This window comes from Miscanthus floridulus, chromosome 9 (assembly GCF_019320115.1).
Source record: "Miscanthus floridulus cultivar M001 chromosome 9, ASM1932011v1, whole genome shotgun sequence".
Lineage (NCBI taxonomy): Eukaryota > Viridiplantae > Streptophyta > Magnoliopsida > Poales > Poaceae > Miscanthus > Miscanthus floridulus.
Genome location: NC_089588.1, coordinates 50475885 through 50547973, shown reverse-complemented (window position 1 = coordinate 50547973; position 72089 = coordinate 50475885).

Sequence of the window (72089 nt, the reverse complement as noted above, 5' to 3'; positions counted from 1 at the left end):
ATGAGGGCCAGAGCCAGGCCCAACAGCTGCAGCGGGGCGTGTTTGTTTGCCTAGAGGTGATTTGGGCCCGATCGACATGCTGCTTAAAGCAGCCCAGAGCCAGGCAATGGGGAAACGCGCCCCTCCATTTCTTCAGAGCTCGGCTCATTTCGGCCATGGTGGGATCTTTTTGGCCGTTTCGTGGGCTCGGCCTGTCGTCTCGCGCTCGATGTGGACATTCCCCCCTCCTCCCCGCGGCTAGGGTTCGCCTCCCTTATAACCACAACCGCCGCTCTCTCTTCCTCTCCTCTTCGCTCCTCACTCCCTCCTGCTCTCCACTCTCCTCAGTGCGGTTGCATCATCCTCCCTTGTCCGACAGTGCGTGGTGGTGGCAGGGTCATAGATGGGCCTCACGTGGCTCCCATCAGCTACTCCTCCTCCATCTCTCTGGTGCACGGGATGCTGCTGGTCCTCATTGTCTTCTTCCTCAAGATGAGTGGGTGCTGCTACAGGGTGTTGTATTTGTTTGCCTAGACCTAGGCCTGTGGTGGACGCTGCTTTGTCTTCCTCAAGCCGTCGCCTACTTCCTCTCTAGATCTGCTTCCTGCTCCCTAGGTGTTGAGGACCTAATACCAAGGTACCCAAGGAGGTGGAACTAATAACCATCGAACGTTAAAAACTCCTGGGTGGACAAGGGCGCTACTACGCTTCTTGCCCGAATGACGGGAGTTTAGTTCCACCTTGCCCAATGCCCGTCCGCCAGCTCCGCCTCCCCCGGTGGCTGGGGGACGGCTCTGCCTCACCCAAGGGCTGAGCCTCGACGGCTGAGGGCTAGACCCTGCCTCGCCTGACCCTCGAGGGCTAGACTCTACCTCGCCCAAGGGCTGAGCCCCGATGACTAAGGGCTAGACCCCACCTCGCCCAACCCCTGAGGGCTAGACTCTACCTTGCCTAACCCCCGCAGGATGGACTCCGCCTCGCCTGACCCCCGAGGGCTAGACCCCGCCTCGCCCGACCCTCGAGGGCTAGACTCCGCCTCGCCTAACCCCCATGGGATGGACTCCGCATCGCCCGACCCCCGAGGGATAGACTCTGCTTCGCTCAACCCCCAAGGGCAGGGCTCGGCCTTGCCCAATGGATAAAGGCTAGGGCCCACCTCATCCGATGGCTGAGGACGGACCTCGCCTCGCCCGATGTCCGAGAGCTAGCTTTGCTTTGCCTAACAACTTAACCCTACTCCGTCATGATGATAGGCACAGGGTAAGACAAGAAGTTCAGGTCAACCACCGCATTAGGGACCATACCCTGCACCCCTATAGGAAAGTACCATCAGAGCATGATGGGGCGGGTGCTTAGACCCCTCTAAGCGTGAGCCAGAATAGTGTTGTGGGCGCATGCTCTTCGCCCTATAGTGTTGTAGGCGCCGCCTTCAACCTCCGAGCGAAGAACCCGACGCGAACATACGACAACCACTACGTTCCAAGCAGGGATTCCCGATAGGGTCCTTGCTTGGACTCTACAGTGACAAACAAGCAGTCACCGCGCCATCCACTCCCCAAGGGGTCAGAGATTGACAACCCCGTCTGTCACGCCATCCGCAGGGGTGGGATGGGACACACCCCACTTGCTAAAAGAGGCCAAGGCATGGCCTATGAAGATCAACAAGCACGCCGCTCCTGACATAGTCTATCAAGTTATACAGGGCAAGCGCGGGAAAAAAGAAAGACCTAGCTCCTCCTAAGGACCTTCTATACCCTTGGTATTTTCTTCTTTCTCCCATTTGTAGCCCCTACTCCCCCCTTGGTCTATAAAAGGGGAGGGTAGGGCTCCACTAAAGGGACCGACTTTTGACGGACAACACACATCACACACAGTCAAGCTGCTATCAGGCTCTTGACATCCTTTTGACCCTTCCATCAGAGACCTGGGACCAGTCCCTCTCTCGACCATTTGTACCCCCTACTATGAACCATTTTCGGTGCTAATAACATGAGAAGCAACAGACTAGACGTAGGGACATTCAGCCCAAACTAGTATAAATCTTGTGTCCATTAGCGCATCATCCGGGCCTAACGCGCATAAATATAAATTTACTTGCCGGTGCTTATTCGAAACATCGATAGTTGGCATGATAGGTAGGGGACTTTGCGTGTTCCAAATTAGGCCTCGGATGGCTAACCACGCAATCAGCTGGGTCTCGGGCGCACACGTGTGTTTCGGCGACTTGGATTTTATTGTCACACTGGGTGGAGAGCTGGCACTAGCCCACATGGCCGTCCAGTCTCTCCCTCCCATCAACTTTAGCTACCAGAGGCTTGAGGGCCAGCCCGGCGTCTCCCTTGGGCCCCAGTCGTCCAGGGAGGCCCCGCGCCACATCACCCTCTCTCTGGAATGCTCCACACGGCGTGCCTCGATGGCGTTGCCGTTCGGCCTCCACAATGCTGTGGCAACCGCTGGCCACCATCTGGCACTACACATGGTTCAGCCGCCTACAAACAGCAAGTTCGTGGGGGCAATTGAACACAATCCGGAGACACTCCATGGGCTCCTCATGGAGGAACCAGAGTCGTCCTCTAGCTCTGACTCCAGTAGGGGGAGCCATCACCCTTCTCGGGAATGCTTCATGATGCAAACCCTCGAGGGGCATGTCCAAAGTGTCTCCAGAGAGGAGGCAACCCCAACAGGCAACCCTGACGCCAGGACCGAGGGGGAGCTGGCGGCTCCATCTCACTTAAGGATGGAGCAGCTAAGAGCACAAAAGCTGGAGATCGATGATGCCAGACAATAGCTTGTCCAGGAGTACTGGAAGATCGATGAGGAAATCAAGCATTGTGGAGACGGTGGGCACTCACGCGCCGCGACCCGTGATGTGCACCAGAGGATCCTCACCGATGATGGGACTCTCCCTCACTTCGCTCAGGCAAGCCAGAATATCGCCGCCGCGACGGCCTTCCTTCACGGCCTCCCAGAGGCCACGACATCCGAGGATCGCTGGGCCCACCGAGAGATTCGCACGTTGCTCAAGCACACGGTGGCGCATCAGGCGGAAAGCTCGTTGTCTCAGTGACGTGAGCTCGACGCCAGCCAGCGCATACCCTCGATACACCCCGCCAAGGACGCGTCCATTCACCAGACATTGCCAGGCGGTAGGCAGCACTCCGCTGTCCCGGTACATCAACGTCTCAGCCACAACCTTGACGTGCGCAGCACCATCGATGCCCGTAGGCGCACCCATGGCGATGGAAGGGAAGGAGCCCGTCGTGGCTATCATCCTCGATGCGGCGGATGCTATGACAGTGGTGAGGACCAGAGCCCGAGCCCTAGCCTACCAGGCCCTCAGGCCTTTGGCTGACACATCCTCAATGCTGCTTTCCCACTGAGGAAGACCCCGGGCTTTAGCTCAAAGACTATTGGCTTGCTTGTCAAGCTGGTGGTGCGAGTGATGACGATTTCATTATTCGCAATCTCCCGCTATTCTTGGCCGATTCGGCATGAGCGTGGTTGGAGCACCTACCGTCCAACGCCATTCAATGTTGGGCGAATCTCATGGAGATCTTTGTGGGGAACTTCTAGGGCATGTACAAATACCCTGGAAACCCATGGGACCTCAAGAACTACCGCCAAAAGGCTGATGAAACCCTCCGCTGGTACATCCGGTGCTTCTCTCGATAGTGCAATGAGCTCCCTAATGTCACCGACGCCGACGTGATAGGATCCTTCCTATCTGGGACAACCTATGAATCCTTGGTCCACAAGCTAGGGTGTAGGGACCTACGGAACACCAAGGAACTCCTGGACATCGCCACCAGCCACGCCTCAAGAGAGGATGTGGTTGGAGCCATCTTCGACTGCCCCGATGACAAGGCGAGGCGGGAAGAGGACGCCAGCGAAGGCACCTCCAACTGTCCCACCAAAAGGAAGAATAAGAAACAATGGTGCAACAACTCACTTGTGGCCACTACCGACCACAAAGGTGGCCGGAAGCCCGTGGAGGACACTTCGAACCACTTTGAAAAAAATGCTCGAGGGGCCATGCCCAAACCACGCTTTCTCGACCAAGCATCTATACAAGGAATGTGGCCTCATGCACAAATACTTGTCTGGGGGCCTCAACAAAGGGGAGTAGGGGAAGGAACCTGCCCCCAGCACAGATGATGCTAAGGAGAAGGACGACGCCTTCTTGACTCCGAATAGCGCCCTCATGATCTTCGGAGGATCAGCAGCCTACGACTCCAAACGCCACCAGAAGGTCGCGCGCTGTGAGGTCTATATGGCTAGACCGGCCATGCCTGCCTTCCTCTGGTGGTCAGAATCCACCATAACCTTTGACCAGACCGACCATCCGGATGCCGTCCCATACTCGAGAAGGTACCCACTTGTCATCGACCTAATCGTCGGCCCAAAGCAGCTCACAAAAGTACTAATGGACGGAGGCGGCGGCCTCAATATCATGTACGCCAAGATGCTCGACGAGATGGGTGTCGACCGAATGAACCTTCGCCCCATCCGAGCACCTTTCCATGGCATCATGCCTAGTAGGCAGGCCATGCCATTGGGGTAGATCGATCTGCCCATCCCTTTTAGGGATCGGTCCAATTATAGGACTGAGACCCTCACCTTTGACGTAGTGGGGTTCCCGGGAACTTTCCATGCCATCTTGGGATGACCGTGTTACGCGAAGTTCATGGCCGTCCCTAGCTATACGTACCTTAAGCTGAAGATGCTAGGCCCCAGCGGGGTCCTCACCATCGGCACCTCCTTCTAGCATGCTTATGAATGCAAAGTCGAATGCTGCAGTCACACCTCCATAGTCGTCGCCTCCAAGGAACTCACCACCCTCAGGGAGGAGGTTGCCGAAAAAATGCCCAACGCCAAGAAATTGACCGGGTCGTTTGAACCGACAGAGGGCTCCAAGGAGGTCCTCGTGGACCCTGTGGGGATATTAACCCCTATACCCTTACGGCTAGGCTCGGGCTGGCCTGGAACAGAGGGTCGGGTCCACTAAAAGACGATGCATGGCCCGGCCAACCTGTTTGGAGTCCTGCGCAAGGAGTCAAGACAGATTTGGTGATCAAGGAAGATCCTAGTCAGTTAGAATAGGAATCCTTATCCGGCCACCTATGGCAATTGTAACTGGCTAGGATTAGTTTCCAGATCTGTAACCCTGTCCCCCGGACTATATAAGGCGGGTAGGGGACCCCTCTAAAAAACATCTCTCATTGACATATAGCAATACAATCAGACGCAGGACGTAGGTATTACACCTTCTTGGCGGCCGAACCTGGATAAAACCTTATGTCTGTCTTGCATCACCATCTTGTTTGTGGCTTGCACATCTGTCTGCCGACAATCTACTACCTTGGGCATACCCCTACGTAGACTACCGACCGTATTTCGTCGACAGTGGCATGCTAGGTAGGGGGTGTGCATACTGCTCTCCAAGCAAACAAGATGGTCATCATCCCCGGCTCTATGGCTACACCGAATGGCCTCACGTTCACCATCGGTCAGATCACCTAGACCACCGGCTCCGATGACTTCATCGCCATGACCACGGAGGAGGCGCGGATTCAATCTGTGTCGACTGCTGCTTCACCTGCATTGGCTATGGCTCTGACCATGGTGGATATGGCTCCGACCACGGCACATGTGGCTCTGACCATGGTGGATACAGCTCCGACCATGGCACATCTAGCTCCAACCATGGTGGATCTAGCTCTGACCATGCTCACATCATCTTCAGCCACGCCGACAACCCGTCGTCCGCTTCCCCGCTATAAAGGGAAGCAGATCAACAACACTGACCTGCTTGACTCCATCGATCGGGTCGGCACCAAACTCGCTGAAACCCTAGCTCTAGTAAGTGCAATTCAAATTCAACCTAATGAGTAGGTAACTGCTCCCCACAATAGATCTACTTGACCAGCTTGGGCCAGTCGTCCTGCACGACTTGGTACAGATCTCATGGTCATATCTACTCCTGAAGGGCGCTCCGCTCATCGCCGGCCAGCCTCCGCGACAGGTCTCCGGCTCTCCGAGTATGAAGCCTTGATGGAAAACTACTAGACCCAGCCCTATGGCCTACGAAACACTGCCTCCAACTACGCGTATAATATACAACGCTGCTCGGATCTGTGTTTTATACATCAACCTCGGCCAAAGCCACGCAACTTTGTCAACATGATCCGGATTGAGGATTATCAAGAAGGATCCATCCACATAGTCCAAGAGGGTGACTCCAGCTCCTCGTCTGGCATCGCATCTAATGCCTCTGTCCACACCGAGCTTCAGCATCACAAAGATGAAGGCGTCGAATATGATCTGGATATCCCAGACCATGCCCCAGGGTTCCCATAATTTCCATCTTTCCCACCAAGGCGAGGGGATTTGATCAATGTTGTCAGTAATGACAAACCTCCAGTAGTTGGCAAAACAGAACAAGAAAGGATTGCACGCGAAGCACGCAATATTCACCGGTTTAATCGTTGGCAAATCGAAGCCGAAGCAGAAGAGGAGGCACGACGCATAAGGGTCCAGCCACATGACCTCAACAATGCTTTCGATAGGGTGGGGGACAAACAGGTCTTCAGGACTCCAAGCGCCAACGTAGCCGTCACCATGGTGACAATGCAACGGCTACCCAACACCCCAAAAACCTAGGCAGTTCACGATGATATACAAGCTTATCTGACGGCTGCTATGGCTCAGACCGCAGAGATTGTAAATCAAGCCCGGGCTCCATCCATCTCAGTCGAATCAAGCCACAACCGCCAGTACTCGAGTCGCTCACAGCCACCCAACCAACGTGGCTCGTGCAACAATGACCCATCAGACAACCATCAAGGCAGAAATGGTGGCCATGATGGTGGTCGGGACGACAACCGCCATCAGGAGGACAGCCGCCGCGATGTTCGGGACGACAACCACCAAGATAACCGTGATAATCACCGTGGTAACCACGATCGCAGGGTTAATCAGGATGGCAATCGAGATCACCGTGATGGCAATAACAATCTCCGCCATTACCTTGGAGGACATGATCTGCGTGATTGCATCAACCAAAGAGCCAACGATCGAGCATCCCACGAAAGCTATCGCCACATGGAATATGATACTGCCCACAGCCCACTGGGTTGGAAGCAGTTTACCCCACACCTTCGCCAAGTCATATGGCCCAAGAACTTCAAGCTCAAAAAACTTTAGAAGTACGACGGCAAGGAGAACCCCGAATTATGGGTCATGCTCTATGAAACCGCATGCAGATCAGCCATGGCTGATGAGCACGTCATGTCTAAGTACTTCCCAGTCACTATTGGTCATGTAGGTCACCAATGGCTAGTTAGCTTGCCGACAAACTACTTTGTTTCTTAGCAGGAGCTCAAGCAAGCTTTCATCGACAACTTCATTGCCACTTGCGAGCAACCCGGCAACAAATATGATCTATAGCGGATTCGAGACCGGAAAGATGAGCCACTACGCGAGTATGTCCGACGTTTCTCGGAGATGCGCATCAAGGTCCCATCAATCTCCGACAATGAGGCCATCGAGGCTTTCATCACTGGTCTTCGCTTCCACGATGCCCTACGGGACAAGCTCCTCCGTAAGAGACCTAAATCAGTCACAGCACTCCTGGCCACCGCCAAGAAATATGTGGATGCCGACAACGCTAAAAAGATAATCGTCAAAGAAGCAGCTAGGGTTCCACGCTCCGACCACCCCCCACACCACGACGACTACCGCGGCAACCGTGGTCAAAACGACAATTTTGATTGCCGCAACCAGCGCAATGACCCCTGCGACCACCGCGACCAGCGTAATCAGCGGCGCAACCGCCATGATGATTACAGGGGCAAGCGTGCTCGGGAAGACGATGACGAGGTCAACACCGTTAAGAAAGGTGGTAGACATCACAACTACGAAGAAGACTACGCCAAAGCATTGAAAGGACCCTACTAGCCCCACCCCAAGTCAAACCATACCATGGAGAATTGCCGTGTTCTCAAGTCTATCTACACGCGTCAACAGGCTTCGGATATGTCCGACAAGCCTAACAACGTAGGGGAACAGCGCAACGAGGACAATGATGATGAATACGTAGATCCCCGTCACAAGTACGTCAAGCCAACCGATCGCGTCCACACCATCATTAGAGGCAAAGTGTCCATCGAGACCAAACGGGAACGCAAGCTCCTTGCCCGCGCCTGCTTGAACGTGGTCAACACTGACAACCTCATCGCCGATCCATGGCTCCCTCCTTGGTCTCACTGCGAGATTTCCTTCAGTAGAAAGGACCAATGGGCCGCAATACCTGAGCCAGTACGTTTTCCTCTGGTCCTCGATCCTTGTATAAACAAGGTTCAGTTCGATAGGGTGCTGATTGACGACTGCAGCTCCATCGATATACTGTTCAAAAATAGTCTGCCGGCCTTGAAGATAACCCAGGCGGGTCTCAAGCCATATGAGGCACAGTTCTGGGGTGTTTCCCCCAGACAGAGCTCCACACCTCTCGGGCAGATCACGCTACCCATGCAATTTGGGACCCTGGACCACTTTTGCACTGACTACGTCAACTTCGTGGTCGCTGACTTCGATGGCACCTACCATGCTATCTTGGGTCGACCATCGCTCACCAAGTTCATGGCCATACCTCATTATAGGTATCTGGTGCTAAAGATGCCTACCGAGAAAGGAGTTCTAACCCTTAGGGGCAATGTATACGCAGCTTATACCTGCGAGGACCACAGCTTCAAAATAGCAGAGGCTCATGACCTCTCTATTTGCATGGCTAAGACCATGCTCGACACCAAGAAGACCTTGGCTGACCACCTAGAGATCCCAGAGCTTAAGGCTCCATGCAAGAACGTCAAGTCCAGGGAGCACAAGGTGATCCAGCTGGTCGACGGTGATCCCAGCAAAATGGCCCTTATTAGGGCCAACCTGGATCCCAAATAGGAAGACGCGCTCGTCAGGTTCTTGAGGAGCAACATGGATGTGTTCGCATGGAAACCTGCTGACATGCCCAGTGTACCTCGGAATTTGATCGAGCACTCCTTGAATGTCAATGGCAAGGCCAAACCTATCAAGTAGAAGCTATGACAGTTCGCTCGCGACAAGAAGGAGGTGATTAGGGTAGAAGTTACATGGCTTTTGGCAGCCAGATTTATCAAAGAAGTGTATCATCTAGAGTGGTTAGCCAACTCAGTTCTTGTACGCAAAAAGAATAATGAATGGAGAATGTGCGTTGATTACACTGATCTCAATAAACACTACCCTAAGGACCCCTTCAGCTTACCTCGCATAGACGAGGTCGTAGATTCAACCACCGGTTGCAAGCTGCTTTCCTTTCTCGATTGCTACTCTGGTTATCACCAGATCGCTCTCAAAAAGGACGATCAGATCAAGACATCTTTTATCATGCCTTTCGGCACCTACTGCTACACGACCATGTCGTTCGGGCTCAAGAATGCCGGGGCCACCTACCAATGCGCTATACAGGCCTGCCTTAAAGATGAGATAAAAGATGACCTCGTTGAGGCTTATGTTGATGATATAGTTGTCAAAACCAAGGAAGCACATACCCTTGTTGACAACCTAGAATGCACCTTTGCAGCCCTTAACACATTCCAATGGAAATTAAACCCAAAGAAGTGCATATTTGGTGTTCCTTCTAGCATACTACTTGGCAACGTCATCAGTCATGATGGCATACACCCTAACTCGGAGAAAGTCAAAGCTGTCTTGGACATGAAGCTACCCAAAAGGTGAAGGATGTTCAGAAGCTTACCGGATGCATGGCTGCTCTCAGCTGTTTCATATCAAGATTAGGCGAAAAAGGATTACCGTTCTTTAAACTACTCAAAGCATCCAAGAAGTTTGAGTGGTCGGAGGAAGCAGACGCTGCCTTCACACAACTGAAACAATACCTTACATCACCTCCGGTCCTCACTGCTCCCAGAGAAAACGAAACACTCCTGCTTTACATTGCGGCGACTAATCGAGTGGTCTCCACGGCCATGGTGGTCGAGCGCGACGAGCCCGGCCACATCTACAAGGTACAGAGACCAATCTATTTCATTAGTGAGGTACTCAATGAATCCAATACTAGGTACCCATAGATTCAGAAATTGATCTATGCCATACTGATAACATCCCAAAAGTTGAAACATTACTTCGACGAATATCATGTGGTGGTCATGACTGAGTACCCTCTGTGAGACATCATTAGCAACAAGGATGCGAATGGGCACATTGTCAAATGGGCAATGGAGCTATGCCCCTTCTCGTTGGAATTTGCAAGTCGTACTACATTCAAGTCTCAGGCACTCGTCGATTTCATCGTCGAGTGGACAGACTTAAGCACGCCTACCTCCTAGAGGTCCGACAAGTTTTGGAAGATGTACTTCGATGGTTCTCTCAACATCAATGGCGTAGGAGCAGGAGTCCTTTTCATGTCACCATCCAAGGAGCAGCTTTGACTTGGCTCTGGTCATCGACCAACTCAACAAGGACTGGGACACGACCAGTGAAAAGATGGATGCATACTGCAAATCGATCAGAAAGCTGGAAGGCAAGTTCTACGGCATCGAGTACACACATGTGGTCCGGGACAAAAATCAAGCAGCAGATGCATTGTCAAAGTTAGGATCATCCTGAGCCAAAGTCCCACATGGCGTATTCGTCCAAGACTTGCTCATGCCTTCCATCGAAGAGGAAGATCCCACGGTCGACAAGCCTCTAGACCAGCAATTGGTGGCTACGGTTCCAGCGTCGAGCACCACCAAGCCACCTCCAACCACTCATGAGCCCGACTGGAGAGTACCTTTCATCAAGTACTAGACAGATGACAGTGGTTACACTGATCGGACAGAAAATGAACGCCTGATGCGTCGCAGTAAGCAGTATCTGCTCATCAATGGCAAGTTATGGCGCAAGAACGCAAAGGAGGAAATCTTGATGAAGTGTATAACCTAGGAGGATGGTGCACACCTCCTGGATCAAATCCACTCTGGCTCCTGCGGCAACCACGTGGCCTCAAGAACGTTGGTCGGTAAGGCTTTCCGAGCAGGGTTCTATTGGCCGTCAGCGGTAGCCAATGCAGAGAAGCTAGTCTGCCACTGTGAGGGTTGTCAGTTCTTCGCTAAGAGAATCCACATACCAGCACATGAGATCCAGACAATACCAACCTCTTGACCCTTCGCATGCTGGGGACTGGATATGATCGAGCCCTTCAAGCCAGCTCCTAGGAAATTTACATGTGTCTTTGTGCTGATCGACAAATTTTCTAAGTGGATAGAGTACATGCCTCTGGTACAGGCATCCTCAGAAAAGGCTATCACATTCCTCAACCAGGTCATCCACTGCTTTGGCATACCCAACAGCATCATCACTGATCTGGGTACTCAGTTCACCGGGAACGCTTTTTTGGACTTCTACGATGAAAGGAGCATAGTAGTAAAATACGTCTCGGTGGCACACCCTAGAGCTAATGGACAGGTCGAGCGGGCAAATGGTATGATTTTGGATGCATTGAAGAAGAGGATGTACAGAGAAAATGACAAAGCTCTCGGAAGATGGCTCAAAGAGTTACCAGCCATGGTCTGGGGCCTCAGAACTCAGCCCAGTCGTAACACTGGCGTCTCACCATACTTTATGGTTTATGGCGCCGAGGCAGTCCTCCTAGCAGATATAGCTTTCAGATCAGCACGGGTAGAGAACTTCGATGAAGGCAAGGTCAATGAAGTGCGGGAGCTAGAAGTGAATAGTGAAGAAGAGAAGCGGCTCGATTCTTGCGTACGTACAACCAAATACCTTGCTGTTTTGCGTAGGTACTACAACAAAAACATTAAAGAGCGTTTCTTCATGGTTGGGGACCTGGTCCTGAAGTGGAAGATGAATCAAGCTGGTGTCCATAAACTCGCAACTCCATGGGAAGAGCCCTTCATGATCAAGGAAGTCACACGACCAATGTCTTATAGGTCAGCTCACCTGAACGGTATGGACGTACCCAATTCATGGCACATTGACAAGCTTAGGCATTTCTATGCTTAACTACTAAGATATGTACTCTTCTTGTACTTTCGATTTAATTCAATAAAGCTATTATGATTTCTTCGACCACTCTGATGTGTCACTTCGAATTTTATGGTTATTCTAACTTAGCCAGTCAAAGCCAACAACCATTCCTTCCTGGGTTTTCGGAGCAGGCCCTATCTCCGGTTCCTCCCAACGCATGCACGGGATCTGCTCCCTATGCTACGGGTGATTAGTAGGTCCCCCCTGGTTTGACTGGTCTGCGTCTACGTGTGCACAGGTCACGCTCCGACCACATGCCAAATCAGGGCCATACAAACTTTTCAGGATGACGTGTCGAGTAAACTGGTACAACTAAATAGAACGCTAACATGTTCTCACTTAGTTACACCAATACGAGTTTCAAGCTTAAATACGTTTTATACAAAACAAACAAGCTTATGATGATATACAGTTACGTTATTACAAGCTTGCTTGAAAAGGTACAAGTTTACAATAACACAACTACATCTTCTTCTACAGCTATAGCATATCCTATTGACTGGTCGGGGCAAGTGGCATCTGCTGCTCGCTGCTCCTGACATCTTGCTCGAGTCTCAGACTCTCTTGTATTGGTTGAGTTGAAGAAGATGGCCCCGCCGATGCCTGGCTGGTCGAGACCGCAGGCTTCGTCGGTTGGCTTAAAACTGATGGTGTTTCCAGCTGACTCGTTGATGGCGCACCCTATATAGGTGCTGTCCCACCTCCACATAGGTTAATATTGCCAATTATTTTTGTCGACAAGTCCACTGGGTCATCTGAAGCTCCTCAGCCTTGTCTGGATCTACCTCCTTTGGGTACCCAGCCTCCAGGCGCTTGAGATTGATCAGGGGGTAGTGGGCATGAACCATGCTTAGCACATGTGCGCCTGTGTACTCACCCGCCTCCTTCATGAACTCTTGGAACCATCCCCATGCCTTTCGACATCTCTTGACCAGTCCAAGCTACAGTGTCCTTGGCACTTCCTCTATAAGCGCTGGGTCGATAAGGTTGAGGATGGGCAAAATGCCAGTTGCCACTTCCTGGCACTGGTTCTTCCATGTGTCCCGATCCTCGGTGATCTCTAGGCATCGCGCCTTCCAGCCATCATGATCTTTCATCATGGTTTCCAGGTGCTTCTTGGCATTGACTTTTAAAACTACAAACCGCACAAGACATTAAAATGTCACACCACGATAAGATATGGTGGGCAATAGAGTGAGCAAGGTGGTCTAGAACACTTACTTTTCAGTTCCTCCTTCATCTTGGTTGTGCGGTCTCAGAGTTGCGACTGGTCGTGCGCCAGTTTCTTGTTGTCCTCCTTTAGGCGACCACACTCTACGGCGACACAGCTATTCTCCTCTTGGAGACAGACTACTTCGGCTTCTAAGCCTGCACTACAGCTGTTACTACCAACAATGCAACAACACGTGTCATGCACTTGTTGTGATAAAGTGACAACTTGTTTTTTCCTACTCTTTGTTACTGAGCTGGACGACCAAGTTCTAGTTCTGTGCCTCTTGCTCTGTCCTCTCCTGGTTGGCGGCTTCAAGTTGGTGGTGCAAGCGTTCCACCTCGGCTGCCAATTCTTTATTACTTGCTGTGATTCCCTCAATCTAGTCGAAGCACTTCTTTCGGTACCTAGCGGTCTTCATTAAGTCCTGCTTGTAAAAAGCTAAGTCAAACAGTTTGACTGGGTAGCAGGATCAGGTGGTCACACAAAACATACCTGGACTTCCGTCACCAGATGTTTTGCCGCTCGTTCAACTTTCATGGTCTCTTCGACCTCTGGGATTTCTTCATGAACAACCCATTGGTCGTTCCGCTAGCGCGACATCAAATTGTAAGCTTACATCAAGGCTACAAATACTTATAGCTTGGAAGCGCGGAATGATGTGGCGAAGGCGCGTCTCTTCGACCGTGCTTGCTCCACGTGCTCTGTGGGTGCCACCTGGTTTCCCTCCACGACCAGCACTGGCGCCAGGGCTTGATGCTCGACCCCTTTGCCGCTTGTCCTCTGCACTATAGTGTTAGCGATGTGGGTCCCACTAGCACGGAGGAGCCACCTTGATCCATCGGCTCTAGTTGCCTCCTCTTTCGAGGAGCGAGTCGAAAGATGTCTGCATCCTTTGTTTCATCGTCTGACAATGTGAAGATCGCCTAACGACGCTTGCTGGCTGTCGACCGCTTACCAGTGGCTCTGGCCACTGCCTCCTCCCCAACTCCAAGCATAGCCCAATCGACATCTTCGATGCCCACACTAGTCTAGGCAGTTGGGCCAGCAACTTGCGGCCAATCTACACCAGGGGGTGGAGACACGAATACTGTTGCTATATCTCTACCATTAATCTGGGAAACATAAAGGAGATAACACAGTAAGTTTCTGTTACAACATAAGACTATAGGTATAAGGCAGAATGATTTACCTTTGGGGGAGGTCGGGCGAGCTTGAAAGCGTGCTCGATGTCGCTCAATCTCACATAATTTGGATCAGCTAAGTTAAATAGCTCTCCAATTCTGGCTTTGACTTCGATCTTGTCAAGCACCTCTTGCCTAGTCCTTGTTGGGTCTGCGCTACCCTGGTACTCATAGCCAGGATGTACCCTCCTCTGGTAGGGCTGGATCCTTCGGCTGATGAAGTTTTCGACCATGCTCGGACCATCTAGCTTCCTCCATGGGATCATCCCAAGTGGTTCTTGGATCTGTTTCAGGTGCTCGGGCTTTTCTGACCAGCTGTTCTTCTTCTTCGGAATGAATCCCACATCACACAATGTGATTGTGTTTGGCTCTTTGTGGATGTAGAACCACTTCTTTTACCAATCATCGAGCGATGTGTTCCTAGGGCAATGCAGGTATAGGGCCTTTATCCCGTCATGCAGATTGAGGTACACACCTCTGGCTATCTTTGAGCCACCGCTTCCTTTCTTCCGCTGACAGAAATGATGGCAAAAGAAGTCGAAATGGGGTTGGAAGCCACCATATGCTTCACAAAGAGGAATGAAGGTGGAGACAAGAAGAATCGAGTTGGGATGAAGATTGCAAATCCCAATCTCATAATACAAACCGAGCCCCTAAAGGAAAGGGTGCACTAGAACCCCGAAACCCTGCTTGAAGAAATCTTCAAAAACCACAATCTCACCTGGTTGTGGATCGGGGTACCCTTCTCCTTCCGGCGTACACCATCCTGCGAGTGCCTTGTTGTGGAGTACTCCCATGATGATGAGGTCTTCGATGGTCTGCTCATTGCTTCTTGATTTCCACCACTCCTTCGCCATGACTCCGGTTTTCTTCTGGGCATCACTCTTCGCCATGAATCCTCCCTTAATGATGGAGGTGGATATGGTGGAGGGGTGATTGGTGGTGATTTCGGAGGTATTAGGGTTGGCAAAGGGAAGAAGAAGGCTGCGGCGGCGAATGGTAATGGGGATCGGTAAAAAGTAACTTACCAGTTATATATTATAAATAACCAAGAGTTCTGCCATTTTGTCTGCCCGAGATTGTTGGGAGACGTGCGCACGTGCTGTAGATGGTTGTTTTCACAACCTCGAGATCTATGCCAATATATGCGCGCCTTCGTTACCAGTGTACACGCCTCTTCGTTACTAGTGTGAAAGGGCCCACACTGACGCACCTCCTTACAGGTGCCAAGTGACTATTTGCTTGAAAGGACAAGAAGGCAGTATGATGTGCTATACCTGTCTGCTTTTTTGACCAGACGTGTCAGATTGGACTTGACAGAGTAAAAATATAAAAAAATACACCAAATAATAGTGCAAGCGCATTCGTTTCTTCGCCGCATGTCTCATGCTCAGGGATGGTCTAGACCACTGCCGTGCTCAGGGACTGCCCCGACCACTACCGTGCTCGGGGACTGCCCAGACCACTACCGTGCTCAGGGATAGCTCCAACCACTACCATGCTCGGGGATTGCCTAGACCATTACCGTGCTCGGGGACTGCTCTGATCTCTACCGTGCTCGGGGACTGCCCAGACCACTACCGTGCTTGGGGACTGCCCCGACCACTACCATGTTCAGGGACTATTCAGAAGAAAGCTCGGCGATTGCTCTCCTCGGCTACATGTGATTTGTACTCACAAACAGTTGAGAGACATTTATTCAGACCTTGCTACAAGGCTTATACTTCGTCTTCCAGCAAGCTCAGGGACTACATCGGTATGATGCACCTAACGGTGCATCTCGTATCGATTGTACAACGATTGGATTCTTAACTTTAGTTTAAATTCTCTTTAGACCCTAGCACCACGTGCTTGCGTCACCTACTACTAGGCTCAGGGACTAAGTGGGCACACTTCACCTTGTGGTGAATGTGTTTATTTAATCGACCCCTACGCTTTGACTGATTGTTAGGATCTCTATCATGCTCAGGAATTGTCCTGACCACTGCTCGGAGACCGCTCTCCTCGGCTACATGTGATTTGTACTCACATACAGTTGAGAGACATTTATTTAAACCTTGCTACAAGGCTTATACTTTGCCTTCCAGCAAGCTTGGGGACTACATTGGTACGATGCACCTATTGGTGCATCTCGTATCACTTGTATTATGATTGGATTTTCAACTTGAATGGGAATTCTTTTTAGACCCTGGCACCATGTGCCTGCGTCACCTACTACCAGGCTCAGGGACTAAGTGGGCACACTTCACCTTACAGTGAATGTGTTTATTTTATCGACCCCTACGCTCTGACTGTTGGCCATAACAACTACTATACAAGGGTCACTTACATTTCTTTTTAGAAATACAAGTGGGTACACTTGATCAGGAAAGAAATCTTTTTCTTTTTTCTTTAAGAGCACCATGCATTCTTTGGACAACCGAAATCTTCGGCTATAGTCATGGTCTACTGCTCTCTGTACTGATCAGAATGCTGGCGCATTTGATTGGTCAATGTTTCAATCAATTGAAAATGACATGAAGATGGATTGCATTAGTCGAAGGAGATCAAACGGCGTGTCGCAGCATAATACATGGTGCTCGGGGACTAGCTGTGGGGGTATTAACCCCTATACCCTTATAGCTAGGCTTGGGCCGGCCTAGAACAGAGGGTTCGGTCCACTAAAAGACGACACATGGCCCGACCAACCTATTTGGAGTCCCACGCAAGGAGTAAGATAGATTTGGCGATCAAGCAAGATCCTGGTCGGTTAGAATAGGAATCCTTATCCGGCCACCTATGGCAATTGTAACTGGCTAGGATTAGTTTCCAAATCTATAACCCTATCCCCTGGACTATATAAGGCAGGTAGGGGACCCCTCTAAAAACATCTCTCATTGACATATATCAATACAATCAGACACAGGACGTAGGTATTACGCCTTCTTGGCGGCCGAACCTAGATAAAACCTTATGTCTGTCTTGCATCACCATCTTGTTTGTGGCTTGCGCATCTGTCTACCAACAATCTACTACCTTGGGCATACCCCTAGGTGGACTGTCGACCATATTTCATCGACAGACCCCAGCAGCTCTAAGGCTAAAAATGTACGCATTGGTACCGTGCTCTCCTCCGAATAGGAAAGCATGCTTGTCGACTTCCTCTGTGATAACAAAGACATCTTTGCGCAGAAACCCTCAGATATGCCAGGCATCCCGAGGGAGGTCACTAAGCATACCTTGCAAACCCACCTAGGCTCCAAGCTGGTGAAGCAACGCCTACGCCGCTTCGACGAGGAAAAGCGCAAGGCCATCGGTGAAGAGATAGCAAAACTATTGGCTGTTGGGTTCATTAGGGAAGTACACCACCAAGATTGGCTAGCAAATCCCATTCTTGTGCGAAAGAAGAGCGGGAAATGGAGGATGTGTGTTGACTACACGGGCCTCAACATGGCATGCCCAAAGGACCCATTTCCTTTGCCATGCATAGACCAAATAGTTGATTCCACCTCAGGGTGCGAAACCCTCTGCTTCCTTGACGCATACTCTGGCTACCACCAGATCATGATGAAAGAGTCCGACCAGCTCGCGACGTCTTTTATCACCCCCTTTGGATCGTTCTGCTACATTTCAATGCCATTCGGTCTGAAGAATGCTGGGGCAACTTACAAGTGCTATATGCTCAACTGCTTCGGGGACCTCATCGGGTGAACCATTGAGGCCTACGTCGACGACATCGTAGTTAAGTCCAAGCAGGCTGACCACCTTGTCGCTGACCTTGAACAAACCTTTGTGAAACTTTGGGCAAATGACATCAAACTCAATCCCAAAAAGTGTGTTTTTAGGGTCCCGAGGGGCATGCTGCTCGGCTTCATTGTCTTCGAATGCGGCATCGAAGCCAACCTGGAGAAAATCTTAGCCATCACAAAGATGGGCCCGATCCAGAACATAAAGGGGGTTTAGCGAATCACAGGGTGGCTCACCGCCCTTAGTCGATTCATTTCATGCCTCGATGAACGAGGACTCCCCCTTTATCGACTCCTAAAGAAAGCCGACCACTTCAAATGGATAGCCGAGGCCCAGGAGGCGCTTGACATGGTCAAGCTACTTCTAACAAAACCCCTGGTCCTGGTTCCTCCAAGCAATAGAGAATCCCTCCTGCTGTACATAGCGGCCACCACACAAGTAGTCAGTGCCGCCTTAGTAGTAGAGCGGGAGGAAGAAGGGCACGCCTTCAAGGTACAATGCCCTGTATATTTCATCAGTGAGGTGCTATCCAACTCCAAAACCCGTTACTCCCAAATCCAGAAACTCCTCTACACCATCCTCATCACCAAGAGGAAGCTACACCACTACTTCGAGTCACACCCTGTGACAGTCGTAACGTCGTTCCCCCTCAGCGAGGTCATTCATAGCCAGGATGCCATAGGAAGAACCACAAAGTGGGCACTCGAGCAGATGGATCAGGGCATTACTTATGCCCCCTCGAACAGCGATCAAATCCCAGGTGCTGGCTGACTTCATCGCGGAGTGGACCGAGGTCCAGATGCCACCAGTAGTCGTCGATCAAGAGTACTGGATGATGTACTTCGATGGATCACTGATGAAAAAGGGCGCTGGCATGGGACTAGTCTTTGTATCTCCCCTTAGGGTCCGCATGAGGTACATGGTTCGGCTCCATTTCCCCTCATCAAACAATATCACCGAATACGAAGCGCTCATCAATGGCCTATGAATCACCATCGAGCTAGGCATCTGACGCCTCGACATTAGGGGTGACTCCCAGCTGGTCATCATCCAGGTCATGAAGGAGTCGAGCTGCCACGATGCCAAGATGGAGGCATACAGCCAAGAAGTCTGACGGCTAGATGACAGATTCGATAGCCTCGAACTCAATCACATCCCAAAGCGCCTCAATGAAGCAGCTGACGCGCTCGCGAAAGCAGCATCCACCCGAGAGCCAGTGCCGATCGGTGTCTTCGCCAGTGATCAACACAAGCCCTCGGAGCGCTACGAGGGGTCGAAACAAGCCGACGATGGCCCGCTTGATCCGGCCCTAGGGGTCGACCCGCTAACTGCTCCGCCCAACCCTAAGGTCATGGAGCTTGAAGAGGATCTAGCAGTAGAGTCCAACCCTCCCAACAACTAGAGAATGCTTTACCTCGACTACCTCCTCTGCGACACACTACCGGCAAACAAGACGGAAGCCTGACGGCTCGCATGTCGCACCAAGTCCTTCATTCTTGTAGAAGGTGAACTCTACAAACGAAGCCACACTGGGATCCTACAGCTCTGTATCCCTAGCGAACAGGGAAAACTTCTGCTGAGTGATATCCACGGTGGGGTCTATGATCACCATGCCATGCCAAGGACCTTGGTTGGGAACGCATTCCGACAGGGCTTCTACTAGCCCACCGCAGTAGCCGACGCTGAGCAAATTGTACGCACTTGTGAAGGGTGTCAGTACTATGCTCGGCAGAATCACCTCCCGGCCCAGGTGCTCTAGATGATCCCCATCACATGGCCCTTTGCGGTTTGGGGGCTCGACCAGGTTGGGCCACTCAAAAAGGTGCCCGGGGGCTTCACCCACCTACTTGTCGCCATAGACAAGTTTACGAAATGGATCGAAGCTCAACCGATCTCCACGATCAAATCTAAATACGCTGTGCTGTTCTTCCTCAACATAATCCACCGCTTTGGAGTACCAAACTCCATCATCACAGACAATGGCACACAGTTCACCAACAGGAAATTCATTCGATTCTGCGATGAACAACACATCCAGATCGATTGGGCGGCCGTCGCGCACACCCGGACGAACGGGCAAGTTGAGCGCGCAAACGGCATGCTCCTGTAGGGCCTCAAGCCTAGGATCTTCAACCAATTGAACAAGTTCGGCACACGCTGGGTCGCCGAGCTCCCGGCAGTGCTCTAGAGCCTGAGGACAACTCCGAGCCGGGCCACCGGCTACACACCTTTCTTCATGGTTTATGGTTCCAAGGCTGTTCTCCCAACAGACCTTGACTATGGAGCACCAAGAATCAGAGCATATGACGAATAGGGGGCCGAGGCATCCCACCAAGATGCCATGGACTAGCTAGACGAAGCCCGCGACATCACCCTCCTTCGTTCGGCCAAGTACCAGTAGGCGTTGCGATGGTACCACAGCCAACGGGTGTGGGACCGAGCCTTCAACGTCGGGGACCTTGTCCTCCACCTCGTCCAGAGCAACAAGGACTGCCACAAGCTCTCCCTGCCCTGGGAGGGGCCGTACGTCATCAAGGAAGTACTCTATCCAAGCGCCTACAAGTTGAAAACCATCAACGGCAAGGTCTTCACCAATGCCTAGAACATTGAGCAGCTACGTCATTTTTACCCTTAAATAAACGCATGTTTCTTCTTATCAGTTTTTTTCTTTACAAAACCCCGATCTTTAGTGACATCTGACCCCTACAAATTGTGAGGGGCCGGACCTCACTCGGGGGTTGATACAAGTATAAGTACATTTATCTTGCAAACACTTCCTGTATTATCTTTGAAAACTTTACCGAAGTTTTCTATTCTTCTCATAAACAAGTCCTAAGGACTAAGATTTTGGGAACAAATTTTGAGTACAACTGGTAGGACTACGGGAAACCCAAGCCCTAGCGGCTACAACCTCTTTGCTCACCAGCGTGATCAACATTAATTCACCCCCACTCCTAGTTTCTTACAACTTGGGCCATAGGAAGGGTCAGAGGGCACCGAAACCTCTTCTACAAGAAGAGGAAGCTAAAAAGTTGTTTGCCATAACAAAAGATGAAAATTTATTCATTTTTGCACAAATTAACCACTTACAAAATGATGTCACCACGCAAAGGACTAATGTACTCCTAAAATTCAAAGGACTGTTCACTCGGGGGCTCCCCAAACTTATTCAGTTACAGTCTCTGCTTAGTTTTACAACATGTACTACTATGGCCGCCGCACCAAGCTCTCCATCGGCAATGTCCGGGCATGTACATGGTCCAGTTCGTCTACTGCGGCCACCACGCCAAGCTCTCCATCGGCAATGTCTAGGCATGTACATGGGCTAGTTCATCTACTATGGCCGCCGCACCACGCTCTCCATCGGCAACATCCCACCGCGCCATGGGATCTTCAAAGGCACCATCATCTGCAATGTCAAGCACCATGCCAGCGAATGCCAGGGCGTTCAGGGACTACGCCATCATCATCAGCTCCAACCCTAACAATGGCATTGGGACAGGAGGCGCTTCCCGCCGAAGGAAGGCCGCAACGAACGATGGCAAGGTCGACAATGCTCGACACCCTCCAGTGCCCCTCCTCCATCAGTAGCGGTGGTGCGCCCATAGCAAGGGCGGCTCGCACCGTCTCATCTATGTGGGACGACCTCTAGCTCGACATCGCACTCTGGATTCACAAGCAGACCTGTGAGTTGTTCTCTCCCTCACATCACCCTCTCTTACTCAGGAACCGCTGCATTCGGTGGAAAGGAAGGAGAAGTGGTGGCGGCTCAGAGGCTGGCTAGGAATGGGGCGAGAACTCCTCTCCCCCTCCCTATTTAAAGAAGGGGCATAGTAACAGAGGAAAGGCGAAAGGTTGGGACAAAAAACTCTCTGCCTTCCCTTATTCAATACAAATGTGAAATCATTGCTGACAGAAATATGAGGGGATGCGTCGAAAACGATGGGACGCGCTCTGGTTGACAGGACACCGCCTGGTAAGTCAGAACGTCACCCAGGCATGGCTCACCACTAATGCGTCCTAGGCGCAAGAACCGGGGCACGCTCACCTATAGGCAACTCTCCGCTTCCCCAGGCAGGCCCATGGAACAACCCAATGATGGAACCTCCCTCCAGGGGGAGCCCAACGGGCCTCCTGAGTCGATCGGGTAGCCCAGGCAAAACAACGAAGGAACGACCAATTAAAAAGATAAGTACCCCTGTTTACTTACTTTAAGTATTAAATTCTTTACTGAGCCTCCGACCCCAGCAATGGCAGGGGCACGGACATCGCTCGGGGGCTACCGAGGGCGCATGTTTGTTTAAGCACCCTCTTAGCCCGACCCCTCCTTACGTTTGGGAAACCCAAAGCACGGCGGGTGGGAATACAACGATGAGTACAACTGGATGAACCACTAGACCCTATGCCCTAACGGCTACAGTGTTTTTTTGGTTCACCAGCATAATCGCGTTCACAATTCCTCACACTACTAGCCTTAGTTCCTGCCTTCCCGAAAGGAGTTTGGAGGGGTCCGCCTGCAGAGCCCCCTTCGGGGGGAAGCTAACAAATCGCTTAAAAGCCAATCGTACGGCTCAGATTCCCACTGAGAGACGGAAACAAAAAATCACGATACTTATGCAGGTTACGCTGGCCTCGTCGCAAACGTCGGACCCAAACCTGGCACGAACATGTCTAGTAGGAGCTTCCCATGGCTCATACCACCAAGGTAACGTTACCGACCCCCGCTTTCATTTCGATTAAGCTATACGCTAAATCCATATATCCAAACATTTCATATGCAAATCCTTGCATCTCAACACTTCATGTTGCGTCACAAAGCGGTAGCCGCCTTATTCAATATGAGCGACGCCTGACTGGGGTTCGAAGGCCGGCCCGCGAAGGGCTCGAGGCTGCCTCGTGTCAAATAGAGCCAGGGGAGAAAAACCAAAATGAGCCCCAGCGGCCTTGCCCAACCCCGTTCAGAAGCAGACAGGGACATCTCAACCTTTCTCGTTCGATTCCAACCTCGAGCCAAACCCACAGAATCTCCATCGAGGAGAGGCCAATGGGCCACCTGAGCCCAACAAATAGCTCAGGCATCTACCGGGAGGCGGGTTCAGAAGTAGTGGATGCCACATGAGGGCTCTACCGACCCCGTCAGTGAATGATGGATCTGGATTCCACATGAACATACCCGTTAGCGAGCTCATTGAGCGCGACACTCGAGCCATCGAGGCAAATGTCATCAACTCAGCCCCTCTAGCTGCGGAAACCGAGGATGGGGTAGCACATGAAAACATGCCCGACCCCTAGCAGACCCTCAAGGGCTCGAGGACTCGAGCCACTCGACCCAAGATTGAGAGACCGAGGTTCAATGGCTGACCAGCGAAGGGTCTGGGGCTGCCTCGCATCGAACAAGAGCTAGGGGAGAAAACACAGATGAGCCTCAACGGCCTTTGCCTGACCCGCATTAAGGTGAATAGGGTCATCTCAACCTTCTTGTTCAAATCCAGCCTCTAGCCGAGCCCATAGAAACCCCATTGAGGGGGAATCTGTTGGAAGGCGGGCCAAGGAGTAGCGAAATGCCACCCAAGGGCTTCGCTGACCCTGTCGTGAAGCAAACGGGATCGGATTCTGTCCGAACATCCCCGTTAGCAAGCTCATAACGCATGGTCACGCAGCAATCATCAAAGTCCTAAGGTAAGGGGTATGAGTAAATACAAATGTAAGTTTGCCTCCCTCACTCCGGTCTCCAATAACATCTGACCCCAGCAACCGCAAGGGGTTGGATCTCACTCAGGGGCTGGTAAAGGTATGGGAACCTCCTTTCTTTTCTTTTCGAGAAAATATTACATTTGACCTCCTCTTCGCATCAAGACCAGTGGCAAGGTTCGGTGGAATAGACTGGTAAGACCGCAAAAGGCCCATGCCCAAATAGCTATTGTAATTTTGCTCACCAGCACAATCAAGTTTCCCCTAAAAAAACCTCGGGCCCTATGGTCTTAACAAACGGAGGGGTCGATTGTCTAAATCTTTTTCATCGCAAAAAGAGAAGGTAAGATCAAAACAAATGAAACAAGACTTACGCAACCATTTCTAGGACACAAAAGCACTAACACTTGTTCACATGTTACAAATAAGTGTTTATCAAACCAATTCCACTAACTACTTCCATGAAGGGAGAACCTCTTCTTTCAGCTTGTCCGCCAGGTTCCATGCAAGGGGAGCCACCGCCTTCTCCATCTCATCTAGCTCAGCGTCTTCATAGATAGGCGCGAAGCCTTGGCTCATCACCCTCAGGTTGATCTCCTGAGCATAATGGGAATGGGCGATAGTGAAGGCCTAGGTGATCCTGAGGCAAAAGGCGCTCTCCTCAAGCTGGCCCATGCGCGCTGTGATACCAGCAGCATGGACCACGAGGGAACCAACCCCCTCCTCTTGCGTCACCCGCAGGTCATCATAGACTGCTAGGATAGTGGAAGACAGGCGATCATACTCATCACCTTCGACTTGAAGAAGCCTCCGTGCCTCGGCGAGATCGGTGCGTAGACCAGCAGAAACTTCCTCGGCATCCAGCCATCGGGCCACCTTGACTCCAAGATCCGCATGGCGTGCCTCGGCCTCTCGATGTGCTTCATCACACTCTTGGATGGCCCGATCGACCACCACGACATCCTGGTTCGCCTTCTCCTACAACGTCGTGGACCTCTCCTCAGCCTTCAGCTTGAGGTCCCGCTCCATCTGTAGCTCCGCCAGCAGCTCGCTGGCCCGCTCACTAGCCGTGGCATTCTTCTGTAGCAGCTCGTCTCGCTCCTTTCGGAGCCTGGTGATCTCCTCCTCATCTAGCTTCGTCCTCGCTGACAAATCCTCAAACATTGCATGGAACTCCTCCACGTCATGACGCGCCTCGGCCTCCCACTGCTAGACGACAGCAAGTTGCACACTCACATCTCCTTGTAGCTAGGCCTCCTCGGTGAGGCGGTCCCACTCCGCCTTTCACTCGTGGAGAAACCAAGATTTGTTCTAGCTATGGGCAGCAAGATTTTGAAAAGAAGACCGGTATCAAAAACACAAAAACACAAGGATACGAAAAGAAGGAGGAGAACAAGGTGAATACCTAGCTAGAAGGAACGATGATTTTGCCAAGGGCTCCATTGGCCTAGTTCAAGGCATTGATCATGGCCGAGAACCTGATGTCAAGGTTCTCTCACTGCACACTCTCGGCAACATCATCAAGCGAGAACAGAGTCGATGACGGATCCTGAGCATCCATCCAATGGAGCGGCGGCTCACTTCGTGCGGGGGAACAGTTGCCCCCCGACAATAGGGCTGGGGGCGATAGCCGGCGAGTCCTTCCCACCACCGCCAAGATGCCCAGAGACCCACTGGCCGTATCCTCCCCCATCCAACCCACCTTGGACGCCACCATGGCCGCATCCGACCCTGCCGGGCCTAACGCGGTCGCAGCCTCTCCCATTTGGACCTCCAGTGGCACGGACTATGCCGCTCCCTTGGACGCCACTGTGGCCACATCCAACTCTGCCCGATCTACGTCGGGCACTGTCTCTATGGCCACCAGAGGTGCGGACTGCACCACCCCCTCGGACATGACCACGGTTGCGTCTGGCTGCTCCTGGCCTAACGCGGTCGTGGTTGCCTATTCAGCAACCACCTAGGGCGCGGGCGCCACCGCAAGCGCCGCCGGACCGACCAATGAGGCCGCAACGCTCCTACCCAAAATAGGGGCGACGTCGGGCAGCACCAGCCATCCCATCTAAAGGGCAAGGCTCTTCTAGGGCACCAGCCCCAGAGGGTGGCCCCATCGCAAGAATCTGCAAAAGAGGAAAAAGCGTAAGATTGGAATAAAAAAATAAAGGGAACAACGAGGGGAGTCAATGACGTACTCTGATGCTTTCAGATGGTGGGTATGTTTCGGGGATGAACCCCCGGCCCCCTGCTCCAACTCATGCGGGCGGGACTATTTCGAGCCTGCCCCCTACTCTGAGGCAGGAGGGCTCATCTCCTTTATCTCATGGGGTGCGGTGCCAGAGCCGCTCCCCTCCATCACCTCTCGGGGCATGGCATCGGAGCCGCTCCCCTCCATCGTCTCATGGGGCATAGCCCTAGAGCCGCTTCTCTCCATCACCTCTCGAGGCATGGCGTCGGAGTCGCCCCCTCCACTAGCATTGTGGGGATGGTCTCGGATCTGACCCCTCCCATCCACCGGCTCCCACCGGACCTAGGGGCGGGCCTGGCTCCACCATACCCGCAGACTCGCTTCCCTCCGCATGGAATGGGAAGGGCCCCTGCGGGGGCAACAAGTCCTCGTCCACTAGGTCACCCCCTCCCTCATCGGACTCATCATCGTCATCGTCGTCTTCACTACTCGTCTCCTCTCCTCAATCTCGAGCTTGCTGCTTCCATATCGCCTTTTTCTTCGTGAGCTCCCTCATCTTCTTGTCCCAACCAGCCGTGGCATGGTTCGTTGCTGCCCAGGTTAGGTCCTTCTATAGTGGAGCTAGGCTGTCCTTGAAGTGCAGTCCCCCTGGCTGGTCCCGCCATCCCAAAGTTAGCATTAGGGGATCGGAAATTTCAAGTGAAAAGAGGAGCGAAGGGAAAAAAAGACTTACAAAATCAACAAACCCCAGTTCCGGCCGCATTGGGGGATGTACCGGCACCGGATACACAAAGTCAAGAATGGCACCATGGGAGTCCTTTGTGGGCTCCATCACCTCCTTGACGCACTGTGCCACTTCGGAGTAAGGGAGCACCTCGTCGACAAGCACCGTCCCTTCAAACGATGCTTCAGGCACCATCTGATACAGGGGGAGCACGCGCCATCAGTGGTGCAACCCTCCTCGCGTGGTAGGCGCCGATGATCCCCGACCCCTTCACCCCCTCTGCTTTAGAGTTTGGAGGGCGGCAAGAAGGTCGTTGAGTTGCTTCTTTGCCTTACCCGGGACACCCCACCCCCACGACCCCGGGGCCTCCAAGATGTAGCGCCTGGTGAAAGCTAGCAAGGTGGTGGCAGCGTCGTTCTTGATATAAAACCATTGCGAATGCCACACCTTGTTGGAGGTGGACAAACGCATTAGCGGGTACGTCCCCCCTCGGTTGTGGCAGAGGTGGATGCTGGCGCACCCCACCAGTGCATGCAGCTCTTGCTGCCCGACCTGTCTCTTACCAGACTAACGGCAAAGATATACCGCCACAGGTTAAAGTGGGGACCGATCCCCAAAAACCCCTCGCACAGGGCAATGAACACCACAATGTGCTAGATCCCATTGGGGGTAAGGTGTTGTAGTTCCACCTAATAATAGTCCAGCAATCCCTGGAAAAACGGATGGGCGGGCATGGCGAATCCTCGCTCATGGAAGTGAGCAAAAGACACGATGTACCCTTCAGGTGGCTGTGGCTCCTCCTCCTCACCGGGCAGTCGCCACTCCTTGGTGGTGATCAATGGGCAAAGGAGGCCTCAATGGACGAGGCCCTCCAGGCGCCGAAGGGAGATGTTGGATTTGTACCCCGGGTCCATTGCGACAACGGGAGCAGCACGGAGAAGAAGGCAGCAGTGAGTTTGACGGCGGCGGCGGCGCAGGCGTAGGAGGCTAGGGCGATTGGCGGCGGAGGTTTCGGACGCAAAGGCAATGGGGCGAAATACGGAACCCTAGGGGCGAACCCCATGGTTTTATAGAGGCGACAGATGCGAGAAGGGCAACCATCCGCCTCGATCTCCAAGCCTGCCACGTGCACCGTCGCGTCACGTCGCGGGACACGCGCTCGCGATCCCTATCCTCTCCCACCAAAATCACACTGGACGGTTCACCTTCCCGAAGTGACCAGACTCTTTTCCCACAGAGGGGACGTGGACCAAACAAATCTCTTCTCTAATCCATCTGGACCGGCCCTGAATAAAATTCCCGCAAACGGAATACCACGTTTCCCTTAAAAATATCCAGTTGACAAAAAACAAAGTCTTACAGCCTTACCCGCGGAGGGTCCAATACTACCCCTTGGGCGACTCTACTCAAATCACCTAGGGGCTCGGGGGCTATGCCCATTAGGTGCACTCGCACGCACCCTCTGGCGAATTGACTCTGATGAAATCGAATACATCCCTCGGGCGACTCTACCCGAATCACCCGAGGGCACGGGGGCTACTGTCGGGGACCTAATACCGGGGTACCCAAGGAGGTGGAACTAATAACAATCGAACGTTAAAAACTCCCGGGTGGACAAGGGCGCTACTACGCTTCTTGCCCGAATGACGAGAGTTTAGTTCCACCTCTCCCGATGCCCGTCAGCCAGCTCTTCCTCCCCCGACAGCTGGGGGATGGCTTCGCCTCACCCAAGGGCTGAGCCCCGATGGCTGAGGGCTAGACCCCGCCTTGCCCGACCCCTGAGGGCTAGACTCCGCCTCGCCCGACCCCCGAGGGCTAGACTCCGCCTCGCCTGACCCCCGCAGGATGGACTCCACGTCGCCCGACCTTCGAGGGCTAGACCCCACCTCGCCCTACCCATGAGGGCTAGACTCTGCGTCGCTTGACCCCCATAGGATGGACTCTACATCGCCCAACCCCCAAGGCCAGGGCTTAGCCTCACCCAAAGGATAAAGGCCATGCTCCACCTCATCTAACGGCTAAGGACGAACCTCGCCTCGCCCAATGCCCGAGAGCTGGCTTTGCTTCGCCTGACAACTGCACTGTGCTCCATCATGATGATAGGCATAGGGTAAGACAAGACATTCGGGTCAACCGCTACATCAGGGACCATACCCTGCACCCCTGCAGGAAAGTACCATCAGAGCGTGATAGGACGGGCACTTAGACCCCTCTAAGTGTGGCAGAGCCTGAATAGTGTTGTGGGCGCGTGCTCTTCACTCTACAGTGTTGTAGGCGTCGCCTTCAACCTCCGAGCGAAGAACCCAACACGGACATACGACAACCACTACGTTCCAAGCAGGGATTCCTGATGGGGTCCCTGCTTGGACTCTACAGTGACAAACAAGCAGACACTGCACTGTCCGCTCCCCAAGGGGTCGGAGATCGACAACCCCGTCTGACACACCACCCGTAGGGGCGAGATGGGATGCACCCACTTGCTAAAAGTGGCCAAGGCATGTCCTACGAAGATCAATAAGCACACCGCTCCTGACATGGTCTGTCAGATTATATAGGGTAGGCGCAGGAAAAAAGGAAGACCCGGCTCCTTCTAAGGACCTTCTATGCCCTTGGTATTTTCTTCTTTCTTCCATCTGTAGCCCCTGCTCCCCCCTTGGTCTATAAAAGGGGAGGGTAGGGCTCCACTAAAGGGACCTACTTTTGACGGACAACACACATCACACACAGTCAAGCTGCTATCAGGCTCTTGACATCCTTTTGACCCTTCCATCAGAGACCTGGGACCAGTCCCTCTCTTGACTGTTTGTACCCCCTACTACAAACCATTTTCGATGCTAATAACATGAGCAGCAACAGACTAGACGTAGGGACATTTAGCCCGAACCAGTATAGATCTTGTGTCCATTAGCGCACCATCCGGGCCTAACACGCATAAATATAAATTTACTTGCTGGTGCTTATTAAAAACACCGACACCAGGCCACCGGCTTCTTCCTCCTCTCCATCCCCAAAGCAAGGTGAAATCTTGAAATGTTGCTTACACTTGGCCTTATTTTGGAGGTCAAAGTGCTCATAGTGATGGGAAGTGCTTACACATGACCCGATTTCGGTGGTCTATGTGCTCATAACATTGTTTTTGTGGGATTCATGCTTGCCTCATGGTAGATCTATGAGTTATTGGTCCCAATCCATGATGTTTCCATATTTTTATTGCACTATGATGATATATATGAGCTAGGGTTTACTGTTTTGCATGGTCTGAGATTGGGATCCCAATGTAGCTAGTTTATTTGGTCGATCTGTGAGTTATTGGTCCCAATCCATGATATTTCCATGTTCTTCTTCCACTATGATGATACATATGGGCTAGGGTTTACTGTTTCACATGGTTTGAGATTTGGTCAATGATGTTGGGGTGGAGCCTTTGGGAGGCTGTGCTCTACACATTGCAGCCGAGGCCATGAAGCCCTTAGGTGTCCACTAGTTTTTTTATGTCTGCAATGATGTGCACTTAGAGGCCAGCAAGGCATGCCTTAACCTAAAATCAATCTTTCATTAATGCATGTAGATGGATTTTCAGTAGCAGAGATCTGCCATGGCCTCTATGGCAGAACCTCCTAAGTTATAGGGCCCACATGCATCTGTCACTGTCCGACGACCTTTGACATTTACGCATATGTTTCCATTAACTTAAAAAGACTATCGGGTGTCCTCGGGGAACCCCGAATCATCTACAATTTCCGAGTAGGATCACATTACAGAGTCATTGCAGTATTACAACATTTATTCAAATATCAACACCAGAGTAAAAACAGCGGAAGTCTTATGATAACATAGTTTACAAACTAGTTGTTTCAAACCTTACAAACTAAGTTCGATAATTATTACAAACCATAGTAGTAGTGGAGTGGCATAATTAACATATCCATAACACATAAAATAAACATCCTGCCCAAGGATCACACATTTACTTCTCATCGTCAGAACGAACGATAGTCATGCAGCACAATGCAAAACAGATCTGCTCATGAGGCTCACCTGCAACAAAGGATCAACGAACCCCGAGTACAAAAGTACTCAACAAGACTTAACCGAAATAAAACTGATAGAACTCAAGAATGCTGGCTCATGGGATTCAAGGTATCGCTTTAACAATAATCAAAGTTCTTTTGCGTAAAAGCTCTTTAACAAAATTCTTTAATTCAAAGGTAAAACTCTATAAATACCTCATATGAATCTGCCATGATCCGTAATGAGATCATGAACTTCATATCAATCTCTTTCGCAAACCTTTCTCAAGTTCTAGTTATTAATACTATGATGATGAACAGTGAGTTGAGTCTCCATAACCGAGGAGCAATAATGATTAGAACCGATTAAAAACCCAGCTGGGAATTCCAGACCACACGACATATGCAGGTCACTGACCTACATATACCAACCTGCACTCAGATCCTCTAAAACAAGAACGGGTCTGTGCCACCCGAGAACACAGTACTCCACCAATCCAGCCCATGGCCACGTGGGTACACGCTATTCCTGCCATCTCTCCACTCCTAGTACGTGAGTAGCCATTCTCGTATTAGAATCGCCAAGTTAAGGCTTACCGGAGTATGTGGTTAGTACTACAAATTCTCACCTCATGCAATTCAACAACGGACGTGCCTTAATCGACACAGGCGGAAAGAACCCGCTCACAAGACTTTCATGTCTTGTGGCTCACACACACCGAGTCCGCCCGGTCTAGATTTATTACTCCACATTCCCATATCACAAGCTAACATAATTAACCAATGTTCCATTTAAAACTTGTAGGTGGTAGGTGGTCACCCGACTTTCATCGTTCTACGCATAGCTAAGCAAAACTAGGCATATACGAGTTTAAAACTGGTAATATGGTAAATATGGAATAACAAGGTTGGTAATGCATCAATTTGTTTTTCATTTGACTCCTAATCACTTAATGCAGTAAAGAGAAGCAAAAGCGAAATCAATTTGTAAAATACAAGGTAGGGTGGTATGCATCCGGGGCTTGCCTTCGTTGACGGAAAAGTCCGGTTCCTGCGACATTTCACAAGTATTCGATCCGACCTCAACAGACGGATTAACCTCTTCCACAACTTGATTAACTACCACGTGTTCGCCTTCGTTCACTACACATAGTAACAATGCCATATTTAACATGATGCGGGATACGAAACATGATGCTCGATGATGGATGCGAAAATTAACAATTCGAATACAACTTTCCTTCGCGGTACAGTTGCAAGTCAACGAACTAAATCTTTTTCGTAACACATACATCAATTGCCAAGGATCATTATCAACTAATGACTCAAGGACATCACTCAATCAAAAATTCAAACAAAAACCTAATTCATTAAAGGTTACTATTTGCTTTTATGAATTAATTATTTAACTCAAAATTATGAAATAAATCAACTTATTCTAATTGAGCTCAAAATTTTTGTAAATGTTCATTACATAATGAGTAAGTGGCAAAACAAATTTCATAATTTTTGGACAATTAATTAAGCCTAGAAAAATCATGGAAATCCATTTATTAATAAATTGAGCAAATTTTATCACATTTAAAAATTACTGAAAAACATCATTTCATATTTTTTTTAAATACTATACATCACAGAGAAGTCACACAAAAATTTTCATAATTTTTGGAGCTCTAAATAAATCTACACAAAAATAACAAAAACAGACACTATTCATTCAAATCTGAAAATAGAAAAATCCATTTGAACGCTGAGTCACTGACAACGGGTCCCACCTGTCATCCCTAACCTCGCGCGTTTGACCACGACGGCGATGGCGCTGACCGACGTAAACTCATCGACGGTGAGTCCAACGGCGATGGCCAAAGTACCAAAACGATAACCAAAACTAGGCGCATCGATTGACGTCCCTATCAGCACTGATTATGACCCTATACTAGCTCGACATCGGCCATGGTGGACGCGGTGGCACAGCAACGCTACGTCGGTGGCGTGCAACTGGTAGAGCTCAAACAAAGGATCCAGGAAGCACTAGTGGCTCACCCCGAACGCGTTGAAGCAAGGAGCGAGGGCGGAGAAGCAACGGAGAGGCGTGACGACGATCACGGCGGAGCAAAGATCGTCGGTGAGGAAGAACCGGCAACTGCAGTGGTCCAAATGAGCAACCAACTATGGATTAAGTACCACAGCATTGAAACGAAATAGAATCAACCAAAACCAGGGACAGAGATGCACCGTGGAGCTCTGACCGCGGAGAATCGTGCTCGGCGGAGGAGTTGCCAGCCACGAGGAAGAAGACGATGCAACTCGAGTTCCCGACGAAGACAAGCCGAATTGGTGGGTCAGCTGGATGCGCAAGGAGTAAGCGAAGCTGGAACTAGCTTATCAGCGACGGTGGAGCACAACAACGACGGCGTGGGCTCGCCGGAGATGAGCAAGGCGACGGGAAAAACAAAGCAAGAAGAAAGGGCAAAGACGACGGCGGCTCAGGCTATAAAGGGGCCAAGAAGCTCGAGGAAGCTACGTTGTGGCCTTCACTGCGCCAGCGCGACGCCAAAATGGCCACGACCGCGCCTGGAACGCCGAAGAAGGAAACGCCAGCAATGTAGCTTCGGTGGTGGACACTGTTCACCAAAATTACAAGTTTGCCATTTGCCAAAATTCACAAATTACTCTCAAATTTTCATAACAACTCAAAAATCTCCAAAAACAAAAGTTGTTCAAAATCAAAAGTTCTACAACTTTGCTTTTATAACCAACTCCTAATTCGATTTAGATTTTGAAATGAACTTTTTAATTCAAATGGGGAAATTTAACGAATTACGCCTTTTTGAATTACTCCAAATTTTACTAAACAACTTGAAAAACTCCAAAAACAAACTTTGTATAACATGCCAAGCTCTACACTTTTGCTTTTGGGCTCCACCCCAAAATATTCTTAGATTTTGAAATGGATTTTTAGGGTAGGATTTAAATATTGAAAATCAGGGTTTTCGGAATTTCAAATCAATACAAAGGTTTCAAACTTGATTCAAACAATTCAATTCAACACTCATAACACAAATGTAAACTTGTTTTAGTGAATGCATATCAAAGTTTGCAATTTGACCAAATGCCTTGCAATGCATATCATGACATGTCATGTTTTTAATATTTAAACACCCGAGGTGTTACAATCCTTCCCCCTAAAAGAAATCTCGCCCCGAGATTCAAAGCCATAGAGTAAGTAATGGAAAAGGAAATGTGTCAGTCCAAAAACATCCAAAACTTGTCCATAAAACAGCTGAGGTTCCTTTACAAAACATAACTTGTAGCAACCGAGCTCAACTAACATTACTCTATTTTATATTGACGCTAGAAACTCTAGAAACTTTTCTAACAAGTAATCTTCTGATTCCCAAGTAGCTTCCTCTTCTGAATGTTGATTCCATTGTATTTTATAGAACTTAATTGTCCGTCTTTGAGTAACACGATCTTTCTGATCTAACACTCGGATAGGATATTTGGAATAAGTTAAATCCGGTTCTAGTTCCACTCCTTTAACTTCAACATTCTGTTCTGGCACTCGGAGACACTTCTTCAATTGAGAAACATGGAACACATCATGCACAGCTGTGAGATGTTCAGGTAATTTCAAGCGATATGCCACTTTTCCATACCTCTCCAAAATTTGATACGGTCCAATGTATCGGGGTGCCAACTTTCCTTTAACACCAAAATGGTTAACTCCCTTCATTGGTGATATTTTCAGATATACAAAATCTCCTTTGTTAAATACCAATGGTCTTCGTCTTCTATCCGCATAACTCTTTTGGCGGGACTGAGCTATTTTCAAATTACTCTGTATTTGCCTAACCTTGTCTTTTATTTCTTTCACAAGGTCAACTCCAAAGAATCTTCTTTCTCCAGGCTCAGACCAACTCAATAATGTTCTGCATCTACGACCATAGAGTGCTTCAAATTGAGCCATTCTAATACTTTCCTGATAACTATTGTTGTATGAGAACTTGGCCAAAGGTAAGCACTCATCCCACTTATTGGAATAGTTAAGGACACAACATCTTAACATATCTTCAAGTACTTGATTGACTCTTTCAGTCTGTCCATCAGTCTGCGGATGATAAGCTATACTATACAGAAGTTTGGTACCCAACGAAGCATGTAAGTGTTTCCAAAAGCTGGAGACAAACTGTGTACCCCTATCTGACACTATGGTCTTTGGTACCCCATGCAAACTCATGATTCTTGCTAAGTACATCTTGGCATATTGGATCGTGGGATATATTGTCTTGACTGGAAGAAAATGTGCTGATTTGGTTAGTCGATCTACAATAACCCATACTGAATCAAATCCCTTTGATGTCTTGGGTAGACCAACAATAAAATCCATACATATGTCCTCCCACTTCCAAGATGGAATAGGCAATGGTTGTAATTCACTAGCAGACCTCAAATGTATAGCTTTCACCTTTTGACAAGTATCACACTTTGCTATATATCTAGCAATCTCTATTTTCATTTTAGTTCACCAGAATCTTTGCTTCAAATCATGGTACATCTTGTTGCTTCCCGGATGGATAGATAACCTAGTAGCATGTGCCTCATCTAGAATTGACTGCTGCAACTTAGGAATTTTTGGTACCACCAGGCGATCCTTAAACCATAACACATCTTCATCATCTATGCTAAAGCATTCCGCTTTTCCACTCTTGACTCTTTCCTTGATATAGGCGATACCCTTGTTTTCCTTTTGAGCAGCAATAACTTGATCTCGAATAGTGGCTTCAACAATTATATTGTTCAAACTTCCTTGTTGAATTACTTCTACATTCAACTTCTCTATTTCTTGACATAAATTCAAACCCATTGTTCTCACTGTCAGACAATTGCAATAACTTTTGTGACTAAGGGCATCTGCAACCACATTTGCTTTACCAGGGTGATAATATACTTCCAAATCATAATCCTTAATCAGTTCTAACCATCTTCTTTGTCGTATGTTCAACTTTGACTGAGTAAAGATATACTTTAAGCTCTTGTGGTCTGTATACATATGGCATGTATTACTAAGCAGGTAATGCCACCAAATCTTCAGAGCATGAACCATAGCTGCTTACTCCAAATCATGAGTCAGATAGTGTTCTTCATGCTGCTTAAGTTGCCTAGATGCATAGGCAATGACTCGGCCTTCTTGCATCAACACACATCCAATACCAATACCTAAAGCATCACAATAAACATCAAACGGCTTCTCGATATCAGGTTGGGCTAGCACTGGTGCAGTAGTCAATAGCCTTTTCAAAGTCTGGAAAGCCTCTTCACAATCTGATGACTAGACAAACTTGACTTGGTTCTTCAACAATTCAGTTATGGGCTTTGATACTTTAGAGAATTCTAGAATAAACCGACGGTAATACCCCGCCAATCCTAGAAAACTCCAAACTTGATGAACTATGGTTGGCGGTTTCCAATCAAGCACATCACTCACTTTGCCAGGATCAACTACAACTCCTTCGGCTGACAAGACATGTCCAAGAAATTGCACTTCCTTAAGCCAAAAATCACACTTGCTAAACTTGGCATATAGTTGATGTTCTCTCAAGCGGGTCAGAACAATTCTGAGATGTTCCGCATGTTCTTTCTTATTCTTAGAATATACTAGAATGTCATCAATAAACACCACTACAAACTTGTCTAGCTCAGGCATGAATACTGAGTTCATCAGATACATGAAATGAGCGGGAGCATTTGTCAAACCAAAAGACATTACCAAGTATTCATATAATCCATATCTTGTGGTAAATGTTGTTTTGGGAATATCTTCAGGCTTTATCTTGATTTGGTGATATCCTGATCTCAAATCTATCTTGGAGAAAACTTTAGCTCTGGCCAATTGATCAAAAAGCAAATCTATCCAAGGTAATGGATACTTATTCTTGATGGTCACTTCATTCAATGGACGATAGTCAACACATAACCTCAGGGTCTCATCTTTCTTTTTCACAAAAATTGCCGGACATCCCCAAGGTGAGGAACTAGGTTGGATAAACCCCTTCTCAATTAATTCTTGTAACTGAGCCTTCAACTCGGCCAATTCCTTAGGTGGCATCCTATAAGCTCACCGAGAAATCGGAGCTGTTCCAGGTTGTAACTCTATATTAAACTATATATCCCTATCAGGTGGTAGACCGAGTAAATCTTCAGGAAACACATCCAGAAATTCACACACTACCGGAATATCTCTAATCTCATTGACAGCAGTTGCACAAATCTTGCCCACTGATCTTCTTAGGGTTGGAAGTTGGATGAGAAGTTGAGAATTACTATCAGGCAAACTTACTATTAATGTCCTATTCAAAGCATCTATAATAGCCTTATGCTGATACATCCAATTCATTCCCAAGATTACATCTATATCCTGATCCTTAAGGATAATCATGGCAGTGGGAAAAATATGCCCACCCAGGTTTACGGGTACCTGGTATACCATTTCCTTAGTACACAGACGTCCCCCGAGCGACTGTATAAAGAAACTTTCCTTTGTTGCCCCAATTGAAATTTCATGCTTCACGACAAATGTTCTATTGATGAATGAATGCGATGCACCAGAATCAAAAAGTATAACTGCAGGGTGATTGGCAACAGGAAACATACCCATCATCACTGGCTCCCCTTCTGGAATTTCTCCAGCTTGAATATAAAACACCCATCCTGTCTTCCTCTCATCTTTGCCCTTCTGAGCATTCTGATTGAGCTTCTTGTTTGGTGCCTGACCCTGTTGTTGATTGGCAGGGGCCTTCTAATAATTTTGATTAGCCTACCTAGGATATGGACATTCCCTAGAGAAATGACCAGTCCTTCTACAATTGTAACATGGGTAGTTATGACCCTGGGACGTTGGAGCATTGCCACCAGGAGCATTGGTTGACTGTGAGTTTGGATAGGTTATAGCAGGATGGACATTAGACTGTTGCCCGGCTTGGAACTGCAGCGGATGGTAAGGAGGACGATTATGATGTACTAGATGATAAATCACCCTCTGCCTCTTCTAATTTCCCCCAAAAGATCTAGACGACATACTCTTTTTCTTTTTGAGCTCCTTATGCTGCCGATACTTTGACTCTGAAGCAATTGCAATATTTACTGCCTCATGATAAGTGACATTGGTGCAAGTTGTCATCATTGTTTGCAGCTTGGTATTCAAACCTCTCATAAACCACCTCTTCTTCCTGGTATCAATGTTGACATGTTCTGATGCATATTGGGACAGATGATTAAATCTTCCCACATACTGCATCACGGTTTGATCTCCTTGCTTCAAAGCAAGGAATTCATCTAACTTCATTGCCATCACTCCTTCAGGGATATAATGGGCTCTGAAGGCAGTATGGAACTCAGCCCAAGTTATTGGAATGCTAGCTGGTTGCATAGCCACTAAATTCACCCACCAAACACTTGCTGCACCTCTAAGTTGCTGGGCGGCAAACGCAGGTTTCTGATATTCCATGCATGGAATAAGGTCAAATTTCTGCTCCATGGTTCGAAGCCAGTCATCAGCCTCCAATGGTTCATCTGCCTTGGTGAACACCAGTGGTCTTGTGTCTATAAAATCAACATATGTAGCCTCCTGTCTGTTATGGTGGCGACCATGGTTTCTATGCATCTGATTCTGATTACTCTAAGCTATCTCATGAAGCAAACGGGAATTTTCAGCCGTCACATTGACAAGTGCGGTTATAGCATCAGCTAGATTTGTTGGAACTGGTGGTGGATCTAGAATACCATCCTCATCTTGTGAAGTTCTAGGAACATACAAACCCCGCATACGACGCATCTGCTCATAACAAACCAAACTTTATTCACAATCCTTTATTGAATTGCACAAAAGCTTACTCCAGACACATTACATAGGGTTTACTAATATAAACACCAGGACCTGTAAGTACCAAAACAAGATACATAGCTTAACTATAACTAACTATTATACAACTCTACTCTTTTCCGTGATTACTTCAAACTTCAGGCTCGGTATCCATTCTGGAATTATTACCGCCTTCATCATCACTTTCATTGATCATTACTAATTCTTCAGGATCTTCTTCTTCTTCTTCTTTCGATTCATTATCATCGACAAGGATGACACCGGGGTCCATGGCATCAGCTTGAGGCTCATGATTCAGATTTAGTAGATTGCTAAGCCTATGAACTTCCTCATGCAGATAAGTATTATGTTCTTCTAAATCTTCTACATAGAATTCTAGCTCATGAGTTCTAGCTCTAGCTACATTTTCCCTATGCCAAGCCTCATTTTGTCCCTCCACCGTACGAACTAACATACTTTTATAGTTCCTGTGTGCGGTGGCGAGACGCCTCAATTGATCCTGTAATTCTCCTACCTGTATAGCATCCAAAGCCCTATCTCTAGTAGCTTGTGCTAATTCTATAGAAATCCTCTGTATCTCTACTTGGGGATCAGGCCTAGAACTGCTACTGCTAGCACCATCATTTCTAGGGGCAAGTTGGTGATGAGGAACTCCTTTGGGTCCATTGGACTTACGGGGGCGTCATCTTGGCATCTGTAGGAAACCAATTTAATCCAAGTAAAACCATTTGATCAAAGTCTAAAGAGCAGCTATGATGGATTACATTACTCAAATAAGTCTCACTACTCAACTCCAGACTAAGAGGTGAAGGAAGTAACGAGTGAATTAATAATGATGCATGAATCGTTCTTACAAACAAAAACATCAAAGTTTATAATGCACATAAACAACATTTATTTTTATATAGGGCATAGTAAGATTACTACTCCACCACACAAGACCCTTTTAATCAAATAAGGAATGGTGAGAAAGGAATAAGATAAGTCAGAAGCAATTTAGACCAAATTAACAAGTTAAATTTAGTCATCCCAAATCATTTTGAAGTTTTTGTAAAACAATACAACAAAAACCTTGTAACAATTGCTCTGATACCATTCTATGGTAGAGCCTCCTAAGTTATATGGCCCACATGCATCTGTCACTGTCCGACGACCTTTGACATTTACGCATATGTTTCCATTAACTTAAAAAGACTGTCGGGTGTCCTCGGGGAACCTCGAATCATCCACGATTTCCAAGCAGGATCACATTACAGAGTCATTGCAGTATTACAATATTTATTCAAATATCAACACCAGAGTAAAAACAGTGGAAGTCTTACGATAACATAGTTTACAAACTAGCTGTTTCAAACCTTACAAACTAAGTTCGATAATTATTACAAACCATAGTAGTAGTGGAGTGGCATAATTAACATATCCATAACACATAAAATAAACATCCTGCCCAAGGATCACACATTTACTTCTCATCGTCAGAACGAACGATAGTCATACAGCATGATCCAAAACAGATCTGCTCATGAGGCTCACCTGCAACAAGGGGTCAATGAACCCTGAGTACAAAAGTACTCAACAAGACTTAACCGAAATAAAACTGATAGAACTCAAGAATGCCGGCTCATGGGATTGAAGGTATGGCTTTAACAATAATCAAAGTTCTTTTGCGTAAAAGCTCTTTAACAAAATTCTTTAATTCAAAGGTAAAACTCTATAAGTACCTCATATGAATCTGCCATGATCCGTAATGAGATCATGAACTTCATATCAATCTCTTTCGCAAACCTTTCTCAAGTTCTAGTTATTAATACTACGATGATGAACAGTGAGTTGAGTCTCCATAACCGAGGAGCAACGACGATTTGAACCGATTAAAAACCCAGCTGGGAATTCTAGACCACACGACATATGCAGGTCACCGACCTACATATACCAACCTGCACTCAGATCCTCTAAAACAAGAACGGGTCTGTGCCACCCGAGAACACAGTACTCCACCAATCCAGCCTATGGCCACGTGGGTACACGCTATTCCTGCCATCTCTCCACTCCTAGTGCGCGAGTAGCCATTCTCGTACTAGAATCGCCAAGTTAAGGCTTACCGGAGTATGTGGTTAGTACTACAAATTCTCACCTCATGCAATTCAACAATGGACGTGCCTTAATCGACATAGGTGGAAAGAACCCGCTCACAAGACCTCCATGTCTTGTGGCTCACACACACCGAGTCCGCCCGGTCTAGATTTATTACTCCACATTCCCATATCACATGCTAACATAATTAACCAATGTTCCATTTAAAACTTGTAGGTGGCAGGTGGTCACCCGACTTTCATCGTTCTACGCATAGCTAAGCAAAACTAGGCATATACGAGTTTAAAACTGGTAATATGGTAAATATGGAATAACAAGGTTGGTAATGCACCAATTTGTTTTTCATTTGACTCCTAATCACTTAATGCAGTAAAGAGAAGCAAAAGCGAAATCAATTTGTAAAATACAAGGTAGGGTGGTATGCATCCGGGGCTTGCCTTCGTTGACGGAAAAGTCCGGTTCCTACGACGTTTCACAAGTATTCGATCCGACCTCAACAGACAGATTAACCTCTTCCACAACTTGATTAACTACCACATGTTCGCCTTCGTTCACTACACGTAGTAACAATGCCATATTTAACATGATGCGGGATACGAAACATGATGCTCGATGATGGATGCAAAAATTAACAATTCGAATACAACTTTCCTTCGCGGTACAGTTGGAAGTCAACGAACTAAATCTTTTTCGTAACACATACATCAATTGCCAAGGATCATTATCAACTAATGACTCAAGGACATCACTCAATCAAAAATTCAAACAAAAACCTAATTGATTAAAGGTTACTATTTGCTTTTATGAATTAATTATTTAATTCAAAATTATGAAATAAATCAACTTATTCTAATTGAGCTCAAAATTTTTGTAAATGTTCATTACATAATGAGTAAGTGGCAAAACAAATTTCATAATTTTGGACAATTAATTAAGCCTAGAAAAATCATGGAAATCCATTTAATAATAAATTGAGCAAATTTTATCACATTCAAAAATTACTGAAAAACATCATTTCATATTTTTTTTAAATACTATACATCACAGAGAAGTCACACAAAAAATTTCATAATTTTTGGAGCTCTAAATAAATCTACACAAAAATAACAAAAATAGACACTATTCATTTAAATCTGAAAATAGAAAAATCCATTTGAACGCTGAGTCACTGACAACGGGTCCCACCTATCATCCCTAACCTCGCGCGTTTGACCACGATGGCGATGGCGCTGACCGACGTAAACTCATCGATGGTGAGTCCAACGGCGACGGCCAAAGTACCAAAACGATAACCAAGACTAGGCGCATCGATTGACGTCCCTATCAGCACTGATTACGGCCCTATACTAGCTCGACGTCGGCCATGGCGGACACGGTGGCACGGCAACGCTATGCCGGCAGGGTGCAACTAGTAGAGCTCAAACAAAGGATCCAGGAAGCACCAGTGGCTCACCCCGAACACGTTGAAGCAAGGAGCGAGGGCGGAGAAGCAACGGAGTGGTGTGACGACGATCACGGTGATCACGGCGGAGCAAAGATCGTCGGTGAGGAAGAACCGGTGACTGCAATGGTTAAAATGAGCAACCAACTATGGATTAAGTACCACAGCATCGAAACAAAATGGAATCAACCAAAACCAGGGACGGAGATGCACCGTGGAGCTCTGACCGCGGAGAATCGTGCTCGATGGAGGAGTTGCCGGCCGCGAGGAAGAAGACGATGCAACTCGAGTTCCTGACGAAGACAAGCCGAATTGGTGGGTTAGCTGGATGCGCAAGGAGTAAGCGAAGCTAGAACTAGCTTATTAGCGATGGTGGAGCACAACAACGACGGTGCAGGCTCGCCGGAGATGAGCAAGGCGACGGGAAAAACAGAACAAGAAGAAAGGGCAAAGACGACGGTGGCTCAGGCTATAAAGGGGCCAAGAAGCTTGAGGAAGCTACGCTGTGGCCTTCACCGTGCCAGCATGACGCCAAAACGGCCACGACCGCGCCTGGAACGCCGAAGAAGGAAACGTCGGCAATGTAGCTTCGGCGCTGGACACTGTTCACCAAAATTACAAGTTTGCCATTCGCCAAAATTCACAAATTACTCTCAAATTTTCATAACAACTCAAAAATCTCCAAAAACAAAAGTTGTTCAAAATCAAAAGTTCTACAACTTTGCTTTTATAACCAACTCCTAATTCGATCTAGATTTTGAAATGAACTTTTTAATTCAAATGGGGAAATTTAACGAATTACGCCTTTTTGAATTACTCCAAATTTTACTAAACAACTTGAAAAACTCCAAAAACAAACTTTGTATAACATGCCAAGCTCTACGCTTTTGCTTTTGGGCTCCACCCCAAAATATTCTTAGATTTTGAAATGGATTTTTAGGGTAGGATTTAAATATTGAAAATCAGGGTTTTCGGAATTTCAAATCAATACAAAGGTTTCAAACTTGATTCAAACAATTCAATTCAACACTCATAACACAAATGTAAACTTGTTTTAGTGAATGCATACCAAAGTTTGCAATTTGACCAAATGCCTTGCAATGCATATGATGACATGTCATGTTTTTAATATTTAAACACCTGGGGTGTTACAGCCTCCTAGGCTGCTGCCATGGTAGTTGTGATGGTTGGTCTTGTTTCTTCTAAACTGAAAAGGGCTAGAGAGAAGGATGAGCTCATATGTTATGGTCCTAGGTTAGAAGCAGATGAGCACAGGGAGAAGAACCCTTCTCTCATTCACAACTCAACTGATGCTGAGTGCATAGTCATGCTTAGGATGAGTAGAGCACTTTTTTTCTCACCGTGCAACTTGTTTAGACAAAGGGGTTTAGTTCTGGACTCAATTTATTCCTCAGTTGAGGAACAGGTACCATGTTTCTCCATGTGGTTGGGCATAATCTGAGGTTTAGAGTTATCCATCAGAGCTTTAGGATTTCCATAGAGACAGAAGCAGACACTTTCACCATGTTTTGTATGCTATTGGGGAACTAAGGGATGAGTTGATCAAACCACCAACTGGTTCAACATTGTTGGGGACCAATACTAGGGTACCCAAAGAGGAGAGGCTAATGATCGTCAACATTAATTCATCCAAGCAGTCAAGAGCATGGCTATGGCTCCAACCGCCCCTAGGTGCGTGGGCTCTACCTCGACTGACCTCTAGGGAGCCCCTGGGGGTGGGCTCCGCCTCGCTCGACACCAAAGCCACGGGCTCTGCCTCACCTAACCCCAATGTTGTAGGCTCTACCTCACCCAACACCAAGGTTGTGGGCTCCACCTCACCCAACCTCTAGGGGACAGGCTCTGCCTCGCCCAACACTAAGGGCATAGGCTCTTCCTCGCCCGACACCAAAGCCGTGGGTTTCGCCTCACCCAACCCCAAGGTTGTGGGCTCCACCTCACCTGACCCTGAGGCCACAGGCTCCACCTCGCCCGACCTCTAGGGGCAGGCTCCAGCTTACCTGACACTGAGGCTAGAGGCTCTACCTTGCTCGACCTCTGGGGTGTACTCTGCCTCATGCCGACATCGAGGTTGTAGGCTTTACCTCGCCTAACCTATGTGGGTAGACTTTGCCTCGCCCGACAATGAGTCCACAGGCTCCACCTTGCTTGACCCCGAGGCATGGGCTCTGCCTCACCCAAACTCTAGGGGTGGGCTCTGCCTTGCCTGACACCAAGGCTGTGGGCTCCATCTCGCCTGACCCTAAGGCCATGGGCTCTGCCTCGCTCGACCTCTATGGGGTGGGCTCTGCCTCTCCCGACACCAAGACCGCAGGCTCTGCCTCGCCCGACCTCTAGGGGCAGACTCTGCCTCACCCAACACCGAGTCCGTGGGCTCTACCTCACACAACACCAAGGCCATGGGCTCTGCCTTGCCCAACACAAAGGCCATGGGCTCTGCCTCGCCCGATGGGGTCCCATACCGCTGCCAACCACTCAAGGTCCAAGCGTATGGGCCTGGGTCAAAACTCTGACACTAGGGAAGAGACTGGAACACCTTGATGTAACTCGTGGTGGTGATGGGCCATACCTGAGGATTCACATCAAGAATAGCGTTGGGCATACCGGTACTATTCTGCCTAACCCTCGTACGAACACTAACAGGCGCGTTAGTTCACCATGATGTTCGCCAGGTGGAGTGGAGCACCATGACTGGCAAATGATGCCTACGCATGGCGCTAGTGATGGACAAGGCCGCAACATGGCGCCATCCCTGTTGACATCTATAGGGTCGGTGGGACCCGCATGAAGGACAAGAAGGGCCTGGCGATCCCGAAGGCCTTCGGCTCTCTCTCGTTCTTCTCTTTCCCTCCACTGTAACCCATGCTTTGCCTTGGCCTATAAAAAGGAAAGTAGGGCATCCCACGAGGGGCATCTGACCAATGAACCCATCAAACCCCAAACCATGAGATAACTAACACATGAGCGCATGGCTGAGTAGTGACTGAGCTCTCAGCACCTGTTCATTCTTTCCACCAGAGACTTGGGACATGTCCCTCTCTCGCCTATTTGTAACCCCTACTACAAACTTTTGGTGCTAGTAACATGAGCAGTAATGATGAACTAGATGTAGGGACATTCTGCCTAAACTAGTATAAACCTCGTGTCCTCTAAGCACACCATCCAAGCCAGACACGCAATACTAGAAATTTACTCATCGGTGGTGACTCGAAACACCAATAGTTGGTGCACTAGGTAGGGGCCTTTTGCATGTCTCAACATCCACACTAGGCCTCAGATGGCTAGTCACAACATCAGTTGGGTCCTGGGCATGTACGTGCGCTTTGGGGACCTAGACTTCATCATCGCGATGGAGAGAGAGTTGGCGTAGGCTCCCGCTATCGTCCAACCTCTCCACTCCGTAGGCCTTCACGTGATCATCAAGGCACTTGAGGAGCTATAGCTACATGCACTGGAGGCCCATGCCCCCGAGAGCGACCAGCTCCTTGGCTTCGACTATGAGAGGTTAAAGCGCCAGCTTGGCACCTTCCTAGGACCCCGACCATCTCGGGAGGACCTACGCCACCTCACCTTCCTATTCACCAATGTTGTGGCACAGATGTTGGGGGAGAGCCGCTCTTCCTAGAATACCTCATTCAGACCACCCCGACAGCGCTCCTGTCTGGTCTCCGTAACACCATAGAGATCGTTGGCCACCTTGTGGTGCAACGCATGCCACCATCCCATGTGAATGATGAATTCATGGGGATGACTGAATATGTCATGGAGTCTTTCCACGACCTCCTGGCAGGAGAAACGGAGTTGCCCTCCACCTTTGACTCTAGCAGGGGGAGCCATCATCCCCCTCATTAATGTTTCATGGTCGGTACCCTCGAGGGACACGTCAAAAGCATCCATGAGGAAGAGGCTACCCCAACAAATGACCTCGATGATGAGGTTGAGGGGGATATAGGGGCCCCACCTTGCCTACGGGTGGAGCAGCTAAAGGCCCAGCACCAAGAGCTTGAGGAAGCATGACACCAGCTCGAGCAGGAACACATGGAGCTTGAGCGAGAGATTGAGCGCCATGGAGACGGTGGGCGTGCGCATGCCATGGCCCACGATGTAAATCGGAGGATCATCAAGGATGATGAAGCGCTCCCACACTTCACCCGAGCAAGCCAGAACATCGCTGCTACGACAACCTTGCTCCAGGGGCTTTTGGGGCCCACGACACCCAAGGATCGTCGGGCCCATCATGAGATTCGCACGCTACTCGAGCGTGTGGCAGTGCAGCAGGATGAGAGCTTGCTGTCCTGATGATGTGAGCTCGACGCTAGCCAACATATGCCCTATGAGTGACTCGACAAGGATGCATTAGTTCACCAGGCACCGCAAGCCAGCAGGCCGAGCACCATGGTCCTAGTGCATGAGCGTCTTGGTAGCCACCATGACACGCGTGACACCCTCGACGCTCGCAGATGTACCCACGGCGATGCAACGGAGGAGGCTAGCCATGGCTACCACCCATGTTGTGGTGGATGCTACGACAACAGTGAGGATCAAAGCCCAAGCCCTGACCTACTGGGACCTTAGGCCTTTGGCCAACACATCCTCAGCGCCGTCTTTCCACTATAGTACCGACCACCAACCAACATCCTAAAATACTTTCGGGAAACGAACCCTGGACTATGGCTCAAGGATTATCGGCTTGCTTGCCAAGTCGGTGGAGTGAATAATGATGATTTAATTATCCACAACCTTCCATTGTTCCTGGCCGATTTGGTAGGAACATGGTTGGAACACCTTTCGCCCAACAGAATCCAAAGTTGGGCAGACCTAAAAGAGATTTTTGTGAGAAATTTCTAGGGCACATACGCGTGTCCTAGGAACCCATGGGATCTCAAAACTACCAATAGAAGGCCAGGGAAACCCTTCGTGGGTACATCTAGTGCTTCTCCTGATAGTGCAATGAGCTGCCTAACATTGCCAACACCAACATCATAGGAGCCTTCCTATCTAGGACCACCTGGGAGTCCCTAGTTCACAAGCTAGGACATAAGGGCCCGCAAACCACCAAGGAGCTCATCGACATCACCACCAGCCATGCCTTAGGCGAGGAGGCAGTCGGAGCGATCTTTGACTGCCTCAATTGCAAGGTGAAGCAGGACGAGGATGTTGATGAAGGCACCTCCAACTGTCCCAGCAAGAAGAAGAACAAGCAACAGTGTGAGGGCTCGCTCGTGGCCACCGCCGACCACAAGGGGGTCAGAAGCCCGCCGAGGGCACCCCGGACCACTTTGAGAAATAGCTTGAAGGACCATGTCCGAACCATGCCTTCTCCATCAAGCATCTATACAAGGACTATGGTCTCGTGAAGCGGTTCTTGTATGGAGGCTCCAACAAGGGGGAGCATAGGAAGGGCCCCAAGCCATCCATGGATGACACCGAGGGGAAGGATAGTTGTTTTCCAATGCTGGATGGTTGCCTCATGATCTTTGGAGGGTCAGTGGCCTATGACTCCAAGTGCCGCTAGAAGCTCACATGCCGTGAGGTCTATACGGCTGAGTCAGCCACGCCTACCTTCCTCCGATGGTTGGAGTCCGCCATAACCTTTGATCGAACTGACCAACTAAAGAGCATCCCACAACTGGGGAGATATTCGCTCATGGTCGACCCGATCATTGGCACAAAGTGGCTCACCAAGGTACTGATGGATGAACACAGTGGCTTCAACATCATTTACGTTGATGGATGAAGGCAGCGGCTTCAACATCATTTATGCTGAAACGCTCGACACCATGGCCATCAACCAAGTGCGCGTCTAGCCGACCAGGGCACCATTCCATGGCATCATGCTTAGAAAGCAGGTTGTGCCACTCAGGAAGATTGATCTGCCCATTACCTTTAGGGATCCATCCAATTATAGGATGGAGACCCTCAACTTCGAGGTGGTCAGGTTCCATGCAACCTACCATGCCATCCTAGGACATCCATGCTACACGAAGTTCATGGCCGCCCCCAACTACACCTATCTAAAGCTAAAGATGCTAGGACCATGCAGGGTCATCACCATTGGCACCTCCTTCTAGCGCTCCTATGAGTGCTAGGTTGAGTGCTATGAACATGCTGCGGTAATTGTCGCCTCCAAGGAGCTTGCGGCCATCAGGAAGGAGGTCACCGAAGAAGCACCCGACCCCAAGTGGTCAGCCAGATCTTTTGAGCCTATAGAGGGTGCCAAGGAGTTCCTCATAGACCCCAGCAGCTCCAAGGGAAAAGTGGTGTGCATTGGCACCATGCTTTTCTCTGAATAGGAAATCCCGCTCGTCGACTTCCTTCACGCCAACAGAGACATCTTTGCGTGGAAACCCTCAGACATGCTAGGCATTCTGAGAGAAGTCACTAAGCATGCCTTGAAGATTAGGCCAAGCACCAAGCTGGTGAAGTAGCACCTGCATCGCTTCGATGAGGGGAAGCGCAGGGCCATCGACGAGGAGATTATGAAGCTTTTGGTGGCTGGGTTCATCAAGGAAGTATACCACCCCGAGTGGTTAGCCAATCCCATTCTTGTATGAAAGAAGAGTGGGAAATGGAGAATGTGTGTTGACTAAATAGGTCTCAACAAAGCATGTCCAAAGGATCCATTTCCTTTGCCACGCATAGACCAAGTAATCGACTCGACCTCAGGGTGCGAAACCCTTTGCTTCCTTGATGCGTACTCTGGGTACCATCAGATCATGATGAAAGAGTCGGACCAGCTCGAGGAAAGTTGGACTCACAAGGAGACCAAATGCATGGTCGTAGAATGATGGCTCAGATCCTAGGGAGGCGGTACATATGAAAACTAAGAATGATGTTTCTAAAACAAGAGACACTTTCTCCTACTAGTTTCGCTATCTTCTCCTCTATCTTTAGTGACACTAGACCCCAGCAATGACAAGGGGTCTGGTCTCACTCAGGGGGATGATAAGGGTATATATACCCTTTCTAAAACAATCACCGTGCCCGACCCCTTCCTCACATGAAAAAACCTAGTGGCAAGGTTTGTGGAAATGAACGACTGAGTAAGGCTGGTCGGACTGAAAGAAACCTATGCCCTAGCGGCTATGGCACTCTTGCTCACCTGCATGAGTAGAGTTTGTTCACCCATACCCTGAGCTCTATGGTCTTAACAAATGGAAGGGTCAGGATGCATTAACCCCATTTCACACATAAAAAGGGAGAAAAACAAATTTGTTCACAATGAAATAAAAGAACAGACTTGTTTGAACAAAACACAGGGGTCAGAACTTGTCTGATTATTACAAAAATAATCGTTCAACCTATCTAACTAACTAGCCCCTCTGAGGGAGAACTATGTCTTCTATCCTGTCCGCTAGATCCTATGAAAGGGGAGCCACCACCGCTTCCATCTCCTCCAGCTCGTGGATTTCATAGCCAGACGCGTAGTCACGGCTCATCATCTCTAGGTTGATGCTGTCTCCATAATGAGAATGAGCAATCATGAAGGACTGAATGACCCCAGCGTGAAGAGCATTCCTCTTGAGCTGGCGCACCTGAGTAGTGATCTCGATGGCATGAGCCGTGAGCGAGCTGGTCCCCTCCAACCGCACCACTTGAAGGTCAGCGCAGACCACTCCGAGGGTTGTGCTCAAGATACTAAGCTCATCACTCTTCACCTGAAGATTCCTCCTCACCTCAGCGAGGTCCACAGCCACCTCGGTAGAAACGCTCTCGGCCTCTAGCTTCTGGGTCATCATGCTTTTGAGCTCAACCTGGAAGGAGCCGACCTTGTGCTATGCATCGTCGTGCTCTTGGCAGGCCTAGTCGCGCTCTTGGAAAGCCTGGTCACACTCCTCGCAAGCCATGCCACATTCTAAGTGGAGCCTCTCTGTGGTTTGGAGCAGCTCATCCCGCTCCTTGCACAGCCGAGCGACCACAGCGGCATCCAGGCATGCCCTTTTCTCTAGGGCTGTGAGCTTCTCCTCGGCCCCAGCTTTAGATCCCTTTCCTTCTCAACCTCGCCCAGAATGTCAAGGGTCTACTAGAGGGTCTCGGTGTCCCTCTGGAGCAGCTCATCCCTCTCCTTCCTAACCCTGATGGCTTCTTCTTCATCCTTCTGCGACCACACCGACAGGGCCATGAACACCTTCTCGGCCTCATCAGCATCCCGATCGCCTCGGCCACCCGTGACTGAAGATTGGCCACCTCCTTGGCGAGGGGAGTTAGCTTAGCCACCCTCTGCTGGGCGGCAACAAGTTAAGCGGTCACCTCCCCACGTAGCCATGCCTCCTCGATGAGGCAGTCCTAGGTCTCCTTCTGTTGATGAAGGAACCAAGACTTCCCCTGGCTGTGAGTTATGAGGGATTGTAGGAAGACGATGATCAGGATACAAAAACAGAAAAAGGATGATAAAGGCAAGAAGTAGGATGAAACAATACCTGACCAGAGGGAACAACAACGTCGTGCAATGCGCTCGTGGCGTGGTTCAAGGCCTTGAGCATGGATGTGATCGTATGCCTTGAGGCTCTCCCACTCCATGCCCTCGGTGGTGACGTCAAGGGTGAAAAGTGTCGATGCCAGATCCTGCGTGTAACAGAACCGACCAAATTATAAGAACGTAAGTACAAAAACAATCACCGAAGTGATTAAATTCCTGTACTTAAGCTCCCATAATTCCGGTAGTCCGAAAATCATGAAGGATTTCAAACAACTCCTGACATACAAACCAAGACCGTAGTGATTCAACACAACACATCATTCGTTACAACATTTCACAAGTGGCATCTAGATTACATCCATCAGAGTTCAAATAAAATATTACAAACCAAGTTCAAATTTGCAGAAGCAACATAGTTTAGTACATAACTTCATAGTTTCAAATACATTGCCAGATCTTAGTCATGTCTTACCAAAAGCATCTTTAGGTACGAGAACTAGGAGAGACCGCGCCCAATGGTCTAGTCTTCATCCCCAGCCAGGAGAAGGCAATACTTGCAGCAACCAAAATAGAACTGGTCATCTGCAACAGGTGGGAAATAAACCCTGAGTACGAGAAGGTACTCAGCTAGACTTACCCATCAAAACCAGAAATAAAGAACACCAAGGGTCATGCCAGGCTTATGAGGAGGGCTAGCTCGACACAGTTGCATAAAAGAGCTTATGAATATAGTGACCAATTTAAACTTAGCATCAAGTTTATCATCATTTACCTGTCCACTAGATTAGCACCTGTACTAGAGCACTCACTTATTAGGAGCAAACAATATTAACCATAGCAGGTATAATAAGGTTGTCATCATCATATCATCATTCCTGAACCATTATGTTATTTAGTGTATCTACTTTGGAGATAAGTCCGTCAAGTTCTCACTAACCGGTGAGAGATGGCGACTCGAATCGAATTACAACTCAGCTGAGGGGGTATTCCTAACTCTCACCCTGGCATACTTTGCAAGGGTAGCCACGGGTCACCTTTGGTACAACTCAGGAACCAAATTCGCGAGTTCGATCAGTGCCAACACTCTCAGGGATTACCCTTCTGCCAGGACGATCAGGACTTTTAAATCACCTGCCCTTGGACTCACGCCTATGGCTCCCTTCCGAGGCGTACTTTATACTTATCGACTCCTGGCCTGAGGTGAGCTACTCGGCTTCGTGGTCAGTCTCCAGACCCGGCCAACTAAGAGAGAGGCATGCGTTCAACATGAATAGGAAAGGCTCTAAGATTCAGTCCTTAAGCGACACAGACAGAGTCACTACAAACCGGCAAGCCTCCTCCCGGTCTTCAATTCAAATTAAGACAGGTTCTTTTCCACAATAGCAAATATAGCCAACCATGCCATACGTATATCCCTATAGCTCATAGGTGATAGGAAATCACCTGACTTCTACCGCATTTAAGCAGGGCTAAGCACTACATGAGTCTCAGCTACATAGGATTCAGGGTATCAATATCTGGACAAGGATTGGATAACCAATGCAGCAAGTGTTTGCATCCAACACCTAAACTTAATGCAACAATATATATATATATATATATATATATATATATATATATATATGTAACAATAATACTTTAATTGCATTTCAGAAATTAGGAGGCTTAATATGCTCCGGGGCTTGCCTGGGATCCGACACAAGTTAGTTCAGTTAGCTTGCACCGTCCTGGTGACATCTCAGGTCCTAGCACTTGCTTAGTCCTTCCATCTTCGGGATAGATCCATCAAACGCTGTCTTTGGGTTTGGCTCCAACATCTCATCCTTCACATGGTGCATCTAGCATACCTAGATGAGATGCAATATGCAAGTGCATAAATATGAAGAATAGTACCATGAGACGCATCACAAAATAGCAAGCAAGACAAGCATAGTTTACACTAACACACTTAAGTACTTTGCGATGCTTAACTTAAACATCACACAATCTATCATGCTAAGATGGCAAAGAAGACGACAACACCAAGCATGACACAAGTTTCCCAAGATCTCAGGTGCTCTAACTCAGTCATCATTCAAGGCATAAGTCACACTTAACAATATACAAGCAAACACTATAATTGGAATCTGCCAATTTCGGGACATGCAAACAACAGCTACAAGATTTAGCTATAACTGGAGTTACACAAATCCAAATGACTTGAAAGAAGATATTTTGGAAAGCTTATGAAATTATCTACATTTCATCTACAACCATCACATCATGATTCCCAAGTTAAGTAGGTCGAAATTATACCTTTACAGAAACTGGTTCATACAAAATAGAGAGCAACAAATCCTGTATTCTAACTTTAAACAGTTGTAACTCAAACACTACTCGGCCAAATGATACCAAATTTTAACAGCAGCTAGATACATAAATTATCTACAACTTTTGTATAAACAAGTTTCACAACAAAGCACATTGTCATGAAGAACTTTGCTAAGTTCCTAGATCTGTCCATAAACCACATCGGCAAGAAAATAATTATTAACTTTGGGCAAAACCAACTTTACCAACATTTCACTCATGACTAAAGAACACCAAAAAGCATGGTGCTCACCTCTAAATAAATTTTCTTAAAGCATTTCTTAATTTATTTAGACATCAAGGTGTATTTATGAACATATACCAAAAATGCACAATAAATTCTACAAAAATTACAATAGCTCACATATCCTCTCAATAGTCTATTGTACCAATTTCATACCATTTGCATAAGTATAGCTGCCTCTACAAAAAAGATGATTTGCTATTGCAGGAAATCACGTGAGAGCGAGATAAACCAATAACTCACTCATACTTCATCCAATACTTATGAAATTTTTACCACACATCAACTATCACATAAGTAGCATGTCACAAAAATTTCACTTCATTTGGAGCCCTAGATCTGTAGTTATGGAAAATAACAAATTCAACTAGCATTACAACCTTACTGCACAAATCTATTTTTACCGCAAAATATTGAAACTAAAACATGCCATATTATAGATCTAATGCATAGAGAATTTCACAAGGATTCCAAAAAGTCCTCATTTGCTATTTTACAAATTTCCTATGAATTTCCAAAGATTCAGCAAATTTACTACAAATGGGTCCTTATCGGCACTATTCATTTGAGTCACAGACTTCGCAGTTAGACCCCTCCCTTTCATCAAATTCTGGCACGAGGTCCCTGGTCGCAGTTGAGAACAGAGGAGGCCAGCGGGTCGGCTGGTGGCCAATTTGGCCGGCTGGAGAGGGGCGTCGGCGGCGAGTGGTGGTGCAGACGCTAGCCCAGGCCCACGCGCACACACGTAGTGGCACAGCATGGTCCACGACAGCCTAAGGCAGCATGGCCATGCTCAACAGTGGCACCCATGATGGGCACACCGGCGGCGGTGCCCACGGTAGTGGAGGAAGCCAGAGAAGAGACACTGGGGAGGCATCACAAGGTGGGGAGGTTGAAGGTGTGGCCAGCAGGGCGGAGGCGAAAGAGAGAGAGCGAGCGCACCATGGCCATGGGAGCACCACCGGCGGCCATGGCTGTAGGAGCCAGATGACGGCGTGACGGTGAGTCGCAAGCATTGTGGCTGCGGTTTCTGCTCGCTGCTCAGCTGGTGGCGGCATGGTGGCCGGCAATGGCCCTACTGTGGGAGCTGTGACGGCCGGCTGGAAGCTCCGCTCGACTTGGCCATGGTGCTAGCACTCCGGAGAGGCAAACAGGGGCGGAGAGGGAAGAGGGAGAGGGATGGGAGAGCAAGTGAATGGAGAGAGCAGGGGGCAAGCTCGGGCTCAGCTTCTCCAAACGACATGCGACGGTGAGGTGGTGCACAAGCAGCGAGCGCGAGGCCACGCGGCGTTGCGTACACAGTTTCGGTCGGCACTGTTGCAGCTACGAATTCAAATTTCCAATACTACCTTCGAACGTACCACTGAAACTCATACTTCATGCCTCCGTAGCTCCTAAACCACGACGAGTTAGTCAAAACTCTGAATAAAAGTTGTAGATCTACATACCAGCTCCAACTTTTATTAAAGCTTCAAAGTCTAATTAGGCCTCGTTTGGGAGATACAAGGTTCCAAAGTGGGGTACATGAAAACTGAAGTCATGCATTCAGTCATCCATGACTTAGCCAAATTTCAAGTGCTAAAAACAGCTGCTGATTTAAAGTTTGAGCCTCGGTTTGACTTGCTTACAAGCTGATCTAGCTCTTGGTCCAAACATAAAGTTTGTTATACATAACATGGACTCCAACTTTTATTTAGGTTCCACTGCCATGCAAACACTCTAAGCTTTAGTTCAAACCAAGTCAAAGTAGCATCACTATAAAGCTTAAATCTGAGTTTTAGACTGATTGATGCATTTTCTTGACATTTGCCCAACATGAACCTTTCATGACTTTTGTTGTAGAGTTCATCTAGAGTCATTTGGGCAAGGTTTCAAGGTTTGGTTGACTTCATAGGTTTCCATCCACTTGATAAAGCAATGCATGCAAAGATATGACTTATCATTTCATGTGACTTTTTGATTCCAAACTTCATGAAACTTTTCCAGTGATCAATATAGATGGATATTGATGTGAGACACATGAAGATATTCCAATAACACCAGCCAAGCATATATCTTTAAAAGGGCCTATATGTAAAGCAAGGGTGCAATATCCGAGTTTAGGTTGGGGCTCATTCCCATAGGTTTGACCTTGACATCTCCATCACCACTGAACATGTCATGGTTGAGCTCCAACCCATTGCTTAACTGGTGACAAACACCTAGGGTGTTACAGCCCTCCCCCTTAAAGGAATCACGTCCCAAGATTCGGTGCGAAAGACTTTTAAGGGAAGAGAAACTTGTCATCCAGTTTCCAACATCAGCGATAGCTTTAGGCTACATAGCTTCCAGCATCCGAGGGACCAAATTGGTCAAGACAGCTTACTATACTTGTTCCTTGTAGTAAATTTTTGTCAAAAGAATTTCGTTCATTGGCTTCCATAAAGCATTGTTACATTGGGAGGAATCCAAGATAGCACTATCCTACGTACTTCATCCTCGATGTATGAAGAGTGATACAAGCGTAGACTAAATACTTGTAACATCTACTTCCCTAGTGGATATAGCATAGACCTATGGACTTTGCACTAGACCACAGTCTGTTGACAGATATTCCTTGCAACGGTGCTATATTTGTTCCCAAGGTTTGAAAAGCAGTTCTCTACTAAAGTGGCTTGAGCACAACTTCTCATAAAGGATGTGATCATAGATGGGGTAAACATCCTTTGAGGGTATGAGAAGCTAGTTAACCAATATCCAAACTGGTTGTAGCGGTGCAATCACTCAGATGTCAACTGATGGAAAGCTACATAATGTTCCATGTGTGTAGTGCTATTTCTCTGATAACAACACTGTATTATCTGAGTCTATTGAGTGAGTGGTAAATGTAATAGCTGACTCAGTCAGCTCAATGTTCTCGATGATCATTCCTTAGGGAGCCTTTGGATCCAAGTTGCAACAGTGATCTGGGTTGAATCTGATGCAACCTATTGGGTAAAAACACATATAAGGTACCAAAGGCATGTCAGCATTGGAGAACCATTGACGCAGAAGGATGTTAGCGAGGCTTGGAGGGCAACACAAGTTGCAAGTAATCACAAAACTAGGGACTAGTTCACTACCAAGCAGGTTAAGTACAATTTGCCTTCGTGGTGCAGTTGCACAGCAAGTTGGGTTGACTTGCATCGTAGCAAAACTAGCTTTCTTAAACTATATTTGACGTCATGGCTTCCATTCTTAGGCCAATCAATATTTCAAAAACCATAATCCAAAAATCTATGGTTTGACACCTTTCCAATTACTTTCGAATTGCAAGGGCACAATTTGACTTCTAGAACACCTTGACTGCTCACGCATTGCTGATCTAAGAGGGCAAAAGCAAGGCACATAGGGGTGCAATTAGTCTTCTCAAGGGTATGGAGGGTTGTCTAACAGCAAGACATCTACAAGTTGTAATTTCTTGGCATGAATTACAAACACAACTGTCTAATGCAATGGATGATCGCAGTCATAGCGAAATTGCAGATTATGTACCCTTTTGTTTTCTATTCATATCTCACAAACTACATCTCCAATATGCACAAATTTTGGTGGGCATGTAGATCCATGGGCCTTCTAACTACTCACCAAAATTCAACTCAACTGGACACCGTTTGACCATCCAAACAATTAATCTACCAAAACTGTTGTGTTCTGAAATGGCAGCAAACTGAGCTGATAAGATATCTCTCAAATCCAATGTTTTACTCAACCAATACTCAAACCAACTTAAGAAATTGAAGGGTCCTAAGCAAGGAATGAGATCACCAAGTTTGGGGTCAATCCAACTTCGTTTGAGTCACTAATCGTTGGCTTGAAGACGTTCAGTTTTGTACCCTAAAATCTAGCCAGATTTCGTGTTCACCCTTTTCTTTGCTTCACACGTTGAGGTGTGTGTTTTGCATTCTCTAACCTTTCTCATAGCAGCAGCAGCCTTTCCCTAGCTGAGGATGGAGGCTAGAGTTTTCCTCACATGCTCCTCTGGTAACACTTCAACCATAGTTCTAGACACCAACTTAACTATGCACAAGCATTGGACTTGTGGGCTATTTTCACAGGGCGCGAAGCATTACTCCACATGGAGGGCATCCCTATATAGATAAGGAACCGTTTCTAAATATTCTCTGGCACTTCATCCAATAGAGCCTTGAACAAACCTGTTTGTGGTACCTAGGGCACAATGATGCTGATCGAACTAGGCACATGCTTTCTCTAGTTCCTTACGTAGCCGATACAACGTTTTGTACTATCTGTGTGATTATCCAAGATGGAATTGACTTGATAGCACAGGTTTTGGAAAACAAAGTAGTAGTTGCATTGCTAAACGGCTTGCTATTACATTGCTCTGCGAGACATAGCCTTTGTAATTAGCAAAAGTTATCACCTAGCTAGAGGTTAAGCTTCCAACTAGTAACTAATCAGTTGTCTCTCAACACTAGAAGTTCTCAACCTTCACTCTTGCCAACAATAGTTGTGATTAACGCATAACAGATGGTCGCCATCGAAGTCAGCAGACAAGGGGTCACACTAGAGATTATTGATCTTGACTGCGATCAGCATGCACATAATAGTCAAGACTTGGATAGCTAGGTCATAATCATAATGTGACGTTTGATTCTTATCCAACTAACCATTTGTCCAACATTAAGTGTTGTATGCCTTTCTGATCCAACAATGGCGACATAAGTTGTTCACTAGATGACCGATGTCATTACAGGGACAGTCACATCAAGTCACTTGTCTACCATCTCTTGTAGTCTGTTAAGTTCATATTGGTGACCTATTCTTCAAAGGTTATCCTCTGGACAACTTCAGAAGGAAGCTCTATTACTTTTGGTCTAATATAAGGATCTTCCGATTAGATATGGAGAGATAACCAAGGAATAGCTCACATGAAAATAACACATCGGTGCAGTTCTACAATGGATCATGACTAGAAACCCTAATACCAGTGTGTGCCGAGCAGCACAACCTTGTGTCGCATGCCACAAGAGGCTCTCGGTTTTGTCATGGCACCGTAGATCGCTAATCGTGGCACCATTACTGAACATACAACCCACCAGAATTCTCACGTGGCACAAATTTGGTTGCATAGGAGCAAGCACAATGAGAAGGAGGGATAGCAAACAAAGGTAGTCACAAGGTTAGGACTCAACAAGGAGGCGATCAGAAGATCAAAACACAGCACAAAAGAACATAGCCTAATTGTCGAAGGCAACTAAGCAGGAGACTCTTGCTTAATTTCCATTTATGCCTCGTGTCCACCAAAGTGATTACCAGATAAAGATTAACATGAGATTTGGTCTTGTCGAGCAGCAACATGAGATCAAGACTGATAAACATCCAGAGACTTGAAAGAGTTGGAGACAAAATACACGAGATTCAAGGGATAGAGCCATTGCACTGACTAGGGACTCAGTTGATAAAGCAATGACATGATCTGCGAGGAAAAGGTTCCAAAGCCAGGGCAGATAGCGATTAGCGTTTCACTAGCTCATCAGTAGGGGAAAGAGCAATAAGGTCCAATAAGGATTTTTGAGCAGGGTCCTCCCACACAGGAGCGGGACAACCATGACACATGCAAGCATTCAAAGGAACTAAGCTTGGGCCTACGGTTTAAGCAAGGCATAGATACACAAACGTTCAAGGGCTAGTGACCACATCTACAGGCTCAGGCTCCCAAGAGAGAACCTAATTGGAGACGACAACCATGCGATTATGTAACTTGAGCGTTGTTTTAGGATAAAGCTATTTGACACTCATATGCTTATCGAGGACAAGAGGGTGACAACTATGGTACTACCTAGATAACGAGTATCCACACCTACATCATGGTCTTAAGCGAGCATTTCGAATATACTCAATCCGATTAGCTTAAGCGACTATTACTAAGCACAAAGCTCATACATAACAAGCAGTCACCTATATCAACACCACTGCACATATCATGCAACACATGGTGGTAAGGCACTGTTATCTTTTGTTTCCTTTTTACTGAGTAGGTGGATATCTCTACAAAACAAGTTTTACTTACATTTAGCAATTTAGTTTTCAAAGGGGTGAAGTTTTGCTAATTAATAACTTGTCATCTATTTCCTTTGGACGTAGACATACAAGATGAGCTAATCGCACACTATCTTCAAGCATAGCTATTCAAGCAGCATGGGACAAAACATTTTGTCTAGCTTCACACAGGGAAGATAGTAACATCACATGGATCACAAGTTACTTACTATTAGAACAAGGTGAAGGAAGCATATTTATGCACAAGCACAATCATGATACATGCTCGTCCTATTCGCCCTCACGAAATTGCCAGCCTAAGGTGGCAATCACGTTCTATGTCGGTGGCATAACACGTACTCTCTCGATATATAGCTAGTCGTCAGCTACATTCAATCTACGCATTCGTGGTTAGCGTACCTACAGGCAAATTCATTGTATCCCATCCCCATAAGAGATAAATAAGCACACAATGATAGAAGTAAACTAAGATACTCTTCATATATACATCCCCCGATGTATATACTCTAGTATCACAGCTACCCAACAGAGATACCCACACTTAAGTACTCTCATAGATACATGATCGAACATGTAAGTATGCGAGCAACCACAACTACTCTCCCCTAGACCAATTGTAACAACCCAAAAATCCACACACTGAAAATACCAACTATAAAATTTTTCTCAAAACTTCCATGTGATGATGAGTGTCATGTATAGTAAACCAACCTAAGAAATGCATTAGGTCTAACCCCAACCCAAGTTAACACATAAGCATGGCATGTCATTAGTTAATTGCGTTTATTTAAATTCCAACAAATAAGTGTTGCATACATTGAATGTGATTTGGATTTCCATTTGAGTTATGATATGCTTAACAACTCCAATAAATTAGGTGCACCAATTTGGAATTCAAATTTTAGAACCAAATTTGAATTCAAACAAAAGAGATGAAATGAAAAATAGAAAAAGGAAACGAGGAAGAAGGCCTCGCAGCCTAGGCTGCTTGGCTTCATGGCCCAGCCAGCCCAACTGCGCCCACCTTGCACCGACGCGCACGTACGCAGCCCATGAGTCGGCCCAGCACGTTGCCCATGCCCGCGCACCCGTCTGCCTCACTCGCAGCCACTGGCCGCTGGACCCCACATGTCAGCCACACCCCCGTCTACAGTGTCGTCTTCCTAACCCACGCCTCAACCGCCTACACGACCGGCGCCCGATAGCTGTGGCAGGGGCGGGCCAGGGGGTCACGCCCGGGGCATGACCCTGTCCCCTTGTACCGCGCCCACGCAACCCCGCACCACCGTTTGATGCGATGCACACGCCTCCACCGCACGATGCTATCCGCCCTAGGAGGCATGGCGCTCGGCTATAAAGCCAGCCCGCACGCCGCTCACGCCCGGCGCCCTAGCTTCTTCCTCAGCCTCCACCACCGCTGGGTGGCCCAGTAGCCACACCACACCGAGAGTAGAGGGCCGAGAAGGAGATTGTGAGAGGAGGATCGGAGCCCCCGCATGCTGCCGAAGTCGCCGAAGCCAAAGGCAACGCCGTCGTCATCATCATGATCATGGGTTGGCACTACACGGCACTGCTCCCGGAGCTACATGGCCGCAACTCGACACTGCACCGCCATCCTTTCTTCCACAGCACCCACGGTGAGCCCCGGTTCATTCCCTGCTCGCCACTGGACCTTGCTACTCTGGCCATGGCGCTCCATACCATGAGCGCGTAGGCCAAGGCCATCCCCAGCCTCTAGGCACACCAGCATAGCACACTCACGTTGACCATGACCATCCCTGAGCCCTTGGACATTGTAGGCCTCCCCAGGTTCCCCAGACACCATAGCCGAGCACACATACCACGCTCGCAATGCCGCCGCCATGACGCAGCCACCACCAAACCATAGGTTTGAGCACCAGACCACCTCCAAGCACCCGACCACTAGTCTGAGCACCTGACCACTGGTCTGAGCACCAGACCACTGGTCTGAGCACCCAACCACTAGTCCGAGCACCTAACCACTAGTCTGAGCACCAGACCACTGGTCCGAGCACCCGACCACTAGTCCGAGCATCGACCGCCGTGGCCAATATCAACGGGAGCGCCTGGTGCCTCCTTGACTCGTCCGTTCCATTCGCTAAAGCCATGGGTAACTCACGCGCACGCCGTGACCACTCCACAGGAGCCCATAGTGACCCGCGCGCCTCACCGTCGTCACCATGTTGCCGTGGCCACCAGGAAGACCCTACCGACCACCTAGGAACCGGAAGTCCTACCCAGAGCTCTGGACGGCCTCACCGCATCCACATGGATCCGTAGGAGCCTACACGCCCCACTGTGACGCCCCCAAGGCCATAGCCACCACATCGACGCCGCCGACGTGATCGGAAGGCCGTCCGCTGTGGCCAAAGCCACCGGAGGCCCTGGAGGACCCCTCGACCTACCAACATGCCCGCTGGGGCATTGTGACGCCCATGCGCACCATAGAGTCGGCCAATGCCGCTGCACCCATGCCATTCCCGCACGCCGGTTGTGCTCGAGCCACCGTTTGCCGTGATCGGTGACTTAGGATGCACCATCCGTCACCCTGACTCTACCATTGCAGTCGCCATGGCATAGGGAGACTTTTCCCCACCTCAATTGGATGCCTGAGCCGTTGTGGGGGCTCGTCGGTGAGCATTTCGCCGGCAGAAGCGCGCCGTGGAAGGAACAGAGGAGAAGGGGCAAGGTGAGCAGCGTAGCCCTGCACCCGGTGCACATGAGCCAAGCCGAGGAGAAATGACGATGGGCTCGGTCCACCATGGACCCTGCCTTAGGACCATGGATCAGGAGCGCTGGTCCACCGTGAGCCACACGGTGTGAGCTGTGCTGTGGACAAAGCCCAATAAGAGCCCACGACCGTGACGTGGCTGCGCCACAGCACGCCATGTGTTCGGCCCGACCCGAGCCCACCAAGGCCCGTTTGAGACCCAGCACATATTGACCGTTGACTGATCAATGTTGACCGTTGACCTAGCCCCACCTGTCAGCAGCACAGACACGCTGGACCCACACGTCAGATGCTGACGTCATGATGACGTCACGAAGGACCCACATGTCTGTGACCCAAGAGCCCCTGGACCCACCTGTCAGCTCGGAACTGAGATGATGACATCATGCTGATGTCATGCTAACATTAGCATGCCACGTTGACCAGTGACACCGTGACACGAGTCAGCCCAGGATTAATTCAGCCTTTTCCATTTTTAGAAATAGATTTAATCTTCGGAAATTCATAACTAATTCATACGACCTCGGAAAAATACGAGACTAGGACCAAAATTCATCTAAAATCAAGCTCTACACAATGAACTCATGTTTGAGTGCATTTGACTCTTTTGAATTTCCATTGTTTCTTTGTGCTACTCTATAGACGTCGCTAACGCGACTATAATGCAAACGTTGCAGACTCAGAGGAGAACCTGACGGACGAGGACCGTGAGTACCGTGAGGAGTACGGAGATGACTACACTGAAGGTGCCACATCCCACCCAACCTCGTAGCACCTATTACGCATGGCTAATATAGAACTGCTATCGCTTTACTTTACTGCTACAATTATATTATGCTAGGACTTGCATGGTAGTATGCTTGCTTGGAAGCCTTTACCTTGATGCAACCTTACCCCTGCATACCCTGCTATTAGGCTAGACACACGCTTGCTCCTATATATTTCATTACTTATACTTCTACTACGCTTATACTATGTGCGTGGTGGGAACTGGTGTTACCTGGACTATGGGGAGAGTGCTGCGTGTGTGACTTAGGTGTGTGGAGGGTGAGGGTTGTGTCGACCAAGTTGGAGTATACGATGAGCCTGGGGCAAGTCTTGCCATGGGGTGCTACCTAGGCACCCCTGGAATGGATACCTGTGGTGGGTAAAATGGTATATGAGGTGGACCTGGATGTGAACCTGTAATGGGTGGAGCACGGGATGGAGGTGCTGTGGTGGCACGGTAAATGGAAACCCTGATGGAGACATTCTAGCTTGGTCACCCCTAAGTACTTACTAGTACTCAGATTCACCGAGAAGCCTTACGTACCACTCGCCCTATATGGTGCGAGACGGCTGGACTACTTGGTAGGATATTGCCACTACTGCTAGGTTGATAGCGGACAGTGTAAGGAGGTACAGGGCACGGTGGATTTCCCCCACACCCTTCTGAGACTTCATGGAGACCTTGTGGACCCAGCTCATGACTCATAGTTTCAGCCACCCTAGACTTGACTTGGGGTGAACCAGGGCTAAATGGTAGAGTGGCATTATCCTAGGCTAGCAAGCAGTCGGAATCAACCTAGTTGACGACGGTCAGCGAGGAAGGCAGATCTTGTGGTTATGTAAAACCTCTGTAGAGTGTATGGTTGATCGATCGATACATGTGCCGACTTGTCGGCTATGGACCTTTCCTGGGTTTCGCTTAAACTAGATAGTGAGATGAGTCCTTCTCTTCTTCCCCTGTGAGAGAGTGTCGGTCGTAGCCAGGGGCTACGAGCCTTGAGACAGTGCCGAGAGGGAGTTGGTCTGTCGACTGAGCGATGGTATGGTATGGTGATGGTATGGAGATGGTGGTATGTCAATCCTAGGATCGAAACCTAGCTTGAAAAAGGGGATGGAGTGGAATGTGTGTGGGAATGGTGTTAAAACTTGATAAACTATTACTATTTACTTGATATGCTGTTGCATAGGAAACCCCAGCTTTATAGGTTCCTTTGCTTATATCCAACTTGCATCCAATTTCCACAAAGCAATGCTCATAGGGTTGGGAGTGGCTAGTACAAATCGTACTGATAAATTTTGGCATACAGGTTCTGCTGAGGAGTATAGCTCCGAGGAGTTTGATGATTGAGGGGTTCATGCCTACGCTCGAGTTTGGCGATCGTATCTTCAAGCTGTTCTAAATGAATGCTACTTTTGATTCTGCCAATGCGGCGATGTAATAAATTATGTAATTCCACACTATTTGTACTCTGATATTATCATTGTATGGATGTGATATTCGACTAGAATTTGGGTAATATGATCTACAACGATCATATTACACTTTGACACTATGGATTTCCCTTCGCGGAAATTGGGGTCATTTTAGTTGTATCAGAGCCATACTTGACCTTAGGACAAAACCCTTAGAAATGGATGATAGAATAAGACATGAATAGCCCTTCTTTCGGTTATATACCGACCCTGCATTTACTTTTATGCAAGGCTTATCTATTATTGACCTGCTAACACCTGTCCCCTTAAAAAATGCAGATGATAATGAACATCGACTAGCCGCCACTAGGACCGCTACCTCCAAACCACGCCAAGCTTACCTTTGACCTACGTGAGCTTGGGGGTTTTGCACAGACCCTCTGCCGAGTTCTCATCATGTTAGGTGTCCCCGATGAGCTTGTCAAGGTCACCTGCACCGGGAAGCCAGCTAAGGAAGGAGGAATCGAAGGACCGATTGTCACCTCAGTGGAGTTCCCAGCTAGCACTACCTTACCTTCTGTCCTAGCTTTCATCGAGTTGACTATAGAGGACACAGTCGAGGAGGGACTGTGAGCTATCTCACACAAGGCACTTCGTAGAGTGATGAGGGACCACTATGAGCACCTGAGGATGATAGAGTTTCATCTACTTCCCTAGGCCCTTGACCTCAGCCTTACCCCTAGTGAGCAGAGTTTCATAGCAGGCAGAGTTATCCTTGCCGAGGAGGATAGATGCCTTCGTGTCTCAACCATTCACCTACTGGAGCAGGACTAGTACGTGACCCAGCTAGAGTAGAGGAGATGTCAGGACTAGGCCCTCCTGTGGGAGTACCAGGAGCGAGACTCGCAGGGAGCACAGGAGCGAGCTAGTCTACTGAAGACATTTGCCAAGCTACAGGATGAGCTCAACCGTCGTGAGGAGGACCATAGAGCCAAGGTCGGTGACTTACAGGACAAAGCAGCCAACCTAGGCAACAGGAACTGCTACCTTGATAGCAAGGTCTTGGAGTTGTAGAGTGAGTTGGACGACAAGAAGGCTGAGTTCAACCGCAGAGGAGACAGAGAGAGATCCAAGGGGATTGATATGCTAAAGATCCAATCTCGGAACAAGACCCTGACTCAGGAGCTGGAAGAGTTTAGGAAGAAGGCCATTCGCAACCAAGGTCACCTAATCGAGGCACTCAGGCAGACCGAGTACCTACAGGACAAGTGTGAGAGGACATGGCAGGCTTGGCAGAAGTCTGACAGGAAGCGCCTCAGGGAGATGAAGGGTATGAGGGATCAGCTACCCAAGGAGGTTCAAAGCAAGATGAAGCCCAGGATAGAGGAGTTCGAGTTAGCCCCGACTCGCCTTAACCTAGACGCCTGCCCTACCCTACCTAGAGCAAAGCCTACTGAGGAGCTCGTTGAGGCTTTGAAGTACGTGTCCAGACTTCACAAGTCCAACGAGGAGATCAAGATCGAGAACAGTCGTATCCCAACCGCGGTGTACGAGTTAGAGTAGATGACCCTGCGTGGTCATGAGTCATGTTAGTAGCTTCCGTAAGTTGTACCCCATGATGTACCCCTTATGAGATGTATTATGAGACACTATGAGTAGAACGATTCTCGCATGTCTTCAAGTGTAGCTACTGGAGATGATGCTATGTAATAAAACCCATGTAATGAATGTTTTGGATCTTATTGCATCTTATGGACCTTATTGCTTCTTTGTAATGAGTGTTGGATAGTGTAAATGTTTTCTTTAAATCATCTAAATCATGTAATCATATTGAATTATAAGCACTTATGGCACAAGCACTAAACTCTCTATGATACACATTGCAGATGCCGAACCGCTGTTCAAATCGCCTAATGAATCGAGGACGTGCACCCACCCCTGAACCAGTTGAACCCAATGGGGGACATGGTGGCAACAGCCATGGTCATGGCCGTGGCTATGGATGTGGAGGGACACCTTTCCACCTAGAGAATACTCCGCCGCCTGAGGAGAACATTCCTCCACCACCACCACCGAACCTGGCAGAAGTGATGGCACAACAGACCTAGCTTCTTGTAGCTCTTGTTGAAGGAGCAAACCATCGCCAGGGAGGTCAGCAGTATGACTTCCAAAGGAAGCTAGAAGGATTCCTGAAGCTAAGTCCACCTACCTATGATGGCACTGACCCTGACCCGCTTGTAGCCGATGACTGGCTCAAGGAAATGGAGAAGAAGCTTGACCTCACTACTTTCACTGATGATGAGTGTGTTGGAGCTACCACACACCAGCTCACGGGTGCAGCACGCGCCTAGTGGGACAGTTTCAATGACTCCCATGAGGACCCTGCCCACATCTTGTGGGATGAGTTCGCTGAAGCATTCACTGAGTATCACATTCCCAAGGGTATCATGGAGGCCAAAGCCGAGGAGTTCCGCAACATCAAGATGGGAAAGGACAGGGTGACTAAGTACACTACCCGTTTCACTAACCTTCTATGCTATGCCCCTTCCTATGTTGTGAACTCTGAGAAGGAGAAGCTATACTATTATCGCAAGGGACTTAACCCACATATCAAGCTGAAGTTTGGCGGTATTGAGAGCAACACACTGCGTGCTTTGGTGGATCGCTGCATCCAGATTGAGAAGGACCGTGCTAAAGCTAGAGAAGAGTACAGGGATAGGAAACACAAGCCTGAGGAGTCTCTCCGTGGTCATGATCGCAAGAGGTTCCATAGAGATGCACCATCTAGGGAACGCTCTTGCCATAACAGGGATGACAACCCTGGATCGAGTAGGAGAAGTGGAGGCTACACCGCCAAATACTCCCGCCCTGCTCAGGATCGTTACACCCGGGACCGTTATGCTCAGGACCACAACAATCAGGACCGTTTCAACCGTCCCCGCAGAGTGAATGAACGCCCAACACAGAACCGCTCCGCACCAAGCACTACAAACTGGAAGGCACCTACACAAACCCCTACAGGCGGTGCGCCTTTCATCTGCTTTGCTTGTGGCCAACCAGGTCACAAAGCCACTGAATGCCCTCAGAACTCAACTGCACAGAAGTCTCAGTTCAAGGGATCAGCTACTCATGGATGTCTCAACCATCTAGACGCCGAGGAAGCACAAGCTGCCCCTGACATTGTGTACGGTATGTTTTTAGTTAATGGCCATACTGCATCAGTTCTATTTAACTCTGGAGCAACTTGTTCTTACATATCATCCAAGTTTGCATGAGATCATGACCTATCTATAACCCCACGTGAAGATCCTATCATTACCAGCTCACCTTTAGGAGACCTAAAGTGCACCCACATCTATAAGGGAGTGAGTCTTACCATTGAGGGTCTTATCTTTAGAGCCGACCTAACCCTGCTACCTTCCACTAACTTAGATGTCATCCTAGGTATGGATTGGATGACCATTCACCAAAGTATCATATCATGTTCACCTAGATACATCCAAGCGACCCACCCATCAGGCCAAGTCGTTAGATGTGAACCTCAGTCTAGAAAGTCCACCTCTATCCTATGTGCCCTTAAAGCAAGTTCAGAATCACGAAAAGAGGAGAAGATAGTTCATGATGTGTCAGTAGTCAGAGACTATCCCAATGTATTCCCTGAAGAATTACCGAGTATGCCACCAGACCGTGATGTCGAGTTCATCATTGATCTGTTACCGGGAACGGGACCCATTGCCAAGAGACCCTATCGCATGTTAGTTGATGAACTGACTAAGCTCAAGAAATAGCTTGATGAGCTCATCTCGAAGGGATATATCAGGCCTAGTGCTTCACCCTGGGGATCCCCTATTCTGTTTGTTAAGAAGAAGGATGGCTCAATGAGAATGTGCATTGATTACCGGAACTTGAATGCAGTCACCATCAAGAACAAGTACCCCCTGCTAAGGATTGATGATCTACTAGATCAGCTTTGAGGTGCCAAGTATTTCTCCAAGATTGACCTTAGATCCGGCTATCATCAGATGAAGATTCGAGAGAGTGACATCTTGAAGACAGCATTTGTGACTAGGTATGGTCAGTTTGAATTCACCGTGGTGTCCTTTGGACTCACGAATGCTCCCGCATACTTCATGAATATGATGAATAAGGTTTTCATGGATGAACTGGATAAGTTCGTGGTGGTATTCATTGATGACATCCTTGTCTATTCATCCACCGCTGAAGAACACGAACATCATCTGAGAACGGTGCTTGAGAAACTAGCCCAACATCAGCTATACGCAAAGTTCAGTAAATGTGAGTTTTGGCTATTGGAAGTTGCCTTCTTAGGCCATGTACTATCAGCTGAAGGTGTCACAGTTGACCCAGCCAAGATTGAAGCTGTGAAAGAATGGGATCAACCCTGTAATGTGACAAAAATCCAAAGTTTCTTGGGATTGGCTGGATATTATCGCCGATTCATCGAAAACTTCTCCAAGATAGCCCGTCCGATGACGAATCTACTGAAGAAGACCAAGGAGTTTGAATGGACGCCCAAGTGCGAACAAAGCTTCCAGGAATTGAAATAGAAGCTTACCACAACTCCTGTGCTGTCATTGCTTGATATCAGCAAAGATTTCGTGGTCTATTGTGATGCATCCCGCCAAGGACTTGGTTGCGTACTGATGCAAAATGGAAGAGTGATAGCATATGCGTCTCGACAATTGAAAGAACACGAGAACCGTTATCCAACTCATGATCTTGAGTTAGCCGCAGTTGTGCATGCCCTGAAGATCTGGAGGCACTACTTGATAGGTAACAAGTGTGATATCTATACCGATCACAAAAGCTTGAAGTACTTTTTCACTCAAGAAGATTTGAATATGAGGCAACGCTGATGTCTAGAGTTGATCAAGGACTACGACCTGGAAATTCACTATCATCCGGGAAAAGCTAATGTAGTTGCAGATGCTCTTAGTCGCAAGAGTTACTATCACACCTTGATCACTGAATTAGTACCACCTGAGCTCAAGGGAGATATTGATGATTTCCAACTAGAGATACTACCGCATGGCTTGCTGAATGAGCTTCGCATACAATATGATCTCACAGATCACATCCGTCAAGCTCAGAAAAGTTGTGAAGAGATTGAGTATCTCCGTGGTCTGATGAAACTAGGCTATAAGACCAACCACCAAGAAGATGAACAAGGAACCATCTGGTTCAAGAACAGAATCTGCATTCCATCTGACCTAGTACAACGAGGGGAAATTCTATCGGAAGCTCACAATTCCAAATACTGTATTCACCCTAGAGGTTCAAAGATGTATCAAGACCTGAAGAAACACTTCTGGTGGAAAGGCATGAAGACAGACATTGCAGGACATGTGGCATGTTGTGACACCTGCAACAGAGTCAAGGCTGAACATCAAAGGCCCGCAGGATTGCTAAAGCCTCTTGACGTTCCCGAGTGGAAATGGGAAAACATATCCTTGGATTTCATAGTTGGATTGCCCCATTCACAGAAAGGCAATGATTCCATCTAGGTGATTGTTGATCGCTTGACCAAGATTGCTCACTTTGTACCAGTAAAGACCAAGACCAACTCCGAGAAATTAGCAGATCTATACATTGAACATATTCTTAGATTGCATGGAGCTCCCTCTAGTATTGTATCCAATCGTGGCCCTCAGTTTGTGTCTCGATTCTGGGAAGCTCTGCACAAGTCCATTGGAACCAAACTTGATTTCAGTACCGCTTACCACCCATAGACAGATGGATAGACAGAACGAGTAAATCAGATCTTAGAAGACATGCTTCGTGCTAGTGTATTGAATTACGACTCTGATTGGGACAAATGCCTACCCTATGCAGAGTTCTCTTACAACAACAGCTACCAAGCTAGTATCAAGATGTCGCCATTTGAAGCTCTATATGACAGACCTTGTAAGACACCTTTGATGTGGTCCCAATCAGGGGAAAGATCATTCTTTGACTCCGCTAAGATTCAAGATGCAGAAGGAGTTGCACAAGTGAAGGAGAATTTGAAAATTGCTCAAAGTCGATACAAGAGCTATGCCGACAAAAGGAGAAGAGAACTTGAGTTCAATGTGGGAGACTTTGTCTATCTCAAGGTATCCCCGCTACGTGGAACGGTCAGATTCCATGTGAAAGGCAAGCTTGCCCCAAGATTTGTTGGCCCATACAAGATTTGCAAGAGAATTGGAAAGCTCGCCTACAAACTTGAGTTACCTGAGGAATTGATGGGTGTACACTCTGTATTCCATGTCTCACAGCTACGCAAATGTTTAAGAGTACCCGATGAAGCAGTCCCAACTGGTACACTTGACATTCAAGATACACTTGAGTATAGAGAACATCCTATCAAAATTCTGGGTAGAGATACCAAAGAGACCCGAAGCAAGACTATCCCTATGTGCAAGATCCAATGGAGCAATCATACTGAGAGAGAAGCAACATGGGAGAAAGAGTCTAACCTCCGGCTACAATATCCCTACCTTTTCGAAGAGTACGTTACGCTTTAATCTCGGGGACGAGATTCTGTTAAGGGGGTAGGACTGTAACAACCCAAAAATCCACACACTGAAAATACCAACTACAAAATTTTTCTCAAAACTTCCATGTGATGATGAGTGTCATGTATAGTAAACCAACCTAAGAAATACATTAGGTCTAACCCCAACCCAAGTTAACACATAAGCATGGCATGTCATTAATTAATTGCGTTTATTTAAATTCCAACAAATAAGTGTTGCATACATTGAATGTGATTTGGATTTCCATTTGAGTTATGATATGCTTAACAACTCCAATAAATTAGGTGCACCAATTTGGAATTCAAATTTTAGAACCAAATTCGAATTCAAACAAAAGAGATGAAATGAAAAATAGAAAAAGGAAACAAGGAAGAAGGCCTCGCAGCCCAGGCTGCTCGGCTTCATGGCCCAGCCAGCCCAACCGCGCCCACCTTGCACCGGCGTGCATGTACGTAGCCCATGAGCCGGCCCAGCGCGTCACCCACACCCGCGCACCCATCTGCCTCGCTCGTAGCCACTGGCCGCTGGACCCCGCATGTCAGCCGCACCCCCATCTATAGTGTCGTCTTCCTCACCCACGCCTCAACCGCCTATGCGACCGGCGCCCGACAGCTGTGGCAGGGGCGGGCTAGGCGGTCACGCCCGGGGCATGACCCTGTCCCCTTGTGCCGCGCCCACGCAACCCTGCACCACTGTTTGATGCGATGCACACGCCTCCACCGCATGATGCCATCCAACCTGGGAGGCATGGCGCTCGGCTATAAAGCCAGCCCGCACGCCGCTCATGCCCGGCGCCCTAGCTTCTTCCTCAGCCTCTGTCGCCGCTGGGTGGCCCAGCAGCCGCACCACACCGAGAGTAGAGGGCCAAGAAGGAGATCGTGAGAGGAGGATCGGAGCCCCTGCACGTCGCCGAAGTCACCGGAGCCGAAGGCAACGCCATTGTCGTCATCACAATTATGGGTCAGCACTAGACGGCACTGCTCCCGGAGCTACATGACCGCAACTCGACACTGCACCACCATCCTTTCTTCCACAACACCCACGGTGAGCCCCGGTTCATTCCCTGCTCGCCACTAGACCTTGCTACTCCGGCCATGGCGCTCCATACCATGAGCGCGTAGGCTAAGGCCATCCCTGGCCTCTAGGCACACCAGCACAGCACACTCACGTTGACCATGACCATCCCTAAGCCCTTGGACGTTGTAGGCCTCCCTAGGTTCCCTGGACATCGTAGCTGAGCATGCATACCGCACTCGCAACGCCGCTGCCATGACGCAGCCACCACCAGACCATAGGTCCGAGCACCAGACCACCTCCGAGCACCAGACCACTAGTCTAGGCACCTGA